General features: G+C 62.2%; 2 protein-coding genes across 2 annotated transcripts; both read right to left on the reverse strand.

The window, feature by feature from the left end:
- Positions 1–10404: 10404 nt before the first annotated feature.
- On the reverse strand, positions 10405–11158 carry LOC139019595 (keratin-associated protein 9-3-like). The gene is made up of 2 exons (XM_070428570.1): positions 10868–11158; positions 10405–10587 (listed from the first exon to the last, which is right to left on the reverse strand). Exons 1-2 carry the CDS (start codon positions 11156–11158, stop codon positions 10405–10407), a joined length of 474 nt encoding a protein of 157 aa, XP_070284671.1.
- Positions 11159–29692: 18534 nt separating this feature from the next.
- LOC139019596 (uncharacterized) lies at positions 29693–40255 on the reverse strand. Its single transcript, XM_070428571.1, has 7 exons — positions 40051–40255; positions 39682–39741; positions 38328–39111; positions 33354–33419; positions 32722–33092; positions 30312–30406; positions 29693–30046 (listed from the first exon to the last, which is right to left on the reverse strand). Exons 1-7 carry the CDS (start codon positions 40253–40255, stop codon positions 29693–29695), a joined length of 1935 nt encoding a protein of 644 aa, XP_070284672.1.
- Positions 40256–69378: the final 29123 nt, after the last annotated feature.

A 69378-nucleotide genomic window follows, 5' to 3' on the forward strand; every position in this document is an offset into this window, starting at 1 on the left:
GGAAATGCGCGCGATCTGTTTTAATCTGTGCATCACGGGACAAGCTCTTCCTTCAAAGTTGCCTCATTAGCCCCAGAACGAAATCGATGGCTATTAATTAATACCCGATGGATATTAATCTCACCACCGACGCGGGCGAGTCAGCTGAGCACAGTCTAAGCTGCGAGTCTCCTGTTGAACGGAACGCTCACTCACCGAAGGGAGGAGGTGGCTCTGGGTTCCACTTACAGTGGTTCTCAATTCTGAGTTCTGGGCCTCATCCTCCGGAAATGCTGTTTCTTTGTTACTCATGTTGTGGCCCCACCCCATCACAAAGAAACAGAATTTCCGGAGGATGAGGCCCAGAAATCAGGATTTTAAAAAGATTCCCAGGGGATTCGAACGTGCAGCCAAGGTGGAGAACCACTGGTTTAGAATCAGCGTGGATGCTCAGGCCTAAGTGTCAGGCCCCCTCAGGCCGGGGGTCGGCTCAGTGTGTGCGCCCGGGGCAGGGGCCCGGCGGATGCTGGTGCCTCTGCGTCCAGAACAGGAACTTGGAAAAGACCTGAGACGTTACCTGCCGAGGTGCCCGGACTGGATGAGATGCTTTTGCACAACAGCGGCTCCCTGACCGATGACGGAGGGCGAGCCCGAGGACGCGGTGCGTTTTCTTAGGCGGAAAGCTGACAAGTGAAGGAGCCGAACGCAGACGAGCTGTGTCTGTGGCTGCGTGTCCTTCTCCGGGGCCACGGCCCACAACGACCCGCTCTGACCAGAAGGAAACTGTTTTTAAAAAGTGTGTGCCTGCTGCGCGAGGCCAGCAAACCCGCCGTCCCCGGGGCGTGAAGCGAGAGGGGCGGCCGCTCTCCCCCGGGTGGATCCGAGGGGTCGATCGGGACTGGACCGACAGGTGCCGAGTGCAATCGGGTCTGGAAGGAATGCTGGGCCTCCACGCCTCTGCCCAGCGGTGAGAGTGGAGCTGGAAGCTGAGCCTCCGTTCTCCACGCTCAGGCTGCCTTCCCGAGGCCCAGACTCCCACCCCGTCTCCGAGCAGCTGATGCACATTCACAGAGGAAGAGAGAGACCCAAGCCTGCTCGCAGGATCGGATCAATTTACTTTTCAGGCACATGTGGGTTAACGCACCTTAACACTGACCACGGACCTGCTCAGCCTGCTGCAGAGCTAGACCGACGGCACTCACCGTGCACTCGGCGCCCGCCCAGCGAACGCTCTGGTGGCCCGCGATGCGGAGGCTCGTGCTGGTCCCGGAGCAGAGCGATGCCAACGGTGGACGAGGGAGGGCCCCACCCTCGCAGGGTCTAGAGGTCCAGACGCCGGGGCCTGGGCCCTGCGGGAAGCGCTGGGTGAGGGAGGGGCAGGGAGCTGGGTGCCCTGAGGGAGGGGGCGACCCAGAGCAGCTGGAGTCTCCCCAGTGTCTCTCCCCAGCTCAGTCCCCGTGGAGAACAAGCATCAGAAAGACGAAGCTGAGCGTGGAGGTTCGGGGGGAGATATCATTCCTGGCCAATGAGCAGCACCTTACACTCCCCGTTCCTAACGCTGACGACGTGCCTACATACACACGAGCTCTGCACTTCTCATGCGTTTACACCTGTAGCCGCAGCGGGCTTCACTGTCTTCACAGAGTTTTAAAGGCCAGAGGACAGTTGTGCCCTTACCTTGGTCTCGCAGCTGGTGTGCAGGTCCGTTTCACAGCCCCTGGGACGGCCCCACGACGCCGATGACGGCCCCACGACGCCGATCCCGGGCAGACCTGCACGTGCTGCTGCCTCAGGTTCTTTCAGCGCCGCTTCCCAGGCTCCCCTGGTTTCCGTCCGTCTGGGGCGGCTCGGGAGGCCTTTGGGAATGAAGAATGACCCTGAGGAGGACAGGGAGAGACACGAGTGAAGGAGCCGATCTTGAGGGGAACAAACTGGCTACCGTGTGTCGAGCTGCCAAGGCAGGATCCCCCCCCCCCTCCGTTCTTCCGTTCGCTCGAAGCCCACCTGCCGACAAAGTTTCCGTCCGGTTGTTACTAGAGAATCTACAGGCGCGAAAGCACCTCCTGTTACGCGCTGCACTGATCCGTTCGGATTCACGGTATTGATGCGGGCGCTCTAGGAGAGATGAGAGCCACTGGCTCCCGGGAAGGCAGCGTATCTGTCAACAGCCTTCTCCACGCCTCTCTATCATCGCCTCACGCGTGGAACCGGCTAATCCTCGCTGGCAGACCGGCCTCGTCTGCTACCCCCGCCAACATCCCCCAGAGGCGGTGGGTCCGGATCTGCGGTCCGTGGACCGGGCTGAGTGGCTGTGTGTCCTGTGACGTCACCGCAGGCAGGCCTGGTCGGGTGAGAGCTGGACACGCAGCTGAAGACACGCAAGGGGAGGAAAGTGGTCACAGGGACCAGACTCCTCGGCTCTAAAAATAAACAGTCAGCCCTGGCCGGTGTGGCTCAGCGGACAGAGCGCCGGCCTGTGGACTGGAGGATCCCGGGTTCTATTCCGGTCAAGGACACAGGCCTGGGTTGTGGGCTCGATCCCCAGTGTGGGGCGTGCAGGAGGCAGCCGATCCGTGATTCTCTCTCATCATTGATGTTTCTCTCTCTCTCCCTCTCCCTTCCTCCCTGAAATCAATAAGAAAATATTTAAAAATAAATAAATAAATGGTTGGAAATGCTCGAACGCTCACGGTGGAGCCCGCTGGGTGGCCATGTTGATCGTGGCTGAGCAGCGGTGTCCCGCGTGGCCAACACCCTTCAGTCCACGTGTGGGCTTGTTTAGCAATGAGGACCACGCTGCCTCCTGAGCTAGGAGAGCTGGGGGGCGTTACCTGCCTGACTGTTACCCAATTTTCAATTATTAGGCAGTAGCTTCACGTATGTGTTTTCCCTCATGTCTTCATTCCACACGTACAGTGCATTTTTCTAAATATTATTAAAAGTCAGTTCACTTTTCATGTTAAGTGAATTCAGGCTCCTCTCAGCAGCACTGTCCCCTCAGCCCTGGGCTTCCCGAGCTGAAGCGGAGGTTTCCAGCCCACACAGCTGCGTTCCCTCCTGTCTCTGTGGCCACTAAAGGCGGTTCACCTGCTTCCCTAACAGACACGCGCAATTGGAGACAGACAGATACAATCCCAGCTTCCCTGGGACAGCGAGCCGGCGGAAGCCAGGGAGCTTCCTGAAATAAGTAAAGATGATTTCATGGCCCAATGGAAGGCACAGGTTTTTAAAAAATAAGTCTTGGAACCTTTACCCTTCCATTTCCTCCTCCTGCTTCTTCAGGTGAGTTTCTTAGAATCCCTGAACCCGTCTCCTCGCGCGTAGAACCTGAATGTACCCACCACCTCGCTCAGGAGCTATTCCTGGCCCAGGCGGGAAGGCTGGGGGTGGGGACGTGACAGATGACGGTGACTCGGCCGAGACTGTGGCCGTGAGGGACACAGCAGACGTCCACTGAAGGTCACAGGATGGTTGCCGACCGACCGACCACAAACGCCACCAAACGTCCCTCCCTCCGGGCCAGGGACCTTCCCGTGGAAGGAAGACGCGAACCAGGTGTTGAATGAGCACCACCAGCCTCAGGCCTGTGTGCAGGGCCTCGGCGCTTCACCTCCTTCCTGGTGAGAAGGTGTTTGCCCGGCGCTGCCTGCGAGTCACTGGGCCACGGTTCTTGTCTGACCTGGTGGCCTCCTGGCCGTGTATCTGTTCAGCGAAAGGTAGAGGGAGCGGTTCGTTTCTGACTTTTTCTTTCGCTGTAACATATGGTTCTGCTTAAACGTGGCCATGTTTGCAACTTGCAGCTGACGTCCTGGCGCTCGCGTCGCAGCTCGAAATTAGGCTCCGTGCAGGAAGTGGTGCTCGCCCTCCCAGCGGCGCGGAATGAGAAGGCTCCGTCGGATTTATTGGCTGCTGAGCCCGGAGAACAGACGTCTGGTCTGGGAGCTCAATGGCCCGCTGTTCCCGGGCAGGGCCGCGGGCCGCGGGCCCTCCCCCACCTCGCGGCCGTTCCCGGAAAGCGTCTGAGTGTCGCGCAGGCTCAGGGTCTGTGTGTAATCTATCCCAGATGGGTGGGCATTACAGAGCCGGGCAGCCAGGCCGGGACAAGCCTGCCTTCGCACCCAGGGACACAGAGGGCCTGTGGGCAGAGGAGGAGGGAGATGTGAGAAGAGGGCATGAGAGGCAGCAGAAGCCTTCAGGGCGACGGCGGCCGGGGACCTGGTGTGGCCCTCACCCCGGCCCCTGGAGTGGACACGCGCAGACGCCGGAGGAAGGGGCCGCTCTGCCCCTCTCGGTCCCTGGGACTCACTGTCTGACCGTAAGTTAGACCCAGAAATGGAAGGTTCAGGGAGATCCAACCACGTCCCAGCACCGGGTCCTGGCCACACGGACGTGGACACCAGGCGGCAGTGGGTCCTGGCCACATGGACGTGGACGACACCAGGTGGCAGGTGGGTCCTGGCCACACGGACGTGGACACCAGGCGGCAGTGGGTCCTGGCCACACGGACATGGACACCAGGCGGCAGTGGGTCCTGGCCACACGGACATGGACACCAGGCGGCAGTGGGTCCTGGCCACGCGGACGTGGACACCAGGCGGCAGTGGGTCCTGGCCACGCGGACGTGGACACCAGGTGGCAGTGGGTCCTGGCCACGCGGACGTGGACACCAGGCGGCAGTGGGTCCTGGCCACACGGACGTGGACACAGGGACTCTGCGAAGTGCACGTGCTGCCCATGTGAGCTGAGCAGACCCCACGCTCCAGGTGCGGAGTTTTCTCGATGAGAGAGGTGGAGAGACGGAGGGTGAGGACGTCCTACCAGAGGCGAGAAGGGACCGGCCGGTTCGCAGCATCAGCGCCGGTGTCTGCGGGAAGCCCGGCGGTGGGCAGCGTCCATGCAGCCGACCCGTTTCCAGGAGGGAGGGGCAGGAGGGGCCGCACACGGACGCCCAAACAGCCATCTCACTGTTTGTTTCTCGAAGTTCTGGCCTACGTTTTTGCTTGTTTGACTGACAGTTGCTCAATCTAAAATGTGGATACAGTTCTTCAGGGTGAGTTTCCCCTTGTCCTCACACGGCTCTGAAAGGGCCCCTCTGGGTGACGTCACCCCGACATCCGTTGGTGGGGATTGCTGCACAGGACGAGCCGAGCCGGCCCACCAGGCCCTGAGTGGGAAGGGGCCCCAGGGGTCTGGGAAGAGGGGGCGTTGGGGGTTCGCTGATGTCTGATCTCTTTCAGCTTCGAGACAATCATCCCCTGAGGGGTCCAGACTTGGGAAAGCCCAGCAAACCCGACAGCCACGGCCCCGGGGCACGTGTAGCCGCCACCCGGGTGGGGACAGGGGGACACAGACTCCGAGTCGTGCGATGAATGTCCTCACTTCGGGTAAGCAGACGCCGAGGACTCGCAGAGGCGGGGCCCAGGGAGAAGCTCGGGGGACGCACACGCAACCTCCCTCCTCAGACAGGACGCACACGGGACCTCCCTCTGCGGCGAGGCTCTGAGGAGGGAGCACGTGCTGCTCAAACCGCCACCGGAGAGCCGGCAGGGAGAGCGGGCACCGGCCAGAGGGAGAGGACGCGAGGGCGGCACCACATGACGCCGGCACCGACAGACACAGGGCGGTCGGGGGGCTTCTTGGCGGAAGTGGCGCTGGAGCCCAGCTCTGCAGAGTAGAAGCGAACGGGGACAGGGCCGTGGGTTCTGGAGAAATGACCCTGCTATGCTCAGGGAAGCGTGTGATATTTGAGGAGAAAAAAACCAAACCCCAAGAGGGACGGGGGCTGGGGCCAAGCGGGGCACGGTGGGGAGGGAAGGTCCCCGAGGAAGAGGCTGCACGGGGACCCAGCAGCCCTGCTGGTCCTGCTCCTGATTCTAATGGTCATGAAGACACGGAGGCTGAGGCTGAGGCTGGAGGCCGGAGGCTGACGTAAGTGAATCCGATGGCACCTGCTCGGCATCCGCTGACCCGGAAACAGCCAGGGACAGCCCTGGGCCAGCTTGAACTCAGGACTCTCGCTCGCCCACTCCCCCAGGAGCCGGGCCTTTCAAAGTCCTCGTCGCTCGCTCTGCGTAGCGATGGCCGATGGCCGGGGCAGCGCGCACTGCGGCCACCACCAGCCCCCCGGCCTTTTTTGCTAGAGACTCTCATGTCCCGGAAAAGAGTTTGTTGGGGAGGAGCCAGGAGCCGGGCAGGACGGTGCCTGCAGGTGAGAGACGCGTTTGGAGAAGTTGGATTAACGGATAAGAAGACTGACCGGCAGGTCTTTGCGGGCACCGGCGGCGGGGAGACCAGCAGCGAGGCCGTCGGGAGTCCATCCCGCCCCAGGGGCCCGAATCTCTCGGGGTTCTGTTCACCACGTTTTAAATCAGGTGCACGCAACACGTGGATTCTTTCTCGTGTCTGCACAGCACGCCCGCCTGACCTGCGCTGCGCTCCGGGGGCACACAGGCCGCGGGGCTGGGGAGGAGACGCCGCCCTGGGCGCCCGGCGCTTCCCCGCGCCCGTCTCGTCCTCACCAAGGTCAGAGCTCCGGGTGAGGCCCCAGCCTCTTGGCGCCAGGCCTGCAGAGAGGAGGTGCCCGCCGGCTGCACGGGGCCGGGCCGAGCCAGAGCTCCCGGCGAGTCTGACGGTGCAGCCTGCTCCTCCCGTGACGGCCGCGTGGCTAATGACAGGACCGAGAGGCTCCGGAGAAGGTGTGCAGGGAGGAGGGGGGCCGAGGGGCTGCCCCAGGTCACTGGCACGGATGGCCTGAACGTGCTCCCTGAAGTGCAAAGCGCCCCAGAAATAGCAGGGATCAGCGCAGCCCCCACCCCGAAACTGCCAAGCTGGGGTTAGGGTTAGGTAAGGGGGGTGGGGGGTGCGCACCAGGGCGCTGGCTGTTCATTCATTCCTTTCCAGGACTTCCCTGGCATCGCTGGCCGCGGGCGGGGCCTGGCAGCCGGCAGCCTCCCGGCCGTCAGCTGTGCGGGGCGTGCCTGGGCGCGAGTGGAATGGCACCGGGCTGCTATCTCTGAGCCGGAAGGAAAGGATGGATTTAGCCGATCGCTCCCCAGGACCCTCCCACCAGCCACCGCCCCAATCAGAGCTGACCCAGAGGCCCCAGCTGCGCTCCCCGGGCCTCAGCTGTTCCCGGGGGCACTGCCCACGAGATAAGGGCCAGCCGCTGAGTCATGGCCCCACTGCGCCCGGGGGGAGGGGGGGGCGGAGGGGGGGTGGAGAGGGGCAGGGATGGCTCGGAGTCAGGCCTGTTTAGAGTTACAGGGAGTTTCCAGGCTGCAGGGCGGGGCGGGGTGGGCTGTGGACAGCTGTGCTGGGTGACAGAGCCCTGCGGGCTGCTGACCGACCCGCGTCCTCTAGCGGTGACCTGCGGCCAGGCGGGGGGGGGGGGGGCATGGGGGGTGGGGGCATTCTGGTTGGTGTGGGTGTTTACTGTGTGAAATATAGATTGGTGAGGGGAGAAGGGCACTTCTGTTTTTTTAAATACACACACACACACACATATAGAAAGAGGAAGGGAGAGGGAGAGAGACACATCCATGATGAGAGAGAATCACTGACCGGCTGCTCCTGCAGGCCCCACACCGGGCATGGAGCCCACAGCCCGAGCCTGGGCCCTGACTGGGAATCGAGCCGTGACCTCCTAGTTCCTAGTCTACGCTCAGCCCCTGAGCCACGCCGGCCGGGCTCCCTCTGCGTCTTTCTCTTGCCCTTTTGCCTGGGCTGTGGGGTCACAGACGAGTGTGACTCTGACTCTGTCTCAGCCTCATCATCGTAAGAAACGAGCCTCTAGCGAGAAGGTCCTGGCCGGACCCAAACCGCCACCCCAAACTGAAGGGAACACGGGAGCCGGCAAACCGCCCGGAACCAAAACCACCCTCGGCGTTCGTTCGGCGGGAATGTCCCCGGAGAGGGCGTCCCGACCCCGGAGCCCGAGAGGCCCAGGGAGCTGCCAGAGGTTCGGGACCCTCTGCCCCCTGCTCGCCCGTCACCTGTAACGAGGGGCAGGGCCTGCGGTGGCCGCATCGGGGCGAGGGGACCGCGGCCAGCCCCGGGCGCCACCCCGCGTCCCTAGAAGGGGGGCCGGGGGGCTGGTGCTGGCGAGGACGAGGGGTCAGGCCTCCGGGGAGGCCGACCAGGGGCAGATGGGCGGGCGGGTCCCAGCTGAATGTGGGGCAGCCGGCAGGGGGGGGCGGGAGGGCAGGTGGAGGAAGGACAGGAAAGTGAGGTGCTAGGGGCTCCAGATTCAAACAGTTTCTAAAACGGTCGGGAAGGAATGTGCCCGGTCACAGCGACCCGGCGCTGGCGGAGACATCCACACCTGCGTGGGCCTCCCTGGCCTCCCCCGCGGGGCTGCCCTCGTGCCAGGGAGGCTGGTGCCCGTCCGGGGTGAGAGGTGGAGGCGGAGGAACACGGTAGAAGACGGACTCCGCTTCCTGTGCAGGTGACTCGGTCCCTGCGGCAGCCGGCACAGCCTCCAGGGGCCCTGGCCCCCCAGGAAGGCGTCCCCAGGGGCCCCCCGCCGCCCTCACTTTCACCGTCATCTCCAGGTCCAGCCTCTCCCCCCGGGCACCAACAATGACTGTGACAACACGGGAGCGGGTCTCACCGCTCACCCTCCATCTCCGTCCCCCTCCCCCAGCCAACCCCTGGGCCCGGGTCTCACCACTCACCCTCCATCCCCGTCCCCCTCCCCCAGCCAACCCCTGGGCCCGGGTCTCACCACTCACCCTCCATCCCCGTCCCCCTCCCCCAGCCAACCCCTGGGCCTGGGTCTCACGCTCACCCTCCATCCCCCGTCCCCCTCCCCCAGCCAACCCCTGGGCCGGGGACTCACGCTCACTCTCCCTCTCCCAGCCGCTCACCCCGGGCCCGCCTCAGCCTCCAGCGTGTCCAAGCACCTGCCGGTCACTTGCTTTACAGCCTAAAATACTGCTTTTCCCAAAATACTCCTCCCATTGGACTTGCCACTTCACGAGCAGCAGCTGGAGTCGCTCCGAGGCCCGCACCAGCCGACTCCTTTTCTCAGCGCGGAGGCCCGGTAGGCGCTGCCGTCTGTTCTCAGGCAGAATCCAGAGCAGGAAATGAGCGCCGTTGGACCAGCGGTTCTGAGCTAATTGAGGCAAAATAAACGCGATTGCATTTGTAAACAGGTGACCACGCGCCGAGCGCGCATCGGCGGACGTGCAAGCAACGTGCCGGCTGCCGCCCCTGCTCCTGAGCCGGACAGGCCAGTCTCAGCGGGTGCCGTGCTGCGGGCTGTGACTGGGGCAGCGGACAGAACCGCCGGCTCGGTTCGCGCCTCACAAATGGTAACACGGCAGCCAGTCCCTCCCGGGCTCTCGCTGCATGTCACCGGGCAGCCACCTCAGCCACGTGTGCCTGTTCACAAGGCCCATCTGCGCCGGACACCAGAGTGGGGGCCAGGGAGAGAAACACCCACAGGAAAGGAAAAGCAGCCGGAAGGGACCTCACCCCTCGTGCTGGGAATGCCCGGTGTCGCCAGCTCCAGTCCTGCCCGAGAGCCTGGCGGGCTCGCTTCCTCTCGCTGACCTGCCTGCGGGCCTGGGCGAGGCCGCCCTGAGCGAGCGGACGTGCTCGGTGTGGCGGTGGGCCATCAGGGAGGGCTGCCCAGGGCACTCAGGGGCCAGCCCAGGTGTATCCATAGCAACGGGAGGAGCGGCCCAGCCCTGGGGACACCCCGTGTCTGGAACATGTGAGATGGACCATCTCCCGAACGCAGGGCGTCCGTATCTGTGAGAGGCAGCAGAGACCCTCCTGCGCCCTCGCCCTCCTGCACTCATGGATGGAGTGGGGCCGGGGAGGGCGGAGGGCACCGAGTGGAGGGCTCATGGGGCCGGGAGGGCTGTGCTCCAGCCTCGGACCCCAGGTCGGCGCTGGTTTGCCCGGTGCACTGAGCCGCTCAGGAAGCTCGCTGCCCCCTGACCCGGCTCTCAGCCCCTGACCTCCGGGCGGCACTGACCCTCCTGCGAGGACCGCTGGGCTGAGCTCTAGTTACAAGATGAAGGAAGGCTGTGTCCCAGCTCCCAGCAGGAAAACGGGTTTTGATCAGAGAAAGACGCGTTTCAAGATAGAACCCGCTCCCGACCTCACAAAACCTTCTCCATGTGGACCGTGCCCCCCCAAACCCAAGTGACGCTGCGGGGGCGGCACGGCCGGGTGACAAGCCCCCCCCCAGGCCGAGCAGGGACAGCATTCGTTGTCCCCCAAGTCTGCAGGTCGGTGGGGTGACCGCTCTGCCCATCGGCCTCGGCCGGCAGCGGGAAGCTGGGGTCCGGAAAAGCGCACCCGCTCACTGTTCCCGGAGGCTCCCCCGGGGCTCCTCCCCCACCACCTGGGGCTCCTGGCGGGGATTCTGCTGGCGCCAGAGCGACCAGAGCTGTTCCCACTGCAGAGCGGGGGTCATTACTGCACCTCCCTGCGGGGCTGCCCGGGCAGGGGCTCCGGAGCCTGCACCTGAGTCCGCACACAGTAGGGCTGCACACAGTAGGGCTGCACGCAGTAGGCCTGCACGCAGTAGGGCTGCACACAGTAGGGCTGCACGCAGTAGGCCTGCACGCAGTAGGGCTGCACGCAGTAGGGTGGCTTCTAGGTCCCAGGGCGGCAGGAGAGGGGGCGTGAGCCCCCGGAGGCTCCCGGAGCGTCCAGGAGGCCGTGTCCCCCGCAGGCCAGGGCCCCGCAGGGCCTGTGAGGAGGCGGCGCCGGGGCCCGGGGGGGCGTGCAGCCCTCCACGCAGGGACCTCAGAGAGGCGGCTTAGGTTGGTGTGCGTGGGGTCAACGTGCGTGGGGTCAACTGCGTGGGGTCGGGTGTGCGTGGGGTCGGCATGCGTGGGGTCGGCATGCATGGGTCAGCATACGTGAGGTCAGCGTGCGTGGGGTCGGCGTGCGTGGGGCAGGTGTTCATGGGGCAGGTGTGCGTGGGGTCGGCGTGCGTGGGGCAGGTGTGCGTGGGGCAGGTGTTCATGGGGCAGGTGTTCATGGGGCAGGTGTGCGTGGGGCAGGTGTGCGTGGGGTCGGCGTGCGTGGGGCAGGTGTGCGTGGGGCAGGTGTTCATGGGGCAGGTGTGCGTGGGGTCAGCGTGCGTGGGGCAGGTGTTCATGGGGCAGGTGTTCATGGGGCAGGTGTGCGTGGGGTCGGCGTGCGTGGGGCGGGTGTTCATGGGGTCGGCGTGCGTGGGGCAGGTGTGCGTGGGGTCGGCGTGCGTGGGGCAGGTGTGCGTGGGGTCGGCGTGCGTGGGGTCGACGTGCGTGGGTCAACGTGCGTGGGTGGCTGTGCGTGGGAGCCACGGCTGCGTAGACGGGCCGCGGGGAGAAGCCGCCGGGACCAGGGGTCAGACGAGGACCGTGCCCTGCCCGGCTGCCCCCGCGGGTCCGTGGGCGGCGGGCGGCGGGCTGTGCCGGTGTCTGCCCACGGCCCACGGGGACCGGGACTGGCCCTGCCCAGCGACGTCCTGGTCTGGACCCCGCCCCGCGCAGCCCGTCCGGGCGAGGAGGCGGCGGGCGGCCCGGTCCATCCGCGGAGCACGGAGTCCCCGGAGGCCCGCCCCGTCCGGGCCGGAGCGGCGTCCCGGGTCAGCCCGGCGGTTCGGGCTAAACCCGCCGGGAGGTCAGGGCGTCTCCTCCGTCCGCCGGCCCCGGGCACACGAGCAGGTCCGTGTCCGCCCCGCCCGCTCGGCAGACGGTACCGATGTCCCGGGCGGCGTGTGGCCCCGCGGGCTGGTGGCTTCCCGCCCGGACGCGCGGTTCGGGGCTGTCACAGCGACGTCGGCTCAAACGCCGGCCCATCCTCCGGGCCGAGTCGCCGGGACGCTGGCCCCGGGCACCGGCCGCCGTGGGCACCGTTTCACGGCGATGGTTTCTCCCGGCCTCACTGGCTTCCGTGGGTTCCCGGAACGCAGAGTCGCCCATATTCGTAAACCCACCGGCCCTCTGCGTGTTGTTCTGTACAAACAATAGGGCGGATTCTCAGGCCCCAATTAAGTGGAAAAGGTCGCTTTCGGGCCACAATGGGCCAGAGCTCAGCAACAACAACAAAAGCTCCTGAGTTGGGCGACCTTTGTTGGGAGGAATCCCTGCGAGGCCCCTCGGGGGGCTCTGAATGGGCCCGAGCGGCCTCCTAATCCCCGGCCTGCGTCCCGGAGGGTTAATTGAATGCGGGGAGCGGGGAGGGGGGTCCCCTTTTGTGGCCCAAGCTGGTCACAAAACAAAAGCCAATTGCTGGGTTGAAGGGGTCCCCCCCCCCACCTCCTGCCAAACAAGGGCCCGGTTCCTGTCCCCCGGGGCCAGGAGGGGCCGAGAGAGGAAAAGGGGAATGTCGGGAACACACGGAATTTGCTGGAAAGGGTTGCATTTCAGGTTCCAAATGAATCGGACAGGCTCCCAGCACCGGGCGGGCCCTCTGTGTCCCGGGAGGGGGGGTGGCTGGGACGCCCGCAGCAGGGCGGGCAGGGGCGTGGGTCTGTCCCCGGCACCGCGCACCCCACCCCCACCGCCCGGAACAGCAGGCTGCACGGTAATTCCACCGGGGCTGCGGGGTCCGGACTAGGGTTTGGGGAAAGACTGCGGCAGGGTTTCCGTTAGCGACACCCGCTTCCCGGGAGACGCGGGAGGAAGTCGCAGGCGGGCGTGAGGTGGCACCTGGTGCGGCTCCGGGTGAACCGGCGTCTTAACGGCAGGATCGGAAGTGATGACCCCGAGACACGGGCACTGCGGCTGCACGGAGGCTCCTCGGCCGAGCGCCCTCCTTAAAAAACGATGCGCTCGCCCGGGGCCTGGCTCAGGGGCTGAGCTTCGACCTAGGATCCAGGAGGTCACGGTTCCGACTCCCGGTCAGGGCACAGGCCCGGGCTGTGGGCTCCATCCCCAGTGCGGGGCATACAGGAGGCAGCCGTCCGTGATCCTCTCTCATCATTGGTGTTTCTATCTCTCCCCCTCCCTTCCTCTCTGAAATCAATCAAAATATATTTAAAAAATTGTTTTTAAATGGTGCACATTCTTAAATACTAGACATGGTTTTGGTTGTTATGTGTTGTTTTAACGACAGACAGATTGGAGCGACACGGGCTCCCCGGCCTAACGCTGTGCCCAGCCGTGTGCGGCCCGGGGCAGACTGGCTTCTCCGGCCGCGGCTTCAGTCTGTAACGCCCGCAGGGCTCCCCCGCCCGGGGATGTGTGAGGGTGAGAGGAAGCCGTGTAGCGGCCACATTTTGAACCCGGCGATGTGCAAAGCATCGTACCGACCCCCCTGCAACGCGATCTTTTTAGTTCTCGGTGGATTCCTGGGCAGAGACACTCCCCACACGGAGACGGTGCAGCGCCCGGCAGGTGCGAGCAGGCCGCTCGCCCACGACCACAGAGGCGGCGGCGATGGAGCTCAGACCCAGGTGAGCTCGCCGCCCCCGGAGCCCGTGCCCTGAGCACGACCCCGTCACTCCTGGACTGCACACCATGCCGTGTAGGAAACGTCCACGTGGCCCCTCAGAGCCCCCTTCTCGTTCCCTCCAGGGGACAGGGGGCGTCTGCCCGGCCCCTGGTGTCAGGTCTGCCTGGGACAGGTTAGCATTGCCCTGCGGAGTCCCTGAGCCTCCAGTCCCTCCGCAAAGAATACGGGACCCAGAGCCACCGGGTCAGGGCCCACAGAAGGAATATGGGACCCAGAGCTACGGCGTCAGGGCCCATAGAAGGCATATGCCTCATTTCTGAAAAGTCGCGGGTGGGACCAGGCAGTGGCTCTCCAGAGAGGCGTGCATCCGGGACCAGCCTGGGCCCTGACCCCGTGGCTCTGGGTCCCGTACTCCTTCTGTGGCTGTGTGGCCCTCTAACCTTGGATCTCCAGTTCCAGTCCGTGGGCACCGCCAGGGGAGGTGGCCTCCCATCACCATCCTTTTGCCTGGGTTCCTCCCGCCCAGGGCAGCGCCTTCAGGCTCAGCGGCGGGAGGGCTGGCCCTGCCTCTTCCCAGCAGCACCGAGTGCGTTCATTTCCTCAACTGCCTCTACGTCCGTTTCCGGTCGGACACCCAGGTGGCATCGTCCACAGGCTCACAATGAGGCCAACAGCAGATCAGAGCTGGGGAGAGCCAGGTAGGCCACGCGCCTGAGAAGTTTCCTGCAAACCTGGACCTGCAGACCTGGACATGCGGAGGGCACGGTGAGGGACATGCAGGGGGGATGGCGGTGGGAGGCCCTGGGGTTTGGGTGGACGTCCTGTCCTACTATTACACCCCAGATGGAGGCTGGGGAGCAGGGGAGGAGGCCCCAGGAGTGTGGATCTGGAGGGAGCCACCCCGCCCCCTGAGATCCATTGAGGACGACTGTATGATGTTCTGGTTCCATACCTGGCCCGGTACCCACACCACCCCTCTCTCTGGGACCGCGTGTGCCGTGGATGCCTGACCACTAGTTTTTCCGCAGACGGTACCTGACACTCAGACTTCGAGCGCGCGTGCCGAGGCGGCCGTGGCGGTGGGAGCCGTCACTCACACCATCTGTTGGTGGCAGGTGGCCGGCAGCTCTAGGGGCTCTGCCTGCCAATCGCCCTGAGCTTCGCAGGCAGTCACACCTTTAAACGAAAGGCTGCGCCTCATTAGAAACGGCCTCTTGGATGTTTAAATCCCCGGCAGAGCTTCACGGAGCCTCACGGAGCTCACCGGCCCCGGTGACGCTGCTGCGCTGACCTCACGGGGAGAGGAGGCCCCGGACAGAGCCCACAGCGTGTCCAGCCGGAGCCACCGCCCGTCACAGGCCCTGACTGTCTGAGGCCCCGGCTGTGGGTGGCAGCGCAGTTTCCCCCCGTCAGCACCCGGCTGCAGCCCCACATCCGGGTCTTCGGAAAAGACACGCAGGAAGCTGGCTATGAGGGCGTCGCCTCAGCACCTGGATTGTCGCAGAAAAGACCCAACACGAGCATCCAATAGGCGGATCGCACGGCAGGAGACGGGGCTGCTTCCCACGGCTGTGCTGCCGAAGGCGACGCGAGTACCCCGGGAACGTCCCGCCTCCCCTGGGACCCCTCCCCTCCACTTGGGCGGAGACAGGTGTCGGCCGTGCTCCTCACTGTGTGAGCAGCTCAGTCACCCCCACACCGGGGGGGGGGTTCACCTCGTTCTCTTCTCCGAAGACGCCCCTCCTCCGGGTTCTGAGCAGCCCCCCTTCCTGTGTGGACGCTTCTGCACCGGCCCCTCCTCTCTGTCCAGCGCTGACCAATTTGCAGTCGCCTCTCACTTCCGACCCACGCGGGCGATGGAGGGAGCTGCTCAGAACACGCTGACGGCTTCCCAGCGGTTCCCACATGCGAGTCCAGCGGCCGTTTTCAAAGCGGAGACCCGCCGCGGGGACCCGTGGTTAGCGGCCGTGGCTGAGGCTCTGGGACGTGGGAGATACTGCGTCTCCGCTGATGTTTACTTGGATCATACCTCGATCTGAACAGACTGCGCCTGGCTCTTCAGAAACGAAACGCACGATTCTCGGGGCGGCGTGCACGCTGGGCATCTCAGGAACACGCCTGGTTCACACGGGAAGGGCTCCTCGTTTCGAGACCACCCAGCGGACCTGGGCGGTGAACCGCACCCCCGGAAAGAGGACGGGCTAGGAGACAAGTTTTGAAAGTTTCTCGGAAAAAAGGTGGCATCGCCGTTTCCAAGTTCCTGGGAACGCAGCGAGCCGTCCTCTCCGGGCAGCCAGACGGGGCGGCAGAAGGTGAAAGCCCAGGCCGCGGCCTCGCGGGTCCCTCGCCGTCCAGCGTCCACGGAGCGGCGCCCGCCGCATGCACAGTGTCTGCTCGGGTCTGCGCGCACACGGGGACGGGGACGGAGTGCGTCTCCGAGAGTCGGTCTGGTTTCACAATGTGTCAGACGCCAGAAACATTGTATTCCATTCGCGACAAAGTTACTTGCTAGTTATTAAAATCAGATTCTTATCAAAACACACATTTTGATACACGACCAAAGGAAGCTCACAAAGGAAACCCCGGAGAGAGATGCCCCCCGCCCCCCCCCCCCCCCTCAGCTGGAAGGGACACGGAACCGGGGACCGTGCTGCCAAGTCGGGGAGAGCCTTTCTGCGAAGACGAGTCACGGCGTCATCGGTTCATCCTGCGCCCCGGCTGGCGCGTCACTGCTCTGCAAAGCCACGGCGTCTGCGGGTGCCGGGCTCGATCAGCATCACCCCCAGGCTCCCTCCGGCGTGCCACGCCCACCCGGCTCCATGTGGCTGAAGTTAAGGCTCGGCCCTCCCCTTGGATCTCAGACCCTGGGCTCCTGGAGGACGACTCCAGCCGCCTGAAAGGGGGGGTGGGGGGGCTGGACAGGAAAAAGGGGAAGGCGCTGCCGGCACCCACACAGCGTGCCTGCTCGTCTGCAGCCTCTTTCCCTGCAGCGAGGACTCCTGCTGCGTCCGGCTGATGTCCGTGCTGCTTCCCCTTTTGAGCAGAACAGCTGGAGGCCACGGCAGCCAGAGCAGCGTCTGTCCGCCCCCTCCTTTCTCACCCACACACGCTCTCTCCGTCACACACATGAGCACACCCGTTCTTGTGAGTGTGGAGTTTCCAAATAGAGGAAACGAGACTGGAATTTCTAGAACAGTCGGGACCGTCCTAGAAGCTTCTAGAACTTAGCACTCTTCTAGGAATGCACGTGGAAGGGATGCTGAGAGCACTGACCCAATGGAGGCCAAATTCCAAGACCTTAAGGCCCCGCGTTTACGTTGCAGGAAGTAACAGGCACAACAGGCACAAATCTCTCCACTCAGAGCCCTGGCGCCGGAGCCATCGCGCTGGCGTTCGGTCTGCATGTGCTTTCCGTCCCTGCCCCAGGCCAGGCGCTCGGACGGCTGCGGAGTCTGGAGTTCATTTGGGATTCCCTCCTTCCAGCCTCAGCCCTGCCCCCCCCCCCACCCCCCCCCAGTCAACCAGCCGCCACGTCCGGTCAAGCCTGCCTCGCTCCGTCTCCCACACGCCCACAGAAAGAGATGGAGAGACAGAAACATCCATGATGAGAGAGAGTCATGGACCGGCTGCCTCCTGCACGCCCCCCCACTGGGGATCAAGCCCAAAACCCGGGCCTGTGCCCTGACCAGGAAGTGAGCCGTGACCTCCTGGTTCATAGGTCAGTGCTCACCCACTGAGCCACACTGGCCGGGCAAGTCTCGGTTTTCTATCTGCAGCTGGAGGTCGGCGCCGTCTAGACTGAGCGTGTCCATCTGCGTGCTTTGCCTCCTCTGCGGGACACCCGCTTCTCCCTCGCTCTGTGCGAGTCCCATCGCTGTGTGCTTCAGGGCACAGGTTGTTGCTTTAGCTGCTGGATTTTGTGGTAGCTTGTTCCGTGGCTGGAGAAGTAACAGACACACGAGCTTGCTTTTCACGCAGCCACACGTCCCCGGTAACATGTAAGTCCGCACGCGTGCCGTGCCCACCAGCGATGGTGCCCGCGTGCCCGCCCCTGGCCCTCGAGACGCCAGAGAGACGCCGTTCTTCGGCCACGGCCGCACACCAGGCACCGGCCACAGAGGACTCTTCCCATTTGCCCAATCACGTTTGGGGGCTGGCATTCCCGGGCGCTTGGCGCTTTCTAACCCTCCCCTGGTCCAGCCCCTGTGCCCCACCAGCGCCCAGTGCAGAGGGAACCAATAGGAAGTGTCCGGTTTGTGAAACCTTCACCAGCCAGCCGTGGTGTTGATGGGGTGACCGCTGTGTGGAGAGCAGTGCATCTCCCAACCCCCTTCTGTGTCGGCAGCACCTCCTGCAGCCACTGGCTTTTTACTTCACGTCTCCCCAGATGCCTCCATCCCTGCAGCTGTTTTAAGCGACGACACTGTAAATAAAAGCTGTTTGGAGGAAAAGAGAGCGTCCTCCGAGCTCCGTGCCCCTGGGGACCGGTGAGTCCTTAGCGTTGTTGAAGCAGCGGAAACGGAAGTTGGAATGAGGTTGGGGGCGAGCCGACGGCAGGGGGCAGCGGCTGCGTCCGTCTAATGACCCGCTGGGTGAGTGCGAAGCGCTCGGCCCTCCTGGAAGGGGTGCGGGTGCCCTATTTCACCAGGTCCCAGGAACCATGAAGCCGGTCCTGCCTGCAGTGATGGAGGCGCGTCCCTCTCCCTCCCCTCAGCCAGTCAGAAGGGACTTGAAGAGCAAGTGTTCTGGGGAGAAACAAATAGGGGGCCTGGGGGAGACCCGATGTCATGGCCTGGGGGTGGCTAGTGGCATCTGGTGGGTCCAGGTTGACCTTGAGGATGTTGCTAAGCCTCCGACCTCGCCCAGGGCAGCCCAGGCCACGGAGGAGGCCTGAGCCCCCACGTGCACAGCGCCCGCGTGGAGGTGAAACAGAGGCAGCTGCTGGATGAGAGGGGCTGCGCTGGGGGAGGTTGGAGAGGGCACGGGGCCTCCCTGAATTTAAAAATCTCTCCCGTCCAATGTCACGGCAGCTCCGGCTTCCTGCACGCCTTCCCGGGGACCGTCCACAGCGCTCCCGGCCTCTGAAACGGCAAGGCATTTACGCTGCATGAGCGCGGTGAATGTGGCCACAGATGGACCCAGCGCAGCGGTGACCGGCTCGTCCAGGGGCTGCGGGCGCCCCCCAACTCAGCGCAGTGCTTCCTGGCAGGCTGCTCGTCGCATCGCGCGCGTTGGCACAAAACCAGGAGGCGATGAATATGCAATATGTAACTTCTTCATTCAACTGGCATGTGATCCCGTAGACATGTCAGCTGACACGCAGTTTAACAGATCTGGGAAAGCAGGTCTCCTCTCTCTCTCTCTCTCCTCTCTCTCCCTCATCCCAATGCTGGAAGTCAAGTTTATTGAGGGTTCCATAGAAGTGTTCACATCTGATATCTTGGGTATCAAATCCCAAATACTGTTTATTCTCAAACATCCCAGCTGTTCCAGACCTGGGTAATGTTTTAATTTTTTTTATGACTTTGCCTTGTAGTGTTAATTTCTGTTTCTCTGGATTTGGTTGAACCTGATGTGAATCCTTTTAAATGAGCAATCCCAAGGGGATATAGACTTTTTCTTTAATAATCACTAAACTAAGTTTGTCTTTGGATAATTACTACAAACAATTAAAATTTAAAAATAAGTAGATTCGTTCTGTAGCCCACACCTAAGCCATAGTTACACAAATAAAGGTGATCTTCACGAGTATATTTTGAAATACACAAAAAATATGCTACCGTGGTACTTTCTGGTCCTGGCTTCCCATAACAGCCAATGAGAGCGCTGGGGTCTGCGTAGGGATGTAACATTCAAATCACTCCCTGAATGGGAAGGTGATGGGGAATATAAACTTATAAACTTCCTTCTCTAGATGACATGTTGTGTCTAAAACTTTTATACATTTTACCTCAATCACCAATGGCATTTTTTATAGAAACATAAAAACAATCCTAAAATTCATATGAAATCACAAAGAATTTATAACAGCCAAAAATATTTCAGAAAAAAAAGTCAGGGGCCTCATACTTGCTAATGTCAAAAGAAATTACACAGACTGGTGACCCCAGAGACAAGCCCCGCAGCGGGGCCCACGCAGGGCGGCAGGCAGAGCACCGAGGATTGCAGATCCCCCATCTGATAGGATGTGAGTGTGCAACACGCAGAGGGCGTCTCCACACCCGGTCACCGCCTTGGTGACAGACACAGTGATGGGGTGCCTCCCGCACGGGCCCGACCGGAGCTGGGGACTTGCAGCCGAGGGACATGCCCGTGACGGGGACGGAACCGGGACCCTGCAGTCCGCAGGCCTACGCTCCCACCACTGAGCCACACCGGCTGGGGGACAGATTCCATCCAGAAGGCGGCACTCGGGCGTTTCTACAGATGAAGGGGGGCTGTTGGCGGGTTCAATTCCCGGGCACACACCCAGGTTTGGGGTTCAATCCCTGGTGGGGAGGCAACCGATCAATGTTTCTCTCTCTCTCTCACTCCCCACCTCTCTCTAAAATCAATTTTTAAAATATAAAAAAGTCTGTATTTTCAGTCTCACTTTATTTTCTATTTGAAATATCTGCTTTTGACAAGTTTTGTTTCTCACCCAGCTCCTGCGAGATCCTCAGGCCACGGGTGCCGGGCCCTTGACGCTGGGCTGGTGGCCTTGGGCGGTTTCCTTCTCTTCCTTTTTAAAAACTGCATTTGGAGGGCGGGGAGGACGGCAAGTAAGTGAGAAGCCGGCTCTCCGTGCTCGTTCCGACCCCTCCCCCTCCCCCTCCCCCTCCCCCTCCCCTCCCCCCCTCCCCCCTCCCCCTCCCCCTCCCCCTCCCCCTCCCCTCCCCTCCCCCCTCCCCCTCCCCCTCCCCCTCCCCTCCCCCTCCCCCTCCCCCTCCCCCTCCCCTCCCCCTCCCCTCCCCTCCCCTCCCCCCCCTCCCCTCCCCCTCCTCCTCCCCCTCCCCTCCCCTCCCCCTCCCCCTCCCCCTCCCCCTCCCCCCTTCTGGGCGCAGCTGGGGGCTGGGGCTGGGGGCAGGTGGGTCCTGGGTGAGGAGCCACTTGCAAATAACGTGAGAAAAGGGGACCCGCTGGGGGGAGGGTGTTGGGGGATGGGGGTGCTGCCTCTTAGACCCTCACCCAGCAGCCATCGCGCCCCCCCCCCCCCCCCAGGAGTGAGGCCCGCACGGCTTTTGTGCGACTCGCATGTGGAGGATGAATGATGCCTGTGCGGCTCCCGGGCCCAGCGCCTTTGCGGGGGGCGGGGGGCGGGGGGCGGGGCGCGGTCTGGGAATGGGGCGCCGGATGAGGAGGGGGAGGGGAGGGGGCGCACACGGGGCCTCAGGAGACCCCAGCGAAGGCTTTTTTACAGCCTTTTCTCTCTCTCTGCTCCCATCACCGGGATCCCGGCTGCGCCCTCCCCGGCCCCGCCCCTCCCCTCCCCTCCCCTCCGGGCTGCGCAGCGCGTGGGGCGCGTGGGGGGGAGCTGCCCGGGGCGCCTCCCGGCACCTGCCCCCGCCTCCCCCGGTCCCCGCCAGGGCGGCTTCCACAGGAGGAACCTGCTCATCCCAGGGCCGCCCTCAGCCCTGCTCCCCAATCCCTGAGCAGAAAAGGGGACCCCCAGCCCCCCAGTCCCTGAGCAGAAAAGGGGACCCCCACCCCCCACCCCGTTGTCCTAAACTATGGACAGGGGCTCTGCTCCCACCCAGGAAGCAAGAACTTTGACTGATTTTAACAGAGGCTGCACCGCACCCACTTTCACACACACTCACACTCACTCATACACTCATACACTCTCTCACACACACATACACTCTCTCTCACACTCACACTCACACACTCGCACGCACACACTCATCTACTCATATAGTCTCACACTCACACACACACACACTCGCACGCATACTCTCACACACATACTCTGACACACACACTCATCTACTCATACAGTCTCACACACACACACACACACACACTCTTTCTCTCTCTCTCACACACACACACATTCACACTTGACTGACAAGCCCTGTCCAGGGTCCGAGGTGATGGGGAGACCGCTGAGCAGACTGTCAGCACTTTCTGAGCCTCAGTCTCACCTCCTGTAACATGGGGACAATCGGCCTCTCTCGCCCTCTTGCTCTGGGTTTTAGTTGACGTCACCTACGTGAAGCCCTGAGAACTGTAAGGCCACACAGGCTCCTGTCTGCACGGCTCTCGGTGGCACCCAGCGTGGCTCTCGGTGGGACCCAGCATGGCCCTCGGTGGCACCCAGCGTGGCTCTCAGTGGCACCCAGCGTGGCTCTCAGTGGCACCCAGCGTGGCTCTCGGTGGGACCCAGCGTGGCTCTCGGTGGCACCCCAGCGTGGTCCTCGGAGCGTGGGCCTGGGCGCTGGCCGGGCGGCGGTGGCTGCTGCTGGTGGGGCGCTGACTGTGGCCGGGACTGCGCTGGGCACCTGCATGGCTTAGTCCCCCAGGTCTGAGTTACACCTGGAGTGTCCGCCGTGCGGCAGGAGGAACACGTCTCTATGAGCGATTTTGTACAGAAAGGGCCGGAACACCCTCTTTGGGCTGTTGTTACAACGTGACACTGTGTTGACGCCTGTTGTTCCTATTCTCGTTATTATTATTAACAGCGTCTTATTCACCTACAAGTGAAGAGATTGGTGCCAACCGCGGACGGCCATGCGCCGGCTGACTGAGGACACGGGCACTGTTCTCGGCGCTGGCCCGGGGGTGCGTTCCTCACTGTGGCGAGCGCTCGTCTGCAGGTGGGACGCAGCAGCAAGAGGACGCGGGCTTCCTTCTCAAACAGCGCAGCACCCGGGGCGTGGGTGGGCTTCCTTCTTCCAGACCTCGGAGAGCCTTACGTGTTTGTGATTAAATAGCTGACGATTACATGTCAGTGCAGTCAGCTCACAGCGTAGTGGGGAGGGGCACGTGCAGAGAGGAGCAGCCACGCCCTGCGCACCGGGCCTCGGGGGATGTCCCACCGTTTCTTCCCGGGAGGCGGCCGCAGCCCGTGAGCGCCCCCTCCGCCCCCTGCCCGGCGCTGCGCACCCTCCCGGGCGAAGACCCCGCTGGACCAGCCCCGCTGCTGCTTTCGTGGCTGGTGTTGGTACTTATCTCTTTATTTCTTCCAGGAACAATATAAGGGGCTCCAATTAGCTGCAGGTGCAAATATTATGCATGCAATTAATTGTCTTCAAATGGTTAATTATGGGCAGAATTGGCTAATTTGGGGTGCAATTAACTACTTGCCACTTATTCTGAGAATGCCGTAGACACTTGTGTCTGCAATTAATTTACAAGAGCCATTACAGCGCAAAGGCTTGTACTGGAAACGGGGAGGGGCGGGCGTTTCCGGAGCAGGACTGCGCTCGGGTTAATGGCATTGACTCCGTCCTGCGCCTTTCCACGCGGGTGGACTGCAAATGGGGTTCCTGCCCGCGGCGGGGTCATGCGGCCGCGAGGGAGCGGAGGGGGTGGGAAGCCAGCATCGCCCACAGAGGCCGCGGCCCTGGGCTGCTGGCGGTGGGGTCGCCCGGGTCCGTCCAGGGAGGGGTTTCTCCCCCCTACCCCCCAACCCATGGGTTTTATCTCTTTCTGTGCATTTCCGGGCAGAGCTCCTGCGGAAATGGACCCCTCACCTCTTTCTCAGCAGGTCCAATGTCTGTGTTAAACAGTTGATATCGATATTTTTTCTTTTAGAGAGAGAGTGAGGCAGGGAGAGGGTGGAGAGAGAGAGGGGAAGAGAGAGAGAGAGACCTTGGTTAGCTGTTCTACTGTGGCTGCTGCTTGCACGTGCCCTGCCTGGGGCTTGAACCTGCAACCCTGGTGTATAGGGGAGGCGCCCGGGTGAATGTCCGGAGGAGGCCCCGTTCGCTCCCGTGTCAGCTCCCCCTCCCCCGGTGTCACGCAGGGAGGCTGGACCAGACCTCGGAGCGCGCCCTGCCCGTGTGACCAGCGCCGCCCTGCTCGGGTCTGTGGCCGGATTTGGGGGTGCTCACAGAGGGGGACCCTTTTTGTCCAGTCCACAGCCCAAGTGTTATTTTCTCACTCTCTGTCCTTACACCTTCCTCTCGCCAGAACCACGCGCTGTTCATACGCGTAGTCCACCCCGCAGGCTGTCCTGGGCTCGGGGTCTATGTCACACGCAGCGTGTGCTGTGCGGGAACGTGCCATCTCAGGTGACGGTGTGAGGACATGGAGATCAGAGTCTGTTCTCCGCGTCGCTCCTGGCTGGTCGCCGGCTCCTCCGCTCCCGCAGCCCCGCCTCGTGCTCAGAGCGCCGGCCAGGGGTTCCCAGCGTGAGCACCCACTCCTCAACCCCAGGGTGGCGCCTGCTCCTGCCCTGCACCCCCCCCCACCCCCCCACCCCAGCAGCTCTGTGCTGAGCGCCTGCTGCATACGTGGTGTGCACTGCGTGGCCCAGGTGTGCAGGGGGCGTGGGGGCCTGCGCCCGGGACAGCCACCCGCCTGGACAGCGGCCAGCTCCTCGGGGCTCTCAGGGGCCTGGCCTGTGGGGGACACGGACCCGCATGCGGCCCAGTTGGCAAAGGGCCCACGACACCTCCCTCGAGAGCCAAACTCATAGGCTCCCGGCCTCGGAAGAGAACCTCAGTGACCAGGTAGACGGTTCCCCTGCCCATGGTGCACACTCTCTGCACTTTAATGTTTTATTTATTTTTTTTTAAAAAAACATATTTTATTGATATTTTACAGAGAGGAAGGGAGAGGGATAGAGAGTTAGAAACGTCGATGAGAGAGAAGCATCGATCAGCTGCCTCCTGCACACTCCCTACTGGGGATGTGCCTGCAACCAAGGTACATGCCCTTGACCGGAATCGAACCTGGGACCTTTCAGTCCACAGGCCGACGCTCTATCCACTGAGCCAAACCGGTTAGGGCAATGTTTTATTATTTTTAATTTACTTTTAAAATATATATTTTTATTGATTTTAGAGAGGAAGGGAGAGGGAGAGAGAAACAAAAACATCAGTCCCCTCAACCACTGAGCCGAGAGGGCGCAGACCAGGCCGAGGCGACCCCCCCCTCCCCTGACCAAGTATACGAATTTTCGTGCACCGGGCCACTAGTTTCATATAAAAAAGACAAACTTATAGGCTCTGAAAATAGACAAATGTGTAAGCAATTGAAAAGGGAATTGTGGACTCATGACAAGGCAGTGCTGACGCTTATGCCAAATCAAACATTTATTATTATATCTTTGTTCTGCCCTCTCTCCCTTCCTGTCACTGAACACACACACACACACACACACACACACACACATTCATACACTCTCACACACACTCTCACACACATACACACACACACATACACACACACTCACACACTCACACACACACACACACACACACTCATACACTCTCACACACACACACACATACACACACATACTCATACCCTCATACACACACACACACACACACACTCATACACACACACACACACTCATACTCTCACACACACTCTCACACACACACACACATACTCATACCCTCATACACACACACACACACACTCACACACACTCATACACACACACTCACACAGATACACACACATACTCATACCCTCATACACACACACACACACACATACACACTCATACACTCTCACATACACTCTCTCACACACACACACACTCATACACACACACTCACACACATACACACACATACTCATACCCTCATACACACACACACACACACTCATACACTCTCACATACACTCTCTCACACACACACACTCATACACACACACTCACACACATACACACACATACTCATATCCTCATACACACACACACACACACACTCATACACTCTCACATACACTCTCTCACACACACACACACACTCACACACATACACACACATACTCATACCCTCATACACACACACACACACACACACTCATACACTCTCACATACACTCTCTCACACACACACACACACTCATACACACACACTCACACACATACACACACATACTCATACCCTCATACACACACACACACACACTCACACACCCCTCCAATAGGCGTGGAAATATGCCCAAATAAGTATCCAGTCTTTTTACTTGGTTCACAGCATATGTGCAAACCAATGTCCACCAGATATTGTGACTCAACCCTAGGACCAGAGCTTGAGACCCCCTAGAAACTAGGGAACAATCGGTGAGGTTTGTGGAAATGCTACAAACACACCCATGCCACACCCCCAGCTCTGCTCCCACCCCCTCCTGCCCGACCCCTGGCCCCCCTGCCGCGTATAATTTTTTTCTTTCATATTTCACAGATTTCACACGGGTCGGTCTGGATCCACTGATGCCTGGGCATTGCACAGATCCCAGATTTTGAATGAAAAACTCTCTCACTTAGTTAATAGCTGCAGCCAAGACATAAAAGCGTCCTAGTTTATGGCTTCCAGGATATGACCTGCAGCCACAGACAATATAAATTAGATCGCACCCCGCTTTACGGCCTGGAAGCGTGGGCAGGACCTCGCGCTGGTGTGACGTCTGGGGTGGGGAGGGGTGAGCTGTTTGTTTTTTACTTGTTGGCTAAAGAAACACCTTCCTCCCTGACCGGGGAAGCCAGGTCTCGGACGAGGCGCCCAGCCACTGCGCTGAAGGCAACGGTGGCCACAGAGGCTCGCGATGCATCGCTGCTCCCAGCTCCCAGGGCGGGGACTCCATCTCCGCTCCCGCATCCTGAGCCGTGTTCCCGGAAACGTGTGTCCTCAGCCCGGGGCGGGGGAGCACAGGCCGTGGCTGACTTCAGGCACGCGTTTTGTTCTGTTGCCGACGAAGAATCGCCTGGTGGGCTGTCCTTCCTCGGTGGGTCCTGCGTCTCTCGTCCTGCTCAGAGGAGGCGGGAGGAAGCCGGTGCTGCAAATGGACCGTCTCCACAGAACACGAGGACAATGAGCTCAGGGACGTCCAGGCCGGGAGAGGGCGGCGGCCGGCCTGTGCGAGGACAAAGCTCGCTTCTCGCTGCACCTGCTGCCCCGGAGGGAGAGCGGGGAGAGGCCGCACGCGGCTGCATGTCAAGTAGCTGATGGTGGGTGAGGTCATCTCTCCTGTCCCTGTGTTTGCTGAGCGGACGAGCCGCTGCCTCCCCGTGGGCGCAGGTCCCGCAGGCGCCTGTCCGCAGCCCCCTCGCCACCCCCACCCCCCTCACCCGGGAATTCAAATCCAGGATGGACTTTCGGGAATAAAGCCCTGACACGTGTGACGCACGGGCAGGCTCAGAGCATGGGCAGTGCGGGCCAGGCAGGCTGTTCTGCACTGACTTCGCTGCCTCAGCCTAGGAATCGGTGAGCAGATGCCTCAGCTAGTGGCCACTGCTGTGCCCTGTCGCTGTCCCCGGGGAGGGGGGGGGGGGATAGCGTGCCCTGCGGTCATGCCTGGGAGCCGCGCACTGTCAACCCCATGGGGGGGGGGGGGGCCATGGAAGGGGTGCTTTTTCTATGGAAACACATACATGTAGTCGGGTCCCAGGTAGAGGTGGTCTCCCTCTCAGGAGCTCTGTGTTACTCCGGAATCGTGTTGGTTGCTGGCTCTGAATCAGCACAAATCGTGTGTGCGTGCGCCCATGTGTGCGTGTGTGTGCATGTACAAGTGCATATTTATCTGTGCGCGCGCACACACACACACACACACACACACAGTTCAACCGCAGACTCTTCCCAACAGAACCTGCACAGGAGGGAGGAGCGCTCGGCCGGCCGTGCCTTTATGGGTCTCCGTGGGCCTCAGGAGGGAGCAGCCATCTTCCCGGCCCCATTCTTCCAACTCCGTTCCCGCTGGCTTCATGGCTTGATTATTAGAACAATTTCGGGGGCAGAATTCTCTCCTGACAATTAGAAATGAGGACCCAGAACGGAGGCCGAGTTCGTGCTCACGCCGAATGCGTCCACAGGCACGAGGGGTGGTTCTCACAGGTCCTTCCTTGGGGTAAACATCCTTTTTTATCTTTTCTTGGTTCATTGTGGCTTTTCAATGTCCAACGGCTGTTTCAGGCCGTGGGACCCGCTTCTCAGGTGGGGAACATGCTGGAAGGTCAGGGAAAGCCTCGCCCTCAGGGTGAACGCCCGGAACGGCGCCAGGGCCGCGGCAGAGGAAGCAAAGCCGCGGGCTCCTCTCCGGCGCCGTCCTCGGGCCGGGAAACCAGGCGGCGTCAGACCCGACGTTCCCTCCACGTTTAGGAAATTATTCCAAGTGAGTGTGAGTGAGGGGTGCTGCTCTGATGGTGGGGTGCGGGGCAGGCGAGGGGCAGCCAGAAGTGAGCCCGTAAGCCATGAAGCCAATGAAATACCCCTATTTGTGCGTTTGTAAGATCGGCAATTGCACTGAGATAATTTTTTTAATGTCTTGCAAAACTGACATAAAAGAATGGAGATGATGACTTCTATTTGCATAATAGTTTCAGGTTCATAATCGCTTTCAAATGCTTCCCTGTCTTCATATCCAGACACGGAGGCACCAGCGCCGTGACTTGTTCAAGGTCACGGAGCAAATGCAGAGCCGGAGGATTCGTCTTCTCCTCATGGACGCTGCACTGCGGGGTCCTGCCAGCGGCCTCCTCTGCTCAGGTGGCTCGGGAGCTGCAGGCGGAGCGCAGGCAGGATGTGACCATGGGACACGCGGGCAAGGATGTGACCGTGGGACACGCAGGCAGGGATGTGACCGTGGGACACGCGGGCGGGGATGTGACCAGGGGACACGCAGGCGGGGATGTGACCGTGGGACACGCGGGCAGGGATGTGACCGTGGGACAGGCGGGCAGGATGTGACCGTGGGACACGCTGGCGGGGATGTGACCGTGGGACACGCTGGCGGGGATGTGACCCCGGGACACGCGGGCAGGGATGTGACCGTGGGACACGGGGCAGGGATGTGACCGTGGGACAGGCGGGCGGGGATGTGACCGTGGGACACGCTGGCGGGGATGTGACCCCGGGACACGCGGGCAGGGATGTGACCGTGGGACACGCGGGCAGGGATGTGACCGTGGGACAGGCGGGCAGGGATGTGACCGTGGGACACGCGGGCAGGGATGTGACCGTGGGACACGCGGGCGGGGATGTGACCGTGGGACACGCGGGCGGGGATGTGACCCCGGGACACGCGGGCGGGGATGTGACCGTGGGACACGCGGGCGGGGATGTGACCGTGGGACACGCGGGCGGGGATGTGACCGTGGGACACGCGGGCGGGGATGTGACCGTGGGACACGCAGGCGGGGATGTGACCGTGGGACACACTGGCGGGGATGTGACCAGGGGACACGCAGGCGGGGAAGTGACCCTGGGACACGCAGGCGGGGATGTGACCAGGGGACACGCAGGCGGGGATGTGACCGTGGGACACGCGGGCGGGGATGTGACCCCGGGACACGCAGGCGGGGATGTGACCACGGGACACGCAGGCGGGGATGTGACCGTGGGACACGCTGGCGGGGATGTGACCCTGGGACACGCAGGCGGGGATGTGACCAGGGGACACGCAGGCGGGGATGTGACCGTGGGACACGCAGGCGGGGATGTGACCCTGGGACACGCAGGCGGGGATGTGACCAGGGGACACGCAGGCGGGGATGTGACCGTGGGACACGCAGGCGGGGAAGTGACCCTGGGACACGCAGGCGGGGATGTGACCCGGGGACACGCAGGCGGGGATGTGACCAGGGGACACGCAGGGGGGGATGTGACCAGGGGACACGCAGGCGGGGATGTGACCCTGGGACACGCGGGCGGGGATGTGACCGTGGGACACACGGGCGGGGATGTGACCAGGGGACACACAGGCGGGGATGTGACCCTGGGACACGCAGGCGGGGATGTGACCGTGGGACACTTCTGCATGAGGTCGGACGTGTTATGTGTTGAGCGAGTGACACAGTTTTTCCAAGCGGCATTTTAAAGATGAAAACACACTCAAAAGCGGACGCTCCGCATTTCTTAGACCCGGTCTGTCCTGAGGGCAGGGGCGCCAGGTCTTCAGCAGCCTGGGCAGGAAAGGGGGGCAGATGCTGACACCGGCACCCGCAGCCGGGCCGGGCTCTGGCCGAGGCAACAACAAAGGGAAAAGGTGAGGAAGGCGGCGCCCGCAGCCCCGGGGCGTCCGGTTCGCATCTGGACCCCGACCTCCGGCCCTTTCACCTTCACCGCCCTGAAGTCCGTTCACGTGAGGCCTTCGCGGCCCAGGATGCGGCTCAGAGAGCTGGCCCAGCTGCCCCAGCGGCGAAGGGTCACCCTCAGGCGTCGCCTGGGAAACGGGGGACAGCCCCCCAGTCCCGAGAGCGCAGCCTGCGCTTCAGGCAGAGGACGCTGATCGCGGTTGCCGCGTTGAAGTGGCTGCCAGGCGGCCGGTGACCCAGGCGGCCGGTGACCCGGGCGGCCGGTGACCCGGGGGGCCGGTGACCCAGGCGGCCGGTGACCCAGGCGGCCGGTGACCCGGGGGGCCGGTGACCCGGGCGGCCGGTGACCCGGGGGGGCCGGTGACCCAGGCGGCCGGTGACCCGGGCGGCCGGTGACCCGGGGGGCCGGTGACCCAGGCGGCCGGTGACCCAGGCGGCGGGCTCCGAGCTGGGCGCCGGCACCGCGTGTAACTGCGGACAGTCACCCCCGCAGGTCTAAGTGTTTGTGACTTCTGATGGGCAGTGGCCGCAAGGACAGGCCCAGGTGCCGCCCACCCCGGGGACCCGCCTGACGCTGTCCCTCCCTCGGCCTCGTTTCCCCAATGACACGCCACGTGGGTGTGAGGTGTGGGGTATTGTGTGATTTCTCTGCTATTTCTTTTTTCAAGCCGGAATCTGGATTTTTAAAATAAACCAAAGCAGACTCGTGTGGACACCCCCTCAGACACGCGCACACTTGGGCCCGGTCCCTGGGCCTTCGCTCCGCCTTCAAGGAAGCTCCTGCGAGGGGCGCTGTGGACTCGGGGCCTCTGAGCTCCAGGAGCAGGTCCTCTGCGTGGGACGCGGGAGGGGGGGGTTTGGGGGGCCGTGGGGGGTTAAGGGGGGGGCCGTAGATGGGGGTGGGGGGTAGGGGGCGGGGTGGAGGGCCGTGGGGGGAGGGGAGTGGAGGGGGGTAGAGGGCCGTGGGATGCGGGGGGGGGTGGGGAGGGAAGGGGTGGGGGGGTGGGGAGGGGTTCGCTCGCTGCATAAGGAAGCCCAGCCTCCCCCCCAGACTCGCAGCCAGGAGCCGGCTGTCCTGCGCCCTGTGCCCAGGCCCGGCTTCCCCGGACCGCAGGGACAGCTGGGCCGGTCTGCTGCTCGCGCTCTGCCGATCCCCTCCCCCCCAGAAAGACACCTGAGAATGATTTAAATGCAAAAAAAAAAAAAAAAAGAGCGGCCCCATTGGCCAATGGCAGGCGCAGGGGTGTGGAGCCGGAGGGGAGCGGGCATGCGGGCCCAGCCCACCCCGAGCCTGGGGTGCAGGGGCCTTCACCCTCCGGGAGCACCGCTTCCCCCACCGCCCAGGCCGCCCTTCGTGACCAGCTCCCCCCGCAAACCCAAGGGCCCCCCGACTGTGTCCTCCCTGCGCGGGATGAGAAGCACTGGGTGCTGACGGACGGACGGACGGACGGACAGACGGACAGAAGCTCTAAGGAGAGTCTGATGTAGTTTTTGCACCAAATACCTATTCCCGCAGGAAGCGGTGATGCCCCCATCGGCGGTGCCCGCCCGGCGTCCCCCATGGGTGCGTGCGGGGCTCCGGGCGCCCTGCCGCGGGGGGAGGGGCGGTGCCCGCGGTGCCCGGCGTCCCCCATGGGGTGCGTGCGGGGCTCGGGGCGCCCTGCCGCGGGGGGAGGGGCGGTGCCCGGCCCGGGGTCCCCCATGGGGTGCGTGCGGGGCTCGGGGCGCCCTGCCGCGGGGGGAGGGGCGGTGCCCGCGGGGCCCGGCGCCCCCGGCCGTGCTCCCTCCACGAACAGGACGGCGCCCCCGCAGCCCCCGGTCGCGGCGGGGCCGGATCCCGGAGGAAATCTCCCCTTGGAGCCCCAGCAAAGCGGGGAGCGCGGCGCCCCCTCCGGACGCAAACCCATCGCGAGTCCGACGTCAGGGCCGCGGAGGCCGCGGGGAAGCTGCTCCCGCCTCCCGAGCGGCAGGGGCGGGGCCTCGCTGGGTTGCTAGGAGACAAGCCCGGCGCGCCGCCCCATTGGCTGGAGCTTCTGTAATTGACAGCGCCGCAGCGAGGGGCGCATGCTGACCGGAGGCCGGCGGTGGGAGAGGGGGCGCCCCTCGCCCCCGGGTCGGGCAGAGGCGCCCGCTTTCCGGGACCCCGAGTTCGCAGGTCCGCTCTGCGGCTGGGCGCGGGGCTCCTGCCTCGGGGATACACTTGGTGCCTCCAGGGGGTCCCCCTCCGACAGGGAAGGGTGCGGGGTGGGGGGGGTGGGGGGGTGCGGGGGGGGGGGGTCCCGGAGGCGGCTCACTGGCTGAGTGGACCTGTGACCCAGGAGGTCGGGTTAGATCCGGTCGGGCCCAGGCCGGTGCTCCCTCCTCCCCGTGCGGGCTCCTCCCCGTGCTCCCTCCTCCCCGTGCGGGCTCCTCCCCGTGCTCCCTCCTCCCCGTGCTCCCTCCTCCTCGTGCTCCCTCCTCCCCGTGCGGGCTCCTCCCCGTGCTCCCTCCTCCCCATGCGGGCTCCTCCCCGTGCTCCCTCCTCCCCATGCGGGCTCCTCCCCGTGCTCCCTCCTCCCCATGCGGGCTCCTCTCCGTGCTCCCTTCTCCCCATGCGGGCTCCTCCCCGTGCTCCCTCCTCCCCATGCGGGCTCCTCTCCGTGCTCCCTTCTCCCCATGCGGGCTCCTCCCCGTGCTCCCTCCTCCCCATGCGGGCTCCTCTCCGTGCTCCCTCCTCCCCATGCGGGCTCCTCTCCGTGCTCCCTCCTCCCCATGCGGGCTCCTCTCCGTGCTCCCTCCTCCCCGTGCTCCCTCCTCCCCGTGCTCCCTCCTCCTCGTGCTCCCTCCTCCCCTGTGCGGGCTCCTCCCCGTGCTCCCTCCTCCCGGTGCGGGGTGAGCAGGAGGCGGCGTCCATGATTCTCTCTCTCCATTGGTGTCTCTCTCTGCCTCCTCTTCCTCCTGAAATCAGTAAACATGTATTTAAACAAACAAGGATACACAGGCCGGCCTTCACTGAGCTCTTGGATGACGGGATTTGAGCGGGGAAGGCGATTTTTAAAAAAAAAGGAGGAGTGGGGGGCGTGGGGAGAGAGAGCAGAGCAGACACAGCCGCCCCCCCCCCCGCCCCCCCCAGCGCTCAGGGCCCGGGTAGGAGATGCAGGACCCGCCTTCCGGGACCGCGGCCCGGTTCCCGCACCTCCGGGCCGGGAGCGCTGTGCCGGGTGTTTCCTGCTCAATAAGCGCCTTGAAACGCGGGCACACGGTGTCGGGGGCCGTAACGGACACACGGTGTCGGGGGCCGTAACGGACACACGGTGTCGGGGGCCGTAACGGGCACACGGTGTCGGGGGCCGTAACGGGCACACGGTGTCGGGGGCCGTAACGGGCACACGGTGTCGGGGGCCGTAACGGGCACACGGTGTCGGAGGCCGTAACGGGCACACGGTGTCGGAGGCTGTAACGGCAACAGGACGGCGTTTCCTTTCCCAGGAGGCGGGGGGGCGGGGTTCCTTCCATTGTGAGGCGGTTCTGGAAGGTTCTGGAAGGTGCAGAGGGACATACCTGCGGAGCCAGAGGGTGAGCGGCGCTGGGTGATGGACAGCAGCTGGGCCCAAGCACGTGGGGCTGCGCAGGGAGGGCGCGGGAGAGGAGGCCCGGCAGGTGCTGCCTCTGAATGTTTACTGAGTTCCCGGCAAAGCGGGCTGTTTCCAAAGGGGATAGTATATTTAAGTGCAACCTTTAATGCACAAACCAAAAAAAAAACCCCAAAAACAACAAAACAACCCTCGGAAGACACCACCTTTGTGGCGTGTTCACTGCGTCCGCATTCAGCCTGTACGTGTGATTCAGAAAGAAAGCGGCCAAGCTGGGGAAGAGAAACAGTGTGAAGGAGCAAAAGGGTCAGTAAGTGGTGAGCTGCTTCTTGGCGATGTTCTTTTTAAAAAGCGTGGTTTGTATTTGGACATAATTTCCATTTGCAGCAACAGCACAGACACCTCGCGCCCTTTGCCGCTGGCCGGCCGCGCCCGCGGGTTCTCTCTGCGCGTCTTTGTGTGGTTTCTGAGCCGTTAGGCAATACCTTGGAGACACGCGTGTCTTTACCCCTCGACACGCCGTGGCGACTTCACTAAGGGCCTTTGCTCACGTCATCTCTGCACACGCACCCGTGTCGGCGCCTTCTAACAGCGACGTGCAGCGGCTCTCCAATCCACAGTTTATAATCGAAGCTTCTCCCTTGTCCCAGGCATGTCCTTCGTGGCAGTGCTCCCCCTGCCTGTGACGGACCCCAGACCTCACGCCGCATTTAGGATCCGGGGTGGGGGGGTGGCCATCTCGCCCAGGGAGGCACCGGACGCCAAGGGCTCGCCTGTGGGCACACTGACCTCTGCTTGTGTTCTTTTCTTCTCTTTTCTTCTTTTTAAAAATATATTTGTATTGATCTCAGAGAGGAAGGGAGGGGGAGAGAGAAATAGAAACATCAATAATGAGGGAGAATCATGGATTGGCTGCCTCCTGCACGCCCCCCACTGGGGATGGAGCCCGCAACCCGGGCCTGTGCCCCGACCGGGAACCTCCTGGTTCATAGGTCGACGCTCGGCCACTGAGCCACGCCGGCCGGGCTTCTGCATTTCCTGGCCCGGCAGCTCCCCCCCCCACCCACCACCCACCTCCTGCGGTAGCTACAGAGCGAGCGTCCCTGCCGGGCGGCCAGTGGCAGCTCCGTGTGTGCATGTGGGCACAGGGCTCTGCTTTTCCCGTCATTCCAGGCAACAGCCTTCCTTTCTCATGGGGGTCACATTTGTTGTTTAAAACTGTGCATTTCTGTTTCAAAGGACACACCAGCCGGCCCCAGCCTATCAGAGGAGGGGGCTGGAGGGGAGGTAGGGAGGGTGGGGGCAGGGGCAGGGCCCCGGCACCTGCTGTGGTGAGGCTCGGTTTGGACTCCGCTGAAGGCGCTGTCAGAGCGGTTGCCGGCTCCTCACTGTTCCGGAAGGTGGGGCGGTGGGTCCCTCCAGCGACAATAACACCGAGAGCACACACTCTGCTCACCACACACATGAGGGCGCTGGACTGAGTCCTCCAGGGGAACAGAGCCTTGGACTTCACGTGTCATAGGTGGTTGTTATACAAAAACTATGTTTTTTAAGAGGCTAAGCGGGCCTAGGTCATGTCACCTGCCCTGCGCGGTAACTCAGTGATCTGTGTGTGGCCATGGCCGCCCCCGATTCCTCACGCACCACGCACCACGCACACACACACAGACACACACATACACACAGAGACACACAGACACACACATACACACACAGACACACACACACACAGAGAGACAGACACACACACATACACACACACACACATACACACACACACGACCCCGGGAACTTCCAACAGGGCCAGTCCCCCAGCCCCTCAATGAGGAGGAAAGGCGCTTCGTTTCCTGGGAGAGGAGACTGGTACGATCAGCGGGGCCCGGCCGCACGGCTCAGGGGGTGAGCGTCGACCTATGAACCAGGAGGTCAGGGTTCCATTCCCGGTCAGGGCACAGGCCCAGGTTTTGGGCTCGATCCCCAGTGTGGGGCGTGCAGGAGGCAGCCGGTCCAGGACTCTCTCTCGCTCTCCCTTCCTCTCTGAAATCAATAAAAATATATTTAAAAAGATCACAGTGGATGATAAAGGCAGGAGGGAGGCACAGGCCGCCGAGCGAACGTGTGGTGTCTGCAGGGCCAGTGCCCTGAAGTCAACAACACATGGAGGTTTTTGGCACCGCTGGGGCCGCCTTATCTTATCTCTCCATGTGGTCGTCCATCAGCCAGGCCGTCTTCCCGTCATGCCTCTGACCCCCGCGTGGCCCCGCGTGGCCTCCGTGGCAAAGCATGTAAACATCCCTGAGCTCCTGCCACGCCCGGCGCCCACCGGCTTCACCGAGGAGCCGGCCCGAAGGCAAATGCGCTGCTTCAGTCATTCGCGTGTTCGCTCGACGCTAAGAGCACTCAGACACGAGTGTTGCTCAGGGGCCGTTTTTGGAATCTGAAGCCCCACAATGACTCATCTGGGATTTCCCGTTTCGTAGCGAACAGCAGAGCAGAGCGTGGTGGGCCGAGCGGAGCCCCCTCGCCCTGTCAGGGGCCAAGCCAGTGGCTGGCCTGGCTCCCTCGAGGACCACACGTAAACGCTGGCTGGGTTTCTTGCCGATCTTCTGGGTTGAAGGTTTTATTAGACAAAAATGAATGTAGAAGAAGAAATCGCTTCCTGTTTGCTGGAGTTCGAGATGTGGGATGGCCCGGCCCGGAGGAGCTCAGGGGCTGCTGCCCGGCCGGCCGTGTGCTGCTAGCTGGGCTGGATCAGCATAGACGGTTATGGGATCACAGATGAGCAAGTGAGCTCTCCCTGTGCAGTCAGGGAGGGCTTCCCAGAGGAGGTGACATTTTGCACTATAACTTGGAAAGGGAGTGGGGCTTTGCCAAGCAGTTACATGGGGAATGTCACTCCGGGCCCCAGATAACGTAAAACTCAGGGGCGGGGTGACATTTCATGTCTTGGCCCAGGATGGCGGTGAACCTGTGTTGACGGGGCTTGGAGTGCAGAGAGGAGAGGGTGCAGGTCGCCTGGCTGAGTGGCCACTGGGCTTGGGGGGCCAGGGTGGGGGAGGGGCCGAGCCGGCTCAGCCACGGAGGGGGGAGTCCTTTATTGAAGAGACTAAGAAGCTTGGCTTTTATTTCCGTGGCGTCGGAGGACGATAAAAGCATCTTAAAATCGAGGCAGTCCCAATGATGGCATAATAACAACGATGTTCAGGAAGCCAGGGGCCACGCCCACATCACAAACTCAGAAACGGGTCTGTCTGGTCCATGCTGGGGCCGCGTTCTGGGGTCGGGGGGGCGGGCTCGGGACAGAGGGGGACAAGGCAGCGTATTGTCTCCTGATCTCTAACGCGGTCACTCGGGGGACCATGTGGGGTTAAGGTTCACAAGCTCAGGGTCGCCATCAACAGGGACCAGTCGCTTACGGCTTCCAGCCCCGTCAGTCTGGACCAGGACATGGAGGGACCGCCCGCACAGGAAGTCCGAGCGGACGGACGGTGGGTTCACGCACGGGAGCCGCACCACTGGCATGTCCTGTGATGATGTTAGAGGTTAAACAAATGGCTACACAGTCACAGGGCTCCTCTTTGGATATAAGACTGCCCGTCAGTACGGGTCAGAACCCACACGGAGGGTCTACATCTCAGGAAAGACACGCAGCGAAGGGACCGCCTGCGTGTGTCATCTGAAACCCCCGGCTGCTCTCCGCCTCCCGGGAGTCAGAGCCGGAACTCAGCAAGTCCTTCTGCTTTCTTCCCAGAAATCTAATAGAACCCGTTCCGGGAAAAGCCTGTACGGCCAGGGTCTGCTAGCGAAGAATAGACACGCAGAATATCGCCTCCAGGGCCGAATAAATAGGTTTCCTTCTTGTTGCTACAATCGGATGTTCCGCGGATAAAATGTGGCTCCAGTAACAAAGCCAATGACATAAAGAGGAGAACAGCAGAGCTGGGACCCAGAATGTTTCTAAGAAATAACCCAGATGGTCGGGAGGCCTGGGCAGCTGTCCTCGGATGGCGGAGAACAGTGAAGCGGGCAGATGGCTCATCAGCCCGTCCATTCAGCTCCCGCCCATGGTGAACCCCTCCCTGGCGGCGCTAAGGCCCCTGCACATGGACCGCCGTGACGTCGCCTGGAGGGCGGGGTCTCCTCTCGGGGACGGGCCGGGGTGAGTAGCCATGGCTCTGAGCTCAATTCTGTTTCCTTCCAGGGGAGTTCGCATGTAAATTACGTCCTCACCCGCTGGCCGGTCCGATGAAAACTGAACCCAAGGAAGCCAGCGCCCTCCTCGTCCATCTCCAAACTCATCCCCACTCAGCGGCCGTCCGTGAGCGCGGCTGCGTGCGAGCCCCGGTTTGGAAATGAGCGCGATTGAGGGCTACATCCCCCCCGCCTCCCCCCGGGTGTTTGGATGTGAGGGGACAGGTGCACATTTAAATGACTATAACAGCTGACCCGCGAGTGAGGGTCATGACTGCACCGCTCCAACCAGGAGAGAACTTGCATTCAAGTCACTTTTCAGGGGGTGGGGGTGGGGCAGGGCACCCGCAGAGTCAGCATAGAGCGGCGGCTCGGAGGTCGGCGCTGAGGAACAGACAAGCTCTGCGGTCGGGATGAGTGAGTGGAACGGCTTCGGGGGGGCAGCCAGGGGTGTTGAGACACGTGGGGGCTCCGTGACGAGTGCTGGGGGTGCACACGGGGCTCAGGGCACCGTGACCTTGTGCGCAGCCTGTGGCCGCAGGAAACCAGGGCTGTCTGCAAGCAGAGGGCGGCGTCAACAGAGGCGTCTGCATAAAAGACAAAAAGAGAGGAGATGCGCGTGTGGCTCCGGTGCCGCTGTTCCCTCCGGGCCGGCGGGCTCGCCTCCAGGACAGGATCCTGCCACGGAAACCGGCCCCAGAGACGTCACGTGCGCTCGGAAGCCGCGGAGCTGATGTTTGGCGGAGCCGGGACGGGAGCTGGGATTTCTCTGGAACCAATGCTCTTTGTGACACGATGGCATGGATAGTACAGACAACCCGGCAAGACGTTAAAATATGAGCGGTAGCTATGACCCTTAATGTGCTTCCGAGAGCAGCGTCACATCACGGTGGAATGTCTGGCTGCGAGGCCTTTACAAATTGTGATGTAAAACGTTGGCAAAATAATAACTACTATCCACTGAGTGGGCGGGAGAGCCTGTGACTTACTGTGTAGCTTCTTCAGAGAAGAGCATGCAAAGGTGCAAAGGCTGCTGCAGGTGGGCAAGGCTGCAGGTGGGCAAGGCTGCAGGTGGGCACAGGCTGCGGGTGGGCAGAGGCTGCAGGTGGACACGGGCTGCAGGTGGACACGGGCTGTAGGTGGGCACGGGCTGCGGGTGGGCAAGGCTGCAGGTGGGCAAGGCTGCAGGTGGGCAGAGGCTGCAGGTAGGCAGAGGCTGCAGGTGGGCACAGGCTGCGGGTGGGCAGAGGCTGCAGGTGGACACGGGCTGTAGGTGGACACGGGCTGTAGGTGGACACGGGCTGCAGGTGGGCAGAGGCTGCAGGTGGGCAGAGGCTGCAGGTGGGCAAGGCTGTAGGTGGACACGGGCTGTAGGTGGACACGGGCTGTAGGTGGACACGGGCTGCAGGTGGGCAGAGGCTGCAGGTGGGCAGAGGCTGCAGGTGGGCAGAGGCTGCAGGTGGGCAAGGCTGTAGGTGGACACGGGCTGTAGGTGGGCACGGGCTGCAGGTGGGCACAGGCTGCAGGTAGGCAGAGGCTGCAGGTGGGCAGAGGCTGCAGGTGGGCAAGGCTGTAGGTGGACACGGGCTGTAGGTGGGCACGGGCTGCAGGTGGGCACAGGCTGCAGGTAGGCAGAGGCTGCAGGTGGGTAGAGGCTGCAGGTGGGCACAGGCTGCAGGTGGGCACAGGCTGCAGGTGGACACGGGCTGTAGGTGGACACGGGCTGCAGGTGGGCAGAGGCTGCAGGTGGGTAGAGGCTGCAGGTGGGCAAGGCTGCAGGTGGGCACAGGCTGCAGGTAGGCAGAGGCTGCAGGTGGGTAGAGGCTGCAGGTGGGCAGAGGCTGCAGGTGGGCACAGGCTGCAGGTGGACACAGGCTGCAGGTGGGCAGAGGCTGCAGGTGGGCAGAGGCTGCAGGTGGGCAGGGGCTGGTGCAGGCGGGAAGTCCTGTGGGAGCCACAGTGCAGGGAGACCTGCTGAAGGGAAGCGCGAGCCCCGTGTGATGCTGTCACGTTGGCTTTGCTGAGTGCAGGCGGAAAGCCAGGTCCATCAGAGATGAGGCTGGAGGCCGGGGGGAAGCCATCACCATGACGCTGGCGCGGCGCTGAGCTCACCTGCCCGCCAGGTGCACAGAGCTCGCCGCTGACCCGCCGTCGCTGTTGGGTGACGTGTTCCAGTGGGAAGCTGTGAACTAACTACCAGTCAGCCCGTGCCCCCGCCATCGCAGGCGCCAGCACGGGAGGCGGAGCTGCACGCCACGCTGTAGGGTGAGTCCTCAGGGGCGCCTTCCCTCCCGCGGAGGGAGGAGCAGAGTCGTCCGGGTCCCCGGAGCCCGTCACACTCACCGTCGAGGGCCACGCTCCGACGTGTGGGGCCCCGGGACTCACAGACGTCAGAGCTTCTCACTAGGAGGCAGAGGGACACAGCAGAGGACAGAGCTGCATGAACCTGAGTGAGGCTGCGGCTGCACACACACACTCACTCTTCCTTTGTGTGTGTGTGCGCGTGCGCACGTGTGCCTGTGTCTGTGTGTGCATGTACATGTGTGTACATGTGCGTGGGTGTAAACGTGCATGTGTGTGCATGTGCGTGCATGTGTGTGCGTGTGTGTGGATGTACACGTGCATGTGCGTGTGTGCGTGCGTGCGTGTGTGTGTAGCTCAGAGCCTGTCTGGATTAAAATCCACTCAACACGAGGAAAGGAATGGCGGTACCTGTTCCTTCCTGCAGAATGCGGAGCTGCTCGGGATCTTGAACCTTTGCAAACACGTCTTCCGCCCCGGGATGAGCAGTGGCCCCGGCAGCAGGAGGGCCCCGTGTGGGAGGGAACGGGAGGCTGGCACCGGCGCCCGGAGGCTGCAGCTTGTTTGTGCAGATATCTCGGGTGCGCGAGGGGTGGGGGGACGCAGGGGGCAGCATGGCAGACGGCTGGGCAGCTGGCGCTGGTCGCGGTGGGGGCGTGGGGAGCGATCCCAGTCACAGCTCGTTTTAATGCTTCTGGCTGGAGGGGCACAAAGATGATGGATTGACTGAGAGGCACCCCGCATCCCTCGCGGCACACGCTGCCAGGGAGAAGGTGCCGTGAGAGTCCTGCCCTTCCCTGCCCCTCCTTACTCCCCCCTCCCCCCTCCTTACTCCCCCCTCCTTACTCCCCCCTCCCCCTCCTCACTCCCCTTCCCCCTCCTTCCTCCCCCTCCCCCTCCCTCCTTACTCCCCCCTTCCCCTCCCCCTCCTTCCTTCCCCCTCCCCCTCCCCTCCCCTCCTTCCTTCCCCCTCCCCCTCCTTACTCCCCCCTCCCCCTCCTTACTCACCCCTCCCTGCCCCTCCTTACTCATCCCTCTTGAGCTGGAGGGATCTTTCTACTAAATGATTTAACACCTAGGAGTGTGGGCCCTTAATTAATTAATTTTAATTATTTGTACCCTTTTATAAAAAATATTTTTTATTGATTTCAGAGATGAAGGGAGGGGAGAGAGAGAGAGAGAGAGAGAGAGAGGAACATCCATGATGAGAGAGTCACTGACCGGCTGCCTCCTGCACGCCCCACCCCGGGGATGGAGCCCGCACCCCGGAACTGTGACCCCAGGTTCATAGGTTGAGGCTCAGCCCTGTGCCCCGCGGCCGGGCCCCATTAGTGCTGACACTGACTTCATACCACAGGCTCTCCAGCTCCGGCCCAGGCCCTCCCCCCCCCCCCCATGGCCACCGCCCCTTTCTTGCTCACACGGGCGACGCCGCGCCCTCGAAACACCCCTCAGCGCCACCTCCGCGATTCTCAGACCCCACTCATCTCGCTCCGTGTGAGCCTGTGATCTCAGCGCTCCTGTGCCCCCTTGGGGGGGAGGTTGCTGTTAAGTGGGGTCCTGCCACGGCCTGCCACCCCCCACTCCCCACTTCCTCTACGAAGGAAACGCCAGGCACTTCATGGCATCAGGACTGAGCCGGCTCAGGAGCCGTTACCTCGCGGCCACCGCCCGGCCGCACGTGCCCTGTGAGCCGGGTCCGACGTGAGGCTGCTGGGCCCGGCGGGCGGCGGGCAGGTCCTGCGGACCCGGGGGAGAGGCGCCTCGGGGAGACACCGTCCTGGCTGCCTCCCCGCAGCCACAGCCACAAAAGCAGCCGCCGTGGACGGGAACTTCCCGGCAGAGGGTCAGGGGCACGGGCGGGCTGGCTTCCGGCCGAGCCGTCCTGTCCGGGCTCCTGGCTCATGGGGCGCGGGCTCCCTCGCCCGGAACCGGCTGCTGCCCCGGCGGCATCGGGCGAGGCCACGGCGGGAGGCAAGCTCTGCTCCTACCCGTTCCGTCTTCATGCAAATATCGTTGTGTCTGAGCAAATACGTCCCAGCCCTTTTCTCCCCGACAGGACTTCCAGGAGCGTCTCCCGGCCTCCTGACCTCCTGGTCGCAGCAGAAAGCCAAGGAGGAAGGCGGACGAAGGGCTGTGTCTGGCGAGGCTTCTGTCCCGTTTCCAGGTGCCCCATGGGCCTTCCATTCCGGTGGCAGCAGGTCCCGGCGCCCAGCATGCGGCCCGCGGGAGGGCCGTGGCCTTTCTCCCCGAGCGGCGAGCTGCCCTGCGAGGGCACCTTCACCCGCCTTCTCGTCCCCGGGTGTCCTGGTCCATGCGATCCTGGGGTCCCGTTCGTGCCCAGAGCGGGCACCCCCGCCCGAGGCGGAGCCAGAGAGCAGAGGCGGGTCAGCGGGCCCCCGACGGCGAGGATGCTGATAGCGCCTCCTTCAGGGCGGACCCGCCATCCAGCGGCCGCAGCGCCAGCCCCACGTGCGGTCTGGTGGCCCTGGTGGCCTGGTGGCCTGGTGGCCAGGCGCTTGTAGGCCCCTGGGTGAGCCAGGCTCCTCCTCGGGCGTTTTTCTGTGCGTGTTTCTGTGTCGCCTTTAAAATCACAAACACGTGGGCGCTGGGCGTCGGCTGCGCAGCTGCCTGGACCCCGCATTCTCCCGCCTGCAGGACCGGTGAGCGGGGCCCTGCGCTTCCTGCGGGCCGGCCCCGCGCTGCGCCTTTTGCGGGGGGCACCGCTGGCTCCCCTGTAGGCAGCGCGTGTGTGTCGCCGGGAAGAGCGGCCCCTCTCGGTTAGAAACTCAGAAACCCTTTCCTGCTTCTTTAAACACAAGCCGTGGACGTCAGTCAGGAGCGAGGAGACGCCCGTGGGGCCCTGAGCCGCGGCCGCGTGTCCCGGCAAGACTGCGAGGTGGGCGCCTGAGCCTCTGCAGGTGTTGGGGTGCCGGGGGGGGGTCCCCGGGAGTCAGAGCCGCAGTCACCTCGCCAGAATCCCCACGTCACCTTTCACCGCTATTCCCTTCCTGCTCCTCGTCTAATTAGTCGCTAATTTGGGAGTTAAATCAGAACGACAGCTTTACAGAAAGAGGAAGGGAGAGAGGAAAAGAGACGTGTGGGTGGAGAGAGAGAGAGAGAGAGAGAGAGAGGGAGAGGGAGAGAGAGAGAGAGAGAGAGAGGGAGAGAGGACACCGGTCCGAAGGCAGCCTGCCGAGGAAACGTGGAGCCGGCCGGTATTACACAGACTCTCACTCACCTTCACTGACTGTCACTTCCGTGTTTGTGGGTTTACAGATGCTATTGTCCAAGCTCAGCTGCGCCTCCTCACAAACGGACAGCTCTTTCGACGATCGCTGCAGAGCAGTGGGGGGTGAGGCCACCCCCAGAGCACGGGGACGGCAGGGACGTGGCCGAGCCAGCCCCTCGCTCTGCCCAGGAGGTGCCTCAGGAGAGCAGGACACCTCTCGCTTCGCGCTGAGACGGCGTCTTAATGACGAGCCAGGCGACTGGGCTTTCTCTCTTTTTCTTTTTTTAATCTTCCCCGAGGATATTTTTCCATTGATTTTTGGGGAGAGTGGAAGAGGGAGGGAAAGACAGAGAGAAACATGGATGTGAGAGAAACACATGGATTGGTTGCCTCCTGCACGAGCCCTGACCAGGGCCTGGGCCGGGGAGGAGCCTGCAACCGAGGTCCGTGCCCTTGACCGCAATCGGTCCACAGGCCGACGTTCTAGCCACTGAGCAAAACCGGCGAGGGCTCAACTGGTTTTTCTTGAAAGAAATCATTGCTATTTGGTAAAAACATTCTATAAACAGGTGTTCAGAAATATTGCCAGTATTATACGATGTTATTGCCAAAAATAATTTAAGAAATTCACCTGTTTAAACAGGAAAAAAACCCAACACACCCTTATTTGTGAATTTTTAAACGTCTTGGAAACATCGTGTCTAATTTTTATAAAAATTCAAATAGAGTTTCAGTGGGATTGTAAGCCATCTGTTAGGCATATGAAAGTGCAACACCTTCCAATTAGTGAGAACAACTGACGGACGTTATGAAGATGAGGGAGTGCGGGCACATTTAACGCTGATTGTTACGGAATCGGCGTGTAATGCTGAGCATCAGACGGCAGGAAGCACCCACTCACATTCTCCCCGCGCGTCGCGTCCCTGGAGGGTCTTTTTCAGCCACGATCGTCATCAAAACGCTGAGAAATAGGCCGATTGTCGGTCCGCACACCCACGTGCCCACACCGAGGGCTGAGCCAGGTGTCCAAGTCCCATAGTCCCGATTTGGTCCTATTTCCCACGTGAACGTGTCACACCGCTGAATAATGATTTTAGGTTATTATTTACTGTAGCGTTATCTCAGCTTTTAAATCTCTATCTAGTGGATTTTCCAGTGTCTGTTCTATTAAAAATGACTGCTCAACATCACTGGACGTGCACGTACTGTCCCTCAGCGATTGGGAATATTCATAAGGAGGGGTGTGGGGGGCGCATGCCGGAGACCTCCTGTGGTGCGAGGTCTACCAGGTGTCTGAACGGGAGGCCGTGAACGTGTAGGGATCTCTGCCTGACTTCTCTCTCCCTTTCCCTCTCTCTCCTCTTTTCTTTTCTTCTCATACATTTTTATTGATTTCAGAGAGGAAGGGAGAGGGAGAGACAGAAACATCCATGATGAGAGAGAATCATGGATCGGCTGCCTCCTGCAGGCCCCACACTGGGGACGGAGCCACAACCCGGGCCTGTGCCCTGACCGGGAATTGAACCCTGACCTCCTGGTTCCCAGGTCGATGCTCAACCCCTGAGCCCCGCCGGCCGAGCTCTGTGCCTGCTTTCAAAGGCTCACCTGTTGAGACCGAGATTTGAATCTCGGGAAGTGAGATCACCTCCTGTCAGGGCCTCCCAGAGAGAAGTCCACCTTGTGCTCTAAGCAGCGGGCAGCGGACAGGCCTGTGTTGCTTCCGGATGAGCCCCCCGTGCCCCCCCCCAGGGCCTGGGGAGACGCAGCTGCATTTCTGGAGCCGCGGTCCTGGGGGAGCCGCTGCGTCTCAGAGCAGCACCGGGAGCAGCACCGGAGCCCAGCTTCCTTTCCCTCTAGCATTTCCTCTCCCAACCACACGTTCACCCCACACAGGTCCCCCGAGGGCCTTCATCCGACGGCTCACACTGGTGATGTTGACTTGGGCAGGGCTTGGGCACTGGACTGTTTGTTGAAAAGATTAATCTTCGCCGAGGATGCAAATCGACTTCAAACCGTACGAGACGCGTGGGCGTCCTGGGGGCTGGCCACGGGGTCCAGCTGATCCTCCGGTTATTTAAACAGCAGGGCCCCTGCCCAGCGGCAGAGCACGTCCGGGTCCGGGAGAAACGAGAATCATCATCATTATTATTGTTAACCTGCACCCGAGGGTATTTTTCTGTTGATTTTTAGGGAGGGTGGAAGGGAGAGGGAAAGACAGAGGGAGGCGTCGATGTGAGAGAAACACAGCGATGGGCTGCCTCCTGCATGAGCCCGACCAGGCCCCGGCCGGGGAGGAGCCTGCATCCGAGGAACGCGCCCTTGATTGGAATCGAACCCGGGACCTTGTGATCCACAGGCCGACGCTCTACCCACTGAGCCACACCCGCCGGGGAGAGAAACGAGAATCTTAAGGGACCGACCGCTAGACAGCATGGGAAGCAACGGGAAGCTCCGTGCTACCTGCAAGCGGCCAGCTCATCGGGGTCAGGCAGACAGCGGTCCGTCTCCATCGGAAACTGTAAAATCTCCAGAAGAGAGGATTGTGGGAAGCCTCGCTAACCCAGCTGAGGTCGCTCAGTACCTTCCTGGCTCCTGTGCGCCCCCCCGTCCCTGCCCTCCTCCCGTCAGATAAGCCCCGTCCTCGTCCTCCGGTCAGCGAGTCCTTGTCCCCAGACCGTCCGGTGGGCGCTGAGAACCCCTGGCCGCTCCCCCGCGGCCGCGCGGCCATCGCTCCTCGGGCCGCCCCCCCCCCCCCCCCCCCCCACGGGCTGTGGGCTGGGAGCACCTGCGGCTCACACTCCGAGCCGGGCGGGGTAGCAGGTCAGCGCCCTCACTGCAGACGGGGACGCTGAGGCACGGGGGCGACCGGCCTGCTCCAGGCCGCCCGTCTGGACAGGGAGCCGCTGTCCCCGCACGTGTGAGCGGCACCACGGAGCCATCGGGGGCCCCAAAGGCTGGGCCGAGTCAGAAGAGGCAGCAGGCGCGGCGGAAAGGGGGCTAGTGCAAGGTCACCATTTCCTAAAAGGCCGTAACCTTCCATAGTCACGGTCTCGTTGGGAGGACGAAGGGGAGGACGGGCAGTGAGCGGAGGGCTGTCGCTCCGGGTGTTGGGAACGGAGGGCTCCATTCTGGTCTACGTTCTTGTGAAATCAGGAAACATGGGGGGAACATGTCACGGATGCCACGTGCAGAGGCCACACCGGCCGCCATGTAACTGCCTCCCGTCGTCGGTGTTATCAAACCCTGGGAGGAGGCCCCCCCCCCCCCGAAGTGGCTCCTAGAGCAGGAGGGCCCCACCCGGGCCCCGAGTTCCTCTGGCAGCGAGGGCAGCGCCAGCCCCCAGCGCTGTCTACCTCCGCTTTGCATCTGCAGCCTCCCAGGGACACTGGGTTCCCGCAGGCCCAGTCCCGTGCCCACTGCGTGCGCCTTGGCTGGGGTTCCTGCAGCGTCGGCCTGTGGGACCGGATCCCCCGCACCCACGCCAAGCCCGCGCGCTGCTGGTTCGGGTGTCATTTCCACACCTTTTCAACGTGCAAAACAAACCCATTAAAAGGCATTCACAGCCGGGCCGGCCTGGCTCAGGGGCTGAGCGTCGGCCTGTGAACCAGGAGGTCAGGGTTCGATTCCGGTCGGGGCACAGGCCCGGGTTGGACCCCCAGTGGGGGGCGTGCAGGAGGCAGCTGGTCCATGGTTCTCTCTCATCAGTGATGTCTCTCTCCCTCCCTCTCCCTTCCTCTCTGAAGTCACTAAAATCATATTAAAAACTAAAACGTATCCACACACACTGGCAGGTCAGTGTCCGGCCCCGCGGGACTCCGTTCCGGAGGCAGGAAGGACCTGCCCTGGTTGGAACGAAGGTGCTGCTATAAACCCCGCAGCGTAGGGCACCCCAGGCTGGGGCTTGACTGGGAAGACCCTGACCCACGGGTGCAAACACAGGCCACACCGGCCTACGTGGAGGTGGGGGGGGGCACCTCGGCCGTGGGCCCTGCCGTCCACGGGAGGCGAGAGGGTGTGAGACACAGCAAACCCATGTGTGCGACAGAAGCTGCCTGCCCGCCCCTCCCTCCCACTCCGGCTCCCCTCCCCCAACCATCTGTGCTGACACTGGGGGGGGGGGGAGGGACAGGGAGAGAGGGAGGGGGGTGGAGAGGGAGGGAGAGACGGGAAGAGGGATGGAGAGGGGGGAGAGTGGGAGAGGGGGGGAGAGAGAGAGAGGGAGAGGGGGGAGAGGGAGAGGGGGGGGAGGGAGAGGGGGAGAGAGGGAGGGAGGGGGGGGAGAGGGGGAGAGGGAGGGAGAGAGGAAGAGAGAGGGTAAGAGAGAGAGAGGGAGAGGTGTCTTGCCCCTGGAGCAGTGGGGACGGAGCGGGTCTTGTTTCTCCTCATTAAATGCCGGCCTCTGACTCCTTCTTCCCAAGTGGCATTTCAGCATTTTCAGAGCAATTACACCTGCATCTGCCAGAAAGGCTTCCTCTTTTTTTTTTCTTTTTTTTTAACATCAACCCGGCCCCCTCGGGAGTGGTTTTCAGCGGGGACCCCGCTGTCGTTGGCGGCAGGTGGAGCGGGGGCCAGGACACCACGGCCTGGGCTGTCCCGAGCTCGTGGGCGCCCTCCCCGCGTCCAGGACCGGGTCCCACTCCTGCCCGAGCGGCTCCCTGGGCTCGTGTCTGGGGATGAAAGCGCAGCCTCCGACCCCTGCTCCGGCCGCGGCATTAGCCGTCGTTTCTATTGATTTTAAAAAGACGAGGTCAGCCCAGCCGTGGCGGAGCTTCAGCTGCGGGCAGGCTGGTGCGGGGTCGTGACCTCGTCAATGTCTGTCCGATTCCTACTCTTCCTCACCACAGCCCCCCGTGCGACCCCGCGTTCAGCTGGCCGTGGCCTCGGCCTTGGGGGGTGTGAGCGACTCCCCACCAGGAAGCCCGGACCCGGGAGGGAGGCGCTGTCACCCCTTCCAGCCGAGAGGATTTCCAGTCATTTTCTCCTAAGAAACCCCAGGAAGCGAGGGTGAGTGCCAACAACCTCTCCGGGGCCCGGGCCCAGCACCCCTGCAGCGTCCATGTCAGCTTCAGCTTCGGGGCCAGAAGGGCTGCGTCCAGCGCACACACGCCTGCGGCTGCGGCAGCCCTTCCCCTGCTCCGCGAGGCGTCTGCGGGGAACCTGCGAAGGGGACGCCTTCACCATCGAATCCGTAAGCGAGATCCACAGGACGCAGGGCAGCCCCTGCGCTGGGGCCTGGGAGGAAGATGAGCTCCATCCCCTCCTCCTCCTCCTCCCCCTGTGAGTGGTCCATCACGCCCCCCCCCCCCCCCCCCCCGTCCATGGCCATCACCCCTCTCCACCCCTCTCCACAGGCCCTCACCCCACAGACGGGCGCTGTCCGGAGCCCCCGAGATTCCCTCTGAGGCGGGACTTGGGCGAGCCCTCCCTTCGCCTCTGGTTTGGATTTAGGCCTCGGGGTGAGCTCACGGTGCTCCCTCCGCAGATTCAGGATACACTTTGCCCAGATATGAGGCTGGTCTTTGAGCTCCGGGAAGAGGCCTCTGAAATCCCTGGAATGGGAGGCTGGGGGGCTGGGGGGCTGGAGGGCTGGGGAACTGGGAGGCTCAGAGGCTGGGGGGCTGGGGGGCTGGAGGGCTGGGGGGCTGGGAGGCTCAGAGGCTGGGGGGCTGGCCAGCAGACCGGTGGGGTGGACAGTCCCCAGCCCCTGGGCTGCTGGGCTGAGACGGAAGCAGGCTGCCCAGCCCCGGAGCAGACTTTGCTCAGGAAGGGGTAGAATAAGCTCTTGCCAAGTCTCCCCATGGCCAGCGGGACTTTAATTGCATTTCTCTGGCGCCGTCAAAGGCTCTGAACCAGAAAATTCACTTAATTACAAACACAAACAGGCAAACAGCCCGGCCGGACACAGGTGCCACGAGGGGGAGCGGGAGGGACGTGGTTTCCTAAAGCAACGTGGTCGTGAGGACACCCCTGGGCTTACAGGGGACGCAGGAGGCTGAGGGGACAGTGAGCGTGGAGGAGCAGCGGCAGGAAGGGGGTGCTGTCCTGGCACCTGGGCACCTGGGCACCTGGGCTCCGCCAGGCCAGCGCGGTGCTGGGTGGACGCCGGATGCCTCCTCCTGGGTCAGCCGCGTCTCTGTGTTTGTAAGGTCACACGTCAGCGCATCCTCCTTAAGTCAATACAACACGGTGTGTCCCCCGCAGAGCAACTTCCTGATGCAGGTGCAGCCCATGTCCTCATAGACGGGCATCGCCTCCTGTGAGAGGACGGTGTCCACTTTGTCTGAAAAGGTCAAACGAGGACCCTCCTCCCGCCTGGCCGTGAGGTCCAGCCCTCGGCCAGGCACGCAGGCCCGGTGGACGGCTCACGTGCAACAGTCCGCGTCCCGCGTCCCACAAGTTCCCTGCCCTCGGGCACTGCTGGCCGCCAGCGGGCCAGAGGCGCTTCCTGTCTCTGCGTAGCCTGCCTGTGGGTCCCCAGCTTGCAATGGCTCCTCCCGGTTTTGCTGCCTTCGTTCCCGGCAGAATTCGGGCAGACACCGGCTTTTTGCGAGGCCCCAGCGTCGGCCAGCGCTCCGCAGCCTCTACGGCGTCTCTGGGCTCGTGTGCACGGTTCTGTGCTCGGTGATGGTTCCTCTCGGTAATGCCAGGGGGCCCGGGGCTTCAGGGCGCGGCCCGTGCCCGTTCCTTCTGTAACCATCTCCGCCAGGACTGCCCCTGACACGGACTGAGAGTGCAAGGACTTGTTGATGGCCCGGCTGGCGAGGCTCAGGGGGTGAGCGTCGACCTATGACCCAGAAGCTCTCGGTTTGATCCTGTCAGGGCACAGGCCCGGGTTATGGGTTCCATCCCCAGTGGGGGGCGTGCAGGAGGCAGCCGATCCATGATTCTCTCTCATCATGGATGTTTCTCTCTCTCGCTCCCTCTCCCTTCCTCCCTGAAATCAATAAACAACAAAAACTTCGTTGATGGATCATAGAAAGAAAGAGAAGGAAAGAAAGCAAAGGAAGGAAGAAAGGGATGGAGCGAGAAGGGGCTCGGTTCTTCCTGGGTCTTTGCTGTTATAACTTTACGGCAACAGATGGGAAGACGTGGACGTGGACGTGGATGTGGATGGGGAAGGGGGAGGGGAGGTCCTGCCCGGGGGACGGTGGTCAGCGGTGCCGGGTGCCCCCAGCACGGACGTGGCACCGAGGCAGAGGCCGTCGGCCGGCTCCGTGTGGTGCATCTGTGTGTGAACGGTTCTGTGATCAAATCTGCAGGATCCTGACGACCCAGGAGCTCGGCTGCTCTTAGCAGATGTCCGCGCACTAACTCCCCCGGAAAGGCCACGGTAAACTGTGTGTTTGTAAGAATAAAGGGGGACGTTACGTATAAAGCCCTTTCAGGGGTTAAAAACCACAGCAGGACACATCAGACCCGCCACGGCGTCGTAACCGGACCCGGAGGTGAGCGCCATCGCCACGGAGACAGCGGGCGCTTCGTGAAACCTGAGGCGGCGTCATGGCTGCCCCGCCACCCGGCTCTGGACGCGGCGGCCTGGCCCGCACAGAGGGGCTTTGTGGCCATCTCGGCGGATTTATTTCAGGCTGAGTTTTCATCTGAGTCGGAGGACACGTCTAGCACCCGGCGAGGTACGCTGCAGGGGGGACGCCGCCCCGGGGAGGGCGTGCGGGGAGGCGGCTGGTTTGTGAGACCCCGGCCGCCAGGAGAGCACGGACCCGGGAAGGTGGCTGAGCGGACCCCCCGCGCGGGTCGCAAACACATCGGGAGCGGACACTGGCTGCCACGTCCCCCTTGGAGGGGACGTCCAATCCTCTGTGGGTCATTAGACCAACGGGCTGAGGCCACCTCACTCCCCACTGGCTGTTGGGGGTCAGAATGCCTCTCCAAACGACAAGACGTCCGTGTGCAGAACTGTAAACAATCCTCTCAACAACGGAGAACAGCGGTTCTCAACCTGGGGGTCGAGACACCTTTGGGGGTCGAACGACCCTTTCACAGGGGTCGCCTAAGACCATCAGAAAACACATGTATAATTACATATTGTTTTTGTGATTAATCACTATGCTTTAATTATGTTCAATTTGTAACAATGAAATCGGGGGTCACCACAACATGAGGAACTGCATTAAAGGGTCGAGGCATGAGGAAGGTTGAGAACTACTGACGGAGACCTTTGCAAAGGAATTCTGAGCTGAGTGTGCCCTGAGCTGTGAGTGGCTTCACATGCATTTGGGAAACGTGACCCCAATACGTGTCCACTGAACAGAGAGCCCCAAAGCGGCGATGCAGCAGTGCCCAGTGTCCGTCCCCCACGGAGGTGGGCCCCACCGTTCCCACGGCTGCGCTGACTGCACACCCACCCCAGGGAGGCTGCACTGTGACTGCACACCCACCCCAGGGGGCTGTGCCCTGTGACTGCACACCCACCCCAGGGGGCTGTGCCCTGTGACTGCACACCCACCCCAGGGAGGCTGTGCCCCGTGACTGCACACCCACCCCAGGGAGGCTGTGCCCTGTGACTGCACACCCACCCCAGGGAGGCTGTGCCCTGTGACTGCACACCCATCCCAGGGAGGCTGTGCCCTGTGACTGCACACCCACCCCAGGGGGCTGTGCCCTGTGACTGCACACCCATCCCAGGGAGGCCGCGGGACATGGGGAGGGAGCATCGCGGGAGGTTCATGTCCGAGAGGTGTCTGAGGGGTCTCCCAGAGCTGCTGTCCGCCTGGCTGCTCACAGCACGGGCGGGACCCTAGAGACACACCCTGGGACCATCCCCAGCGTCGTTGTGGAAAGATCTAGGATGGGACCAGAATCTGAAGCTGGGAAACATCGGCCATTCGGAAAAAGGCAACTTCGTTCGGGCAGCAGCCCGCAGCCACCGCCTCCTGCTGTCCACCAGGAAGACGAGCCCTCCCACGGGGTCACAGCATCGCCCCCTCCTCTCTGACGCCCTCAGGCTCTGACGGGATCCTCCCCGACTCCCGCCCCTTCTGTGGGAATCCCTTCACCTCAGGGGGTGAGCCTGGCGGGCGGGCGGGCGGCGTGGAATTCTGAGCCGCACACACACTCAGGGTGTGCGCTTTGAAAGTTGTGCAGAACGGCCCGGCTGGTGTGGCTCAGTGGTTGAGCGTCGACCTAGGAACCAGGAGGTCACGGTTCGATTCCCGGTCAGGCCACAGGCCCGGGTTGCGGGCTCGATCCCCAGTGGGGGGCGTGCAGGAGGCAGCCGATCCGTGATTCTCTCTCATCATGGATGTTTCTATCTCTCCCTCTCCCTTCCTCTCTGAAATAAATTTAAAAATTAAAAAAAAAAATCTAGTTCAAACATAAAGGTATTGCTGACAGTCTCCCCGCCTGCGTGTGCTGAGAGCAGAGCCTGGACCCAGCCAGGTGAGCGGGCGTGGCATTTGCCCAATTTCCCGGCTGAGCAATCACAGGAGATCAGAAGTCAGACTCACAACAGGAAGTGCCCCCTCCCCACGCCTGACCTTCCTGCCGCCGTCATCCTTTCTGATGGGGTGTAATTGCGCCGGCTCCGGTTACAGGGACGGAGGGTGGACAGGACGGCTTTGTGCTCCCGGAGGCGGCCGGGGTCAGGCCCAGGTCCGCACGCAGATCGTGTTCGGCTGCAGGGCCTGCTGCGGACACGAGCTTCTGGGGTGCTGCTGTGGAAAGGGGGGGCCTCCCCATCCGCTCGTCCTGCTCCCTGAACTTCGTCACCTGCTCCTGAGAATCGGCTCCGTGAACTCCGTCGCTGAGTGCCGGGTCTCGGGCCGCCTCGGCTCGCCGGGGGACGTGGGAAGTGGGCGCAATCGCAGGCCCTCCCCACGTGGCAGGAATTTGGCGGCTGAAAAGGCCTCAATGGTAATTTTGTGCCTAATTTTTACTTTCAGTGGATTCTTAGGAAGCCAAGTTTAAATAGATTTCAGAGATAATACATATGTAATGGATTAGAAGAGGCTCTATCTTAAAGTCATATGTACATTATACATAATGTATGTTTTGCACAATTATATGTACAATTATATATAAATTATATCTCTCTATATAAAACGCTAATATGCAAAGTGTCCCCTCGGGAGTTCGACCGGGAGACTGGAAGTTTGATCACTTGCTATGATGTGCGCTGACCACCAGGGGGCAGCATGGAACATGGGGGGGCGACCAGCGGCAGAGGTAGGGTGCTGAGGGAGTGAGGGAAGGAGGAGGCGGGGAGGCGGGGAGGCAGGGAACCTGATTGGCTCTGATCACCGGCCAGGCCTAGGGACCCTAGCCGTGCATGAATTTCAAGCACTGAGCCTCTAGTAAATATATAATATCCTATATAATAAAAGCCTAATGTGCTAAGTGTCTGGTCATCCGGTCGTCTGTTCAACCAATCAAAGCGCAATATGCTAATGATATGCTAAGGCCGCTCAACCGCTCACTATGACGTGCACTGACCACCAGGGGGCAGATGCTCCAACCGGTAGGTTAGCTTGCTGCAGGGGTCCAGCTGATCAGGACTGAGTGAGATGGGCCGGACATGCCCTGGAGCCCTCCCGTGGTCCCTTCCCAGCTGGCCAACCTCTCGTGTCCCTCCCCAGCCCTGATTGTGCACCGTTGGGGACAATCACAATCCAGGACCTCAGCCTGGCCTGTGCCCTCTCACAATCCAGGACCCCTTGGGGGATGTTAGAGAGCCGGTTTCAGCCCGATCCTGCAGGCCAGGCCGAGGGACCCCACTGGTGCACGAGTTCATGCACCGGGCCTCTAGTTTAAGTGTTAGTTAAATCAAAACATATATATTACATATAATGTATATTTTGCACAATTATATATAAATTACATATAAATTATATATGAATATGTAATTAAATCAAAACAAATGACCAGAAAAGGATGCAAACTGAACGGCATTCTTCCAGGCAGACGGTACGCCCGTGTCACGTTGCGGCCCACCTGCTGGAACTGGAGCCGGGGCGCAGGGGACGCGGGCGGGAGCAGGGGAGGAACCTCGCTCACAGCTCCAGGACCATCTTGTGAAATCTCTGCGCTCATCTGAGAGCGAGCCCTGGTCCCTCCTCCGGAAGAGGGGAGCTAGAAACCATGACCTGGGCGGTGGGGTGCTCACGGCTCCTGGGGCCATTGTTTCAGGGCCGCTGAGCGGACAGAGCAAGGAGACGTGTGTGTGAACATGTGTGTGTGTGCAGGTCTGTCCACACCCCTCTCTACATATTTCTATATGACAACTCTGTGTCTAAAGATAATCCTGAGACTTGCTGTCTTTCACTGTAACCCACAGCCGTGTCGTTGTAGCGTCCGCTCCTTGCTTCCTGCACCTTCCACCCCGACAGGGAGGACTGGGACTCAAGCCCTTTGCTGCCATGGCTTCCTGGCCTGTCTGACTCCAGGAGACACGCAGAGCGTCACGGAATCGCTCACTTGTGCCCTCGTGACGAACAACCTCATCAGCAGCCGCAAGGACCTACAGACAGTTTCTTCTGCTGTTAGATCCTCTCCTCCAGCGGTTCTCAGCCTTCCTCACGCCGCGACCCTTTAACACAGCTCCTCATGTGGTGACCCCCAACCATAACATTATTTTCGTTGCTACTTCATAACTATAATTTTGCTGCTGTTATGAATCGTCATGTAAATATCTGATATGCAGGATAGATTTTCACTGTTACAAATTGAACATAATTAAAGCATAGTGACTAATCACAAAAATAATATGTAATTATATATGTGTTTTCCGATGGTCTTAGGTGACCCCTGTGAAAGGGTTGTTCGACCCCCAAAGGGGTCGCGGCCCACAGGTTGAGAACCGCTGCTCTACTCATTGCCAAAGTTAGGTTCATTCATTTAAAAGTAACATCATAAAATAGTATCAGGCAAGCACAAATATCTTTTTTTTTTGAGTGTGCGTTGATGATTTTAAAGTAGCCCTCCTGTAACTGATTCACTTACCAACCGAAGTCATTCAGAAACACCCTCGGTCTACGGCCACACCACCCGGAACGCGCCCAGCCTCCTCAGAAGCACCCGCGCCCACGGTTAGGGTTTCGGGCGCTGTGAGTGGGCGCTGTGCTGTGAGGCTGCGCCCACGACTGCCCAAGCTCAGGGGTGCTGCGCTGGAGTCTGCGCTGTTACTAACGTGATCCATGAGCCTGGGTCCCCTTCTATCACAGAGAGCTCACTGCGGGGATTGGATCAATACCAGGTGCGATCCTTCGCACGGAAACGGATTGAAAGTCGACGCAAAGTAAAGGCTATTTTGTTTTTTAATCTATTTTTAATTATTGTCTCCAGTTCCTTAATTGAGGTCAACTCATTGCCCAGGCGAACAGCCCACCCCATGCCCTCGGCGGCGCGGCAGCGACCTCTCGCCCGCGAATAACCTGGGGTTGGGCTCTCCCATTAGAATCATCCCAAAGTGCCAGCGGTTGATTCCCCACAAAAGGAACGTTTGGTTTTCAACCGGCACCGACCCCGCGCTGTGCCCTCCGGCCCGCGGGAGGGGCTTGCTGAGGGGCTGGGCTCCCTGCAAACCAGCCCCCAGCGAGCCGTGGGCGGGGACCCGGGCTGCCGCTGGTCCCCCGGCTCCTCGGCCAACGGAGCGGCCGGACACACACCTCCAGGCAGGCAGACAGACAGCGAACGGATCAGCCCCCGGGGCCCACAAAAGCCTCTCTTATCACAGTCCTCCTCCTCAAAGACTCGATTTATTTCCGAACTCAGAAAACAAAGGCTCTTTGACGCGGCCCCTGAACAATGCAGCCCTAATAAAGGGAGGGAAACCCTACCGTGCCCTGCGGCCAGGACCTGGGCCCAAGTGTCCGAGGAGAAGGGATCGCTTTCACCGCAGCCCGGACGGCGCAAGGAGGCGAGTGTCCGCCCGCCGGGGACGCGGTGTGTAACCCTAGCCTCGCGCGAGGGCCCGGCTCGGGGGGGTCTCTCAGGGGGTCCCCGAGATCTGGGCGATTGTGGGCTCAGTAGACACTGCGATGCACCCAAACACAGCGACCCAACCCCAGCGTCCCTGAGGGGCGGCCGCCAACATCCCACAATGCCCGGCATTGTCTCTTCAGACGTGAAACCACCCTGTTGTCCATGGGCCGCATGTGGCGTATGTTGCACGTTGAGTGGATTCTGGTGACAGTCACAGCCCTGTGGGTGCGGCGGCCACCGGGTGCGAGTTTATGAAAGACGAGCGAGATGGGGGGGGGGGGGGTGCAGCCGGGCCCCGGCCGTCCTGCCAGGGCGGCGGGAAGGCGGCAGGAAGCTGGGCTCCCATCGTCCCTCCCGCTCCTCCTCACCGTTGGCTGCGTCTGCCCCACCGCGCGGTCTCGGACCCCAAGTCCGTTCAGTTCTCGGGCGAGCACCTGCCTGATGCCATGTCACTGCTGTGAGGGTCCCCGAGCGCTCGGCCCCGGCGTGACCCCAGCCTCCCTCCGGGCGCCCCCAGGTCCTGCCCTGCTGGGCTCGGGCCTTTTCTGGGTCCGTCTGTCTGTGAGGGTCATCGCTTCCCCAGGCCCGGGGGCGTTTCCTGGCCCAAAGCACACCTTTCCTCGGTGACCCCGAATCTCGACGCTTCAGGAGCGGGGCTGACCCCGTGGCCTCACGAGTCAGAAAGGCTCGCGGTCCCCGATGGAACCCTAAACGCGGCACCGGGGGGCGGGGGGCCTTGTTCTCGTTCTGAGGCTGCGGAGGAGGTTTGGGGGTTCAGGCCGATGAGTGACCTGCCCAAAGTCACGGCGCTGAGAGGGCGGGAGGGGGACCCGACCAGACTTCTTCCTCGAGCCTTTTTCTTGAAAAAAAAATTATTAATTTCAGAGAGGAAGGGGGAGGGAGAGAGAAAAGCATCGATGATGAGAGAGTCACTGACCGGCTGCCTCCTGCACGCCCCACACTGGGGATGGAGCCCACAACCTGGGCCTGTGCCCTGACGGGAATCGAACCCTGACCTCCTGGTTCACAGGTGGATGCTCAGCCCCTGAGCCACCCGGCCGGGCTCGAGCCTTTTTCTATTTCTACAAAACTCTCCATTTCCACGAGGGCACCTTCTGGAAGGGGAACAGACCCCCTTGTTCTAAGATGAATTCTTTACTGATATGTTTTTACCTGAACATGAACCCGTAGCCACCAGGCTGTGGGTGATTAGAGTTTATTCTAGAGTCACCGCGGCCACTGTGGCCGGCGGCCATGGGAGAAAGGCCTGCCGCGCTGTCCGTTTCCGGGGGGATGTTCCATGTGATTCAGTAGAAGCGCGAGCTGAGCCTGACGGAGCCCCCGCTGCCCGCACGCCCGGTTCCCTCCTTCTATCTCCTTAAGCGTCACCACCACGCGGGGAGGTGGGGCTTTCTCCGGGCGCGAACCTGGAGAAATGAGCCGCGGGGAGGACGGGGCTGGTGCTCCTGGGTAATTTCATTCAGCGCGTGTATCTCCGTCCCATCGGGAAGAAAAGGCTGCTGACAGGCAAACGTCGCCATAAATCCTGTCCACTCGTCACCGATGGTGCTCTGGAAAGCAGGAGGCACAGATCACACGGGTCCTCGCGGCACCGGGCAGCCGCCCCCACATGTTCGCTGAGGATGCTTTTCGACAAGCACGTGCGTGAGGCAGTGAGGGAAGTTCTACTCGCAGATGAGGGTGGATTAGGAAGAAAAGAAGTGGCTACTGATGATTTCTCCCCATGAGCTTCCCAGGGCAGGCAGATCCATAGGTTTTTAAAAATATACATGCCTCTAGGCACAGCTCGCTGACGGATACAGACATGAACTGCTAAATGACGGGGGAAGTCAAAGTTTAAAAAATACATTGAGAACGACACGTGAAGCACAAGCCGGGAGGCTGACTGGTTGGGATCCACGTTTCGAACTGGGAATCCCCCGGTAGGAAAACGAACCTCTGAACGAAGCAGCCTGTGTTGGAGCTGCGCACGTCGATGCAGTCATCCCGGGGCCTCCTTCTCCACGGCAGGGGGGCTGTGGGGACCACTGAGGCCGGAAGGAAGTGGCCTGTCGGACGGAGACTTCACAGACATGCCGTCCGCAGCAAAAGCTATGCTCGCCTCTGCAGTTTGTTGGTGTATCGTTAAACTGCACTCACGCTTCAGTACATGAGCACATCGGGTTAAAAATATATATATATATTTTAAAATGTTTTTAAAAAATGTTTTTAGAGAGAGATGGAGAGGGAGACAGAAACATTGGTGAGAAAGAAACAGCGATTGCTGCCTCCTGCACGCCCCCCACTGGGGACCGAGCCCACAACCGGGGCCTGTGCCCTGATCGGGAATCGAACCGTGACCTCCTGGTTCATGAGCTGCCGCTCGACTACTGAGCCGCACCAGCCGGGCCAGGAACCACACCTTTTGAAAGGAGACTTCACGAACACGGTCATTCGATGAATTAGACGCACGTGTGTTCGGTACCAAAGCCGGGTCGGTGCCCTGGGCCCGAGGCACTCATGCTGGGCACAGAGACAGCGCGACCTGAGTCACACACCATCGCAGCGTCAGGTCCCGGGGCCGCCGACTGGGCCGCCCCCGCCCCGCACACCCTGGGAGGAGCCGGCAGAGCCCTGTGCCTGGGGAGACCGCCCCTCGCAGAGACTGGGCGGCTGAACTGGAGGAACAACTCGTGACCCTCCGTCACCTTCCTAATCTCCTCTCACCCGGACGGGCGGCGCGAGGCGGCAGGTTGATGCCCAGTGTAAACGCTGCTGAGGCCCGAGAGCACTCACAGCCGCAGGAGGGGGTCACAGGAGGGTCACGGAGCAGAGCTTGCTGGGAGATCTGTCAGCCTGACGGCTCCACAGGGCGGGGGCGGCGGGGGACGGAGGGCAGGTCCGGGCGTCCACCCCAGGCCACCGGGATGGCCGCGTCCAGCTCTGCTACCCAGACAGCCATGCGGTGGCCGCCCGGGGCGCCTGTGGTCAGCCAGGGAGGGGCGGTGAGGAGAGGCAGTGGCTCCCCCGCCCACTGCCCCCAGGGACCCCGTCCATCAGCATCTCAGGGGCCAGGCAGGGCCTGGCCAGGTCGCCGGGGGACCAAGGTCAGACTTGGGGGAGCCCGGATGGAGGTGCTGGAGCATCTGAAGGGGTGGCACGCTAGTGTGAGAGGAGTGGGGTCCCTGTGAAGCTGAGAACACGGGGTCCCCTTGGCCCGGGCTCCTTACACGTGTCCCCATGAGCGAGAACGGCCACGTTCCCGCGGACCGAGCCGCAGAGCCTGGGCCGTCGGGGCCCCCTGGCCCGCGAGTACAACCCGCACCATGGATGTCTCTCTCCCTCTCCCTCTCGCTCCCTCCCTGAAATCAATAAAGATATTTTTTAAAATAAAAAGTAAAAAAAGACAAAACACAACTGAAGCACCGTCTCTCGCCCTTCGTGCCCAGGGAGCGGCTTTGAAGCCCGGTTCTCCCCGGCCGCCCCCGTGGCCGCGTGGAGGGCCGGCTGCCCGCGCCCAAGGCCCCGGGAAGAGGCCTCCCTGCTGGTCCTGTGAGCAGGAAGTGCCCGGCCCGAGCGCTTTCTGGGGGTTAGCTTGTTGGCAAGGAAGACAGGAGGTGCTCCAGGGAAGCCCCGAGCAGGTTCCTGAGCGAATTATTGGGGTGACACCGGCCAATAAGGTCACGTAGGCGCCGGGCGCGGCGCTGACACCTCACCTGCACGTCGGGGTGTGTGCACCACCCACGGCCAGTCTCTCCCTCGGGATCCGCAGCCGCATCTCAGGCACCGAGTCCCCTTCCACATGCCCGCTGCCCGCGTGCGGGGCGCCCCACGCTAACAAGACCCCCACTTCTCCCTTCCTCCCGGCGTCGCCGCTGCCGATTACATCACTTCTAAGCATACGCAAGCACGTATGTGTATATGTGTATATGTGTATATGTGCATATATACATACGTGAACACACACACATGGGCACACATAATGTCATACCGTGTTGCTCTTACACTTTTGAACATTGTCATCTGTTAGAACAATTACCGATAAGGAAAAGAAATGTTTTTTTATTTTACTTTAGAAACATACAAGCCGAAGGCACTCCCCACCCCTGCGTTCCCCTGGGGCCCAGCCCTGGGGAGGGAGGAGGCCAAGGCGGAGGCCTGGCCCGGCCGGAGGGTCCCCCGCCCTCGGCTGTGGCTCCCAGGCCAACACCGGGGCCGCTCCCACGGGGAGCTTCTAGCTGCCGACCCTGGAGGGGCTGCGCTGTCCTTCACTCCCTGCCGCCGGGGCTCGGACTCCGCACGGAGGAGCTGCACTGTTACTGTCCCTCGTTCAGACCCGCGCCCGCCTCCGGGTGGCTGCTGGGATCCAGGCCGCGGGCAGCACCGTCAGGCCCCTCACAGGCCGGTGGAGCCTGAAATGAGCCGGGGACGCAGCCCCCACGGCGCCCGGGGACAGCGAGTGGTCCCGTCCTCTTATCTCCCCGCACACGCAGCACCTCCGCCCCCGCCCCCCGGGCCCTCACAAAGCCTCCGGGGTCCCTCCCAGCTCCGGCCGAGAGGACTCGGATGAGCAGCCACCTGTGGACTTTCTCTCGGGAACCCTCCCGCTCCAGCAGCTGCCGAGGGGGCCTCTGTCCAGGGCCATTCAAGTCCAGTGCGCGCCGAGCGTGACCCGGAGCCCGGCTGACAATAGGAGGGAGGAGAGCGAGCATCTGAACAAAACACCCAGAGAAATGCCAGGCGGCAGCGGAGTTTAACCAAACCCAACCCTTCCCTTCTGCTCACACAGCCGCCTCGGGGCGCGGAGGCCCTTTTATAAAACGTTTTTTAAAATATATTTTTATTGATTTCTGAGAGGAAGGGAGAGGGAGAGGGAGAGGGAGAGGGAGATAGAAACATCAATGATGAGAGAGAATCGTGGATCGCTGCCTCCTGCGCGCCCCCCACTGAAGATCAAGCCTGCAACCCGGGCCTGTGCCCTGACGGGGAATGACCCCTGGTTCATAGGTCATTGCTCAACCACTGAGCCACACCGGCCGGACCCCTGTCTTTTTGAAGAGAAAACACAGAAAAATCTGAGGCCCGAGAGCATCCTCGCAACATCGGGGGTTCCGGGTGTGAATGAAAGGGTGTGGCTTGTGGGTGCGGCTGCGGCTGGATCCCAGGACGGGGCGTGCGGGAGGCAGCCGGGGGATGTGTCCCTTTCACCGATGTTTCTCTCTCTCCCTCACCTTCCTCTAAAAATCAATACAAATATATTAAAAATTAAAGGCTGTGGTTTGCGAACGGAGGGGCGGCTTCAAACTGGGAGACCTTAGCCGGTTACCCAACCGGCCTGAGTCCCCGCCTCCGTCCGCTAAGGGAGGAGACCTGCATCCCAGGCAGCGGAAACACGGCTACAGATGAGGTGCCGGCGTGCACAGCGGCCCTGCTCACGGCAGCCGTCACCGCTGGTGCAATGAGCGGCGCTTTCACTCAGGAGACACGCGAGCCCGGCCACAGACGCCTGTGACGTGGACGCCTTTAGAAGGTGCTGAGCGTCACGTACGGAAAGACTGACCGTCCACGTGACAGGAGAGCCCGGGAGAGGGGCGGGAAGGTGCCCTGGGCCGAGGCCACCGCAGTCCCTGCAGCAGGAGGAGGTCAGGACAGGACAGGGACCCAGAAGGCCCCGCCCTGGGCCGGGGCACAGCTCCCGCCCGAGACTGAAGCTGAGGCACAAAACACTGACCAGGGACAGGGACCACGGCCGCGGACAGAGCATGCGGGAGCCCCGAGGGGAGGTGCCGGGCCCGGGGTGCAGCAGATGGGCAGTGAGAAAAGCCTCGGGCCGAGCTGCCCCTCCCCCAACAGCAGGGACGGGGGAGCCAGCAGGGCCCCAGAGGAACCAGGACAATCACCCACTGTAAACACCGCTCGCGTCCTGGCCCCACGGACCCTCCAGGCCGGGCGAGGGCGGCTGCCAGTTTCCAGGCACAGTAACGAGTTGCTCCCCCAGCTCTGCACCCCTCGAGGGGTCTGCCTCCGACCGAAATGCGGGCACTCGGAGAAGCGACGGCCACGTGCTAACGAAGCACAAAGCCGTCCTGTGACCACGGCAGGCGGTGCCACTAATTGACGGCAGAGCCACGTGGGGCCTCGGTGTGCGTTTCAACACGGCCTAGGTGTCCGCGGCGGGTCAGACACTATCACGGCACGACTGAAAACATCCTTGTCGTTTCAGGGAAAATAACGTTTGAACCCTCTCGCCGATGTTGTGTATCATGTGCGAGCGACGCTTCAAACGGGAGCCTCATGCCACGCACCGTGCGCCTCTCTGTTATCGTCGCCAGCACACCGCCGCTCGTTAAATTCAGCCACAGGATTGAAACAAATGGCTCCTACCCTCTCGGTCGACGCGGTGGTACTTGAGAGATTATTGTCATGGCAACCAGCCGCTCACGGAACGCCGGCTGGCGGATTGGGGGCCCTGGGTGCTCACAGGGGTGAGGCTCACGCTGGGCGGGGTGGCTCAGCCTCCACTCGCAGGTTCAGGAAAATATGAAGCCAGGAGAGGCGCAGTTTGTCCGTGTGCCCACCTGCTGGGGAGTATTTTTAAGTCATTAACTCGTCTCCCAAAGCGAAACGTCATTTCCTGGTCATAATGTCCCCCAATCATAACTCCCGTGTCGTGGAAAGAATAAAAAAGCCCTTCGGTTGTGTAACAGGGACATTTCTAAGCCACTGAGTCATCGAATAAATTGTTCCTTACACTGGACAGGTGCGTGCTCCTTCGTCTTTGAAATCAATAAAAATGTACTTAAAAAAATAAATAAATTCCTGATGCGCGTGCGCAGGAGGTGGTCTCCCAGGGGCGGGGCCAGGATGGAGTCCCCGTGACACGTGGAAACTCCCGAGGCAGCAACCTGTCCTCGTGAAGGTCAACGGGAAGGTGAATGCGCATCCGGGGGAGGCGGGTGACTTGGGCCCCTAAGCGATGGCAGCTTTTCTTGGGTGAGCACCCCACCTGCTCCATTCCCCTCGCCTCTCTCTCTCTCTTTTTTAAATATATGTTTTTATTGATTTCAGAGGCGGGGGGGGGGGGGGGGCGGGGGAGAAACATCCACGATGAGAGAGCACCACTGATGGGCTGCCTCCTGCACGCCCACACTGGGGATGGAGCCCGAAACCTGGACATGTGCCCTGACCCGGAACGGAACCGGGACCTCCTGGTTCATAGGTCCACCCTCCACCACTGAGCCACACTGGCCGGGCCATTCCACTCACCTTTCAGGTGGACAGGAGGCTCTGCTCTGGGAATAGTCGCCGCCGCGTTCCCCAAGCCCAGGTCCCCACCCCCACCGCCCTGAGAGCGCACGCAGCGGCTCACCGATGCGTGGAAACGGCCACGCTCGCGCCCAGCTGCGCTCTCCTCCGGGAAGGGGGCCCCTCCCTGCCCGGCAGTGCGTGCATTTCGTGAGGTGCCCGTCTCGCCTTCTCCCTGTGAGCAGCGGGCTGAGGAAGAGCAGGCGGTACAGTGGGTGCGGACACGCGCCCTGCCTGGCCCCCTCATCCCACACGGAGCTCTATTTGCCTCCAGACACCGCCCTGCGCTCCCGCCCTCGACACGGAAGGGCCCGTTAGTCACCTGGCTCTGCGCTCACACGTGTGCCGTGGGCACTGCTCCCTGTGGAGAGCTGAGGATGGGGACAGTGTTCTGGTCACAGGGCTGCTCCCACCCCACAGGCTCCCGCTCAGGAGGCAGAGCGACCTGTGAGCCGTGGGGTGCGGCCATGGGTGGGGACCCAGCTGCGTGTTTGTTGCCGGTCTGTCCCTTCTGAGGCCCCCGTGGCCCAGGCCCCGCACGGCTCAGTGCAGCCACGTGTGCGTGTGTAACGTGAGTGTGGCGGTGGCGGAGGGGCGGGTGTCTGCTCTGTCTTGTAATCTTTGAATAATAAGCGGAGAGAAGTTCATGTCTCACACCCCGGGTCACGGCTGCGGGCCAGGCTCTGGCTGTGCCCTGGGCCGTGTGGCCTTGGGACGCTTCAGAGCTCCTCCTGGCCCGCGGTCTCCTTGTCCGTCAAAGGAAACACTTGTTCCACGGCCCCCCCCCCGCCGGGCGCTCCAGGCTGGGCAGGGCGGCGGCACCCATTCTGAGCTGGGCGTCCACGTGCCCGGCCCCTCCAGCCCCTCTCCCCGCGGGTCTGGCTCCTCCTCCGTCCGCCGCCTTCCGGAGGGCGGACACGGGGACCCTCCCGTCACCTCCTCGCTCCCGCTCTGCACGCGCAGCACGCGGATCTGCAGGAGAGGCTCAGCCAGCTCCCCGGAGAACGCTCCGGTGGCCTCCTCTGCTGAGAGCACAGGGACAGTCACTGCTCAGAGGAAGCGATGAACGCGTCGTGGGAACAAATGCACTGATTCCATCCCTCCCGCTTTCATGTTTATGATCAAATCCCGGTCCCTGCACCTGCATCCCTTTCCTCCCTCGTTTTCATTTTAAAAATAGGCTCGCCGGCGTGTGAGGAACGTTGCAGTGCGTGTCTGCGGGGCAGCTGGTGGGTTCTGATTTGAGGGATTTTTTATCCTGTCGTCTGAACTTTGCGTCGGCAACACTGCGAATTAGCAGCTATTCATCCCTTAACGAACCGGGGCTCGTGCGATTTCAGCCGTGAATAGGCAATCAGGGCCTCCGCGGGCACAGCGGCTGTTTTACCAGCTTCCCCGGCAATGCCGAGCCCTTGGCCTCCTCAAACTCCACCCAGTCATTGCCCAGCCGCCTAATTACGCGCGTATGTATTTACCGTATAGATGCCGCCTTTGTGCCTGTGTCGGCTCCAAATTGCTTTATTAGGATCGTGGCAAAGCTCACCCTACCTGGAGGGGAGGCACAAGCACGAGTCCGACGAGGACGGGTCCTGGGAAGCTCGGGGGGAGGGGGGCGGCGGGGAGCGCACCCGGGAGGGTTCGGAGGGAAGCCTGGGGCCCGGCCACCAGGAGACGGGCGGAGCTGAGGGGCTTGAGTTCGAGTTCGGCCATTTTACCACCCTCCCCACTGGGTAGTCCTTCCCTTCAGCTGTAGGAAAGGTCTGATGTTTGTTTGTTTGTTTTTTTGTGTTTTACATTTTTACGTATGTTTGAGCCACTACATTGTGAGGCTGATTGAATTGGCCTTCGCCAGTTTGGCTCAATGGATAGAGCATCGGCCTGTGGACTGAAGGGTCCCGGGTTCGATTCCCGGTCAGGGCACACGCCCAGGTTGCAGGCTCGGTCCCCAGTGGGGTGTGCAGGAGGCAGCCAACCAAAGATCCTCTCTCTTCATTGATGTTCCTCTCTCTCTCCCCCGCCCCCTTCCTCTCTGAAATCAATAAAAATATGTTTTAAAAAAAAGAGACTAAAAAAGTCCCCATTGTCCTGAACTGGGCTTCAGAAGCTGGAGGCAGACGAGGACCTAGAACAAATAGGACTAAGAGAAAGCGCCCGGTTTCCTGCCTTCCCCGCCCTCCACCCCACCCGGGCCTTCCACTGCGCCCCAGAAGGAGACGCGTGCACCCACATCCTCCCACTGCACCCCCCCGCTGGTTCGAGGAGAGGGGTGAGGGGCTGAGTGGCTGGGGGGAGCTGACTTCTCCGTGGGGGACGTTACGGATTGAACGCGGAATGGCTTCTCTCACGGCGGCCGGAGTGACCGGTCCACAGCCGCCTGCACCGGCCTCCGGCGTTTTGTGATGGAGACACCGTGGAAGCCGCTCGCCCCCTCGCAGCCGGGATCGGCGTCCTGTGCGGAGCTGGGCCGGGTGCTCACCTGTGACGCTGCACGCGTGGGTGCGAGTCCTCCCGAGGCCTCTGAGCTGGGGCTCCCACCTGGAATGCCCGAAGCCCCGGAGAAGGCCCCCGAATCCTCCTGGCCGCCCCCTCTGGCCTCAGCACTGGTTTCCTGGTGACACTAAGCATGCAGAGACCCCGATCCTGACCAGGATGGAAAGCGGGGCAGCGACGCTGCTGGCTCATGGAAGCTATACTTTCGCTGCAAAACACCAGCCAGCGCCAGGCTGGGGCACCCTTTCCGATGCCCTTGGTCCTCCTCTCCTCCGCTGAGCGCTCCCTGTGGACCTGCAAGGCCATTAGAGACCCCCAGCCATTGCAGAAGGGGTGGGCCCTCCTCCGCGCCCCCTGCAGGCCCCCCCCCCCCCCCAGCCCCGGGGCCCCTCCTCCCAGGCCACCGCCAGGCTGAGCCCAGGAAGCTCGGACGGGCTCCCCCCGTGTGGTCCACCCAGGGGAGGCTTCCTGTTCTCGGCGCGTGTTGGGCAGGAGCCCAGCTGGGTCACTGTCTGTCACCAGCCCGAGTGCCCTGTGCACCCACCCACCTCCCGTCCCGCGGGGCTCACAGCGGGGCCTCCGGCACCCTGGCTTCTGCTGCATGGACAGCATGAAGGTCAGTCACCAGAAACCTCCTCAAATACTACTCCCCGCCCCCCCCAGGGGCAGGAGGAGGAATCCCCCCCAACCCCTCAGCCAATGAGAAGCCACGACACCCTGGCTCCCAGTTTCCTCCAATGGACTCTGAGTTGACACCAGCCCTGACACCCCTTCCCTCTATAAAGCGGCTCCTCTCCTTTGTTCTCCGAGGGGTGCTGGGCTCCTCCCTGGACCCATGCCCCCAAGTGCAGTTCTTGTTCCCACGGAACCGTTTGCAGGAGAAATGGCTGGTTGTCCGTGTTTCAGGTCAACCCAAGGTCATGCGTACCCCTCCCCCCGCGGGTGGCTCTGCAGCCCCGTCCACTGCAGGTCACAGCCCTGACCTGCACACCCAGCACCCCTCTCACTCGGAGGAAGAGCGTCCGACAGCCCGGAAATGCACCCAACACTGGCACCCAGCGCTGTGACCAGAGACTGAAGGCCATGCCACCTGCCTGCCCACGTCAGCCAGCTGCCTGCTCCGCACCCTCGCCGAGCACACCGCCCGCGGGCCCTCCCTCAGCACCGTTCTCGGAGGGGGGGTGGGGGGGTGGGGGTGACCGGTCCCCTTTCTGGGAGCATTTAGGTCTCAGCCCCTCCATCCTCGCCCCCGCGGGGTGGTGCCCAGCTGCCCCTGGGCTGAGAGTGGGCTGTGGTGGGTCCAGCAGTTTCTGGAGCGTTCCTTCCACGTCATGATGGACATTAGCACGCGTTTTCCATGACCCACTGGGGGGTCTGGAGAGGAGCTAATGGGGGATCTCTCGCACCTCCAGCCCTGGTACCTCCTCGGTGCCCACCTGCCACTGCCCACGGTGCAGCCCTGGCACCCACAGTGCCCTCCCAGGACCCCCAGTGTCACTACGCTGCCCCTGCTGCAGGGTCTGGCGTGCAATGGCCGAGTCCCTCAGGTGTTGTGAGGTCATGTCTTGGGCCCCGGGGTGCCTGCTGGCCTGCAGCCCCGCCAGGGAGAGGGAGGGAGGAGTCTGACCTGAGGCCGACCCTCCCAGAGCCGGGGGGGGGGGGGGGGGGGGGGGGGGGAACGGAGGGGGGCTGGAGGCTCCGCAGGACCCCCCCTTGCTGGGGTCAGTGCACTGGGGCACTCTTGAGCCCTGGGCCGTCTGCAAAGAAAGGACACACAGCCTCTGCAATGGAAACACTGACCCGGCCCAGGGACTGACAGTCCAGGTGGCTGCCCCGCCCCCAACAATGAATATGCTAATGACGCCACCGCCCATTGGTCCCCTTGGCAACAGCTCGGCAGGCTCATGAATAAGGCATGCAGCACCTGGAGGCATGACATTTCCATGGCAGCTGCTGGGGAAGCTGTGGGCAGGGTGGGGGTGCCAGACACGCCTGGACTTGGAGGGCTGAGGCGGGAGGGGGGGCCACAGGCAGGTCTGCACGCAGCCGGGGGCCAGGAGACAGGAGCCGGCAGCACCTCCCTCTCCGAGTTACAAACAGCAGCCAGAGAGGAATCCCTGGCCGCAGGGCCTCTGGGCCTGGATCTGTCAGCAGCAGCAGGGCCGGCCCTGCCCTCCCCACGCCCTCCAGGCAGCTCTCGGGCTCCAGGTCCGGTCCTGCCCCGAACCTGACCCCGAACCGGCCCCTCTGATGCTGGCAAACCCACCGAAGTGCGGGGCTTGGCCGCACAGGCCCTGGCGGGCGGCGGGTCTAGCGCGGCTCTTCCTCGTCCACCTTCCCTGGTCTCCACCTTCTTCTTCACAAGACACTTGGCCACGACCCGCCCAGGGGGCCGAGAGCATTAAGGGTCACCTCAGACCCACGTGGGCGCCCCCGAAAGACAGGCCTCCTCAGCCCCCACCGGGGACTCGGAAAATGGGGCTTTGCCTCCAGGGCGTCTTGGCGGCCGTCTGCGTTGTCCTGCAGGGGCAGACGGAGCAGACGGTGAAATGCCCATGTTTGGGGGCTGCTGCTCGCCGCGAAGCTGCCCTCCCTCCGCCACAGGAAACCGTGTCCCCCGCCGGCCTCCCCACTTGAGACCCGTTTATTCGTCTCAGATCAGCATTCTCCATCTTTTCTATTTCAGTTTCCAAGCTGTTTTTCTGACAGGTAGCAAACAACTGGGCTGCTTATGTAATTTGAATCCTAAAAGCACATTTTAACCAGCAAGTTCAGTCCATTTACATTTCTGAGTAAATGACGAATATTGAGATTCTCCATTTGTTTGGAGCGGATACGGGAAGGCCCGTTTCAGGGCGCATTTCGGGAAAACGCCGCTTTCCTGGGCGCTGAAGCCGGTTCACAGGACGTGGAGCGGGGAGGAGAGTGCGGGGTGTCCTGAAACACAGTTATCCCTGGAAGGAGAGGCCGAGGGGCCGTGGGTGGGTCCTGCCGACGGGGCTGGGCTACTGCTCCCGAGGAGGCGGGTGGGACCCATCAGGCGCTCTGACCCCGACACGGCGCGTCGAGGTCGCGGGGAGGCTCCACGGAGGAAGCTCTGCTGCGGCTGGAGACGCGGGAAGCAGTGGGACGCCTGCTCATGCCGCTCCCAGGCCCGTGGCCTCCCACGGAGGACCCTCAGTCTCCCGTGGACACGATGGGCCAGAGACGAGCTCCTGGCCGCCGGGCCCTCGGGGCGCAGGGAAGTGACCCCGAGACCCACACGTGGAGACTGGGTCACGGTCACTCCGGAAGGTTCTGTCCTGTGAGCAGGACCCTCTGCCTCGGGGACCCCACCTCAGTAGCGACACTGGACCCACGTGGACGGCAGGCCTGCTGGTGCCTGCTGAGCGGACAATGACGGAGGCATGGATATGTGTTTCATACATGTTTCATGCATGTTTCATACATGTTTCACATTCCCCACAGGCCGGGGGGAGGGTCCAACAGGGGCCCATCACTCACACCTGGGGACAGAGGTGGCCGCCAGAACGGGGGGCCACTGCCAGCCCAGGGGGATTTGGGAGCACGCAGTCCCCTACGCAAAGGAATTCTCTCCCTGGGGACCCCACAGGCCATGGACGGATGGACGGCAACTGAGCACACACTCAGCCGGCCTGACCGGACCGGGCTGCTCCCACCTGGGGCGGGAGCTGGGGACACTGCTCCGAGTTCAGCTGAAGGCTCAGTGGGGGCTTCCTCCTCCTGGGAGCGGGGGGGGGGGGCGGGGGGGGGGG

The sequence above is a fragment of the Myotis yumanensis genome, unplaced genomic scaffold (genome assembly GCF_028538775.1).
Source record: "Myotis yumanensis isolate MYYU_CA2020_CCGP unplaced genomic scaffold, mMyoYum1.0.hap1 SCAF_11, whole genome shotgun sequence".
Lineage (NCBI taxonomy): Eukaryota > Metazoa > Chordata > Mammalia > Chiroptera > Vespertilionidae > Myotis > Myotis yumanensis.

Coding starts and splice junctions, on each gene's coding strand:
- LOC139019595 (XM_070428570.1), bottom strand. CDS start 11,158: ATGAACACCCGCCCCACGCACGCCGACCCCACGCACACCTGCCCCATG. Junction 10,588..10,867: donor CGCACGCCGACCCCACGCAC/GCTGACCTCACG, acceptor CCTGGGACCTAG/AAGCCACCCTACTGCGTGCA.
- LOC139019596 (XM_070428571.1), bottom strand. CDS start 40,255: ATGCTGCCCCCTGCGTCCCCCCACCCCTCGCGCACCCGAGATATCTGC. Junction 39,112..39,681: donor TCGGAGCGTGGCCCTCGACG/GTGAGTGTGACG, acceptor GCCCACCTGCAG/CCTTGCCCACCTGCAGCCTC. Junction 33,420..38,327: donor TTCTCTGAAGAAGCTACACA/GTAAGTCACAGG, acceptor TCTCTTCCCCAG/CTTGGCCGCTTTCTTTCTGA.